Source organism: Neolamprologus brichardi, chromosome 6 (assembly GCF_056152115.1).
Source record: "Neolamprologus brichardi isolate AB-2024 chromosome 6, ASM5615211v1, whole genome shotgun sequence".
Taxonomy (NCBI): Eukaryota; Metazoa; Chordata; class Actinopteri; order Cichliformes; family Cichlidae; genus Neolamprologus; species Neolamprologus brichardi.
The window spans coordinates 15,693,322-15,749,703 of NC_142109.1; the positions used below are offsets into that span (position 1 = coordinate 15,693,322).

The 56,382-nt window shown below is 39.5% G+C and overlaps 3 protein-coding genes across 6 annotated transcripts; 2 read left to right on the forward strand and 1 right to left on the reverse strand.

Moving 5' to 3' along the window:
* Positions 1 to 1,415: 1,415 nt before the first annotated feature.
* On the forward strand, positions 1,416 to 6,579 carry primpol (primase and polymerase (DNA-directed)). Its single transcript, XM_006787135.3, has 14 exons — positions 1,416 to 1,527; positions 2,815 to 3,099; positions 3,181 to 3,275; positions 3,378 to 3,516; positions 4,319 to 4,466; positions 4,550 to 4,631; positions 4,725 to 4,834; positions 4,943 to 5,105; positions 5,194 to 5,291; positions 5,456 to 5,542; positions 5,747 to 5,855; positions 5,939 to 6,015; positions 6,112 to 6,158; positions 6,234 to 6,579. Exons 2-14 carry the CDS (start codon positions 2,926 to 2,928, stop codon positions 6,468 to 6,470), a joined length of 1,566 nt encoding a protein of 521 aa, XP_006787198.2. The 5' UTR covers positions 1,416 to 1,527; positions 2,815 to 2,925; the 3' UTR covers positions 6,471 to 6,579.
* A 345-nt stretch (positions 6,580 to 6,924) lies between these two features.
* acsl1a (acyl-CoA synthetase long chain family member 1a) lies at positions 6,925 to 26,183 on the reverse strand. Of its 4 annotated transcripts, none has more exons than XM_087841748.1 (21): positions 26,054 to 26,183; positions 15,637 to 15,849; positions 15,073 to 15,187; positions 14,927 to 14,991; positions 14,728 to 14,829; positions 14,003 to 14,102; positions 13,698 to 13,873; positions 13,048 to 13,080; positions 12,781 to 12,832; positions 12,596 to 12,669; positions 11,809 to 11,886; positions 11,292 to 11,426; positions 11,055 to 11,189; positions 10,727 to 10,822; positions 10,568 to 10,640; positions 10,388 to 10,476; positions 9,268 to 9,384; positions 9,036 to 9,179; positions 8,829 to 8,930; positions 8,648 to 8,719; positions 6,925 to 8,182 (listed from the first exon to the last, which is right to left on the reverse strand). In XM_087841748.1, the coding sequence occupies exons 2-21, from the start codon at positions 15,829 to 15,831 to the stop codon at positions 8,042 to 8,044; spliced, it is 2,094 nt and encodes a 697-aa protein (XP_087697874.1). In that variant the 5' UTR covers positions 15,832 to 15,849; positions 26,054 to 26,183; the 3' UTR covers positions 6,925 to 8,041. The 4 variants fall into 4 exon arrangements, with proteins under 4 accessions (XP_087697874.1, XP_087697872.1, XP_087697873.1 ...); XM_087841746.1 differs by lacking the exon at positions 26,054 to 26,183 and adding an exon at positions 18,967 to 19,086; XM_087841747.1 differs by lacking the exons at positions 11,809 to 11,886; positions 26,054 to 26,183 and adding exons at positions 11,937 to 12,014; positions 18,967 to 19,086.
* Positions 26,184 to 34,372: 8,189 nt separating this feature from the next.
* helt (helt bHLH transcription factor) lies at positions 34,373 to 36,299 on the forward strand. Its single transcript, XM_006787136.3, has 4 exons — positions 34,373 to 34,591; positions 35,169 to 35,273; positions 35,419 to 35,515; positions 35,743 to 36,299. Exons 1-4 carry the CDS (start codon positions 34,565 to 34,567, stop codon positions 36,216 to 36,218), a joined length of 705 nt encoding a protein of 234 aa, XP_006787199.2. The 5' UTR covers positions 34,373 to 34,564; the 3' UTR covers positions 36,219 to 36,299.
* The last annotated feature ends 20,083 nt before the right edge of the window (positions 36,300 to 56,382 follow it).

Genomic DNA, 56,382 nt, shown 5'->3' on the forward strand with positions numbered 1-56,382 from the left:
GGGAGGAAATTATGTAAGACAAAAAAATAATAAATACCTTTACATTACGTTTGAAATGCTGTAATATAGTTCAAATCAAGACTTTTATTTTGTTAAAACGCAGTTTTAATCAAGGAAGTGTAAATCCTGTGCTGTTGGTGTTTACGGTCACTGACAGTACTATGTGCACGTTAGCATATGCTACCTCCGGTGCGGAAACTCCTGTGGGGAGCTTTGTTTCCGGTGTCCTATTCACGCCTGGTTTACGGTCCAAAACAAGTTAAGCAAATGAATGAATCAAGCGGCGATTTACATTTCTATAGATGTCTCGGGCATTTACCCAATATATCTGTAAATGATGTTCATCGACTTGTCGATTTTCCCGTGCCTCAGAGCAAAAGAGAAAATGGATTCAAATGTTATATTTCTCAGCTGTCCCTCGTTTATTGCGGGTGTTATGTTCTAAAAATAACCAGCGATAGGTGAAATGAAGTAGCCAATTTTATTTTTTGACGGTGAAAAATGTTTAGTGGACATCGTGGACATACAGTACTGCACTTCAGAGTCACACTGCTAGCAATCGATGCAGCGATTCTGTACTGTACAGGAGAGACGTCAAGGAGGAGATCGTCTGCAGCGATCATTACGACACAATGTAACGTAAAAAAAACTTGCACTAAAAAATCTGCGAAACAGTGAGGTGAAAGGTGAACCGCGTTATAGCGAGGGACCACTGTAATTTTGAAGGTAAGTCACAACATACCCTTCGTAAATACTAATGTATAGAAACCCTTACCAGCAATCATTCATTTTTTGTGTGGCTTTTTTCACGGTTTGTTAACATGCTGTGTAGGTGTGTACTTGACTAGCTGATATCCACATAACGGGAAACATCTGGTTTGACTATTCTTCACCTGTAGTTTGAATGCTGAACATTTGCCTGTTTAAATCATAAGACCAGTCACTATACAGAGATGTGCTTCTGAATGTGGACGATGTGTCTTCTGCTGCAGTGATGCAGTTCTGCTTGTGTTGAGTGATGTAAACAACTGATAGATCTAAACTCTTTAAACGTCAAAATTGATCATTAGATTTTTTGTGACACAGCAGTGGTGAGTGTTCCCACCTTCTCCTCTTTGTAACTTAACGCGATCTTTCCGTTTTCGAGTTTTGGACATGATTTTGGAGTATATCTTCGCAGTAGCGATTGACCGCAAAGTAAAGCTACCGGAAATGTACAACCCCACATCCGGTCTCAAACCAGGAAGTTAGCATTTTCTCGTGCACAGGGTCAATATTAAGGGCTTTTGTATGTATAAACACTTCAGACTAAAAAAAAAAAAAAAAGAACTGTGGAGGTCAGAAAAACTGCTGTTCTCTGGCTGCCAACAGCTGTTTCCGGTCTTGTAACCGGAAACAGTCTCAATTCCGGTTACCGACGCGCCAAAAACGAAAAACAAGACGTGATGTTCCGCACGTCTGTTTACATCTGTAGTAACCACTCATCTTGACCGAGTGACGAGAGACTAGGTGGACATAAACACAACGGTAAAGCAATTTAATTAACTCCTTAAACCTTAGTGACCTTTAGCATTATCTCACTTCAAAGTTAATGCGAGCTAACTTACAGTTACATTAGCTCTGTTTCACTGTTGTTCACTTAGACCGTCTAGTGAACAGTCTGTGTTTGTGTACAAATAGGTAGTACAGTAGATAGATTACAGTGGCTGAAGAAGTATTTACGAGTACTTTACTGGGAAAATACAACATTACATGTAAACAAAAAACAAAAAACTTTGTTTCAGAAACAGATTTTTGACTTTTTAGAGTAAAATGACTCACATATCATGCAGATGTGTAGCAGGATATAACTGCTATTACTGTGTAATATATTTGCCCATTTTTACATACTGCGAAGGCTCAGCTGCCAGATATGAAGAAAAGTACACAAGCTGGTCACAGTTAGATCTGAAACACATCCCATTTGGATGTCATGAATATTATAATAAATATAAAAAAGCTATTTTATGTTTTTTCCGCGGACACTCACCCTTTCACTTGGGAGCTGTCCATGTGGATGCAATCTGAGTGTTCCAGGTCTTTATTGAATTATAAGGATAATCAGATAAAAGCAGCACAAAAAAGGTCAGAGCCTGATAACAGTTAAAAAATAAAAAATAGAAGGCATACAGTGGCAGAAGGTGTCTAATCTGACTTTGTCTTATGTCTTCAGCAGATGTTTTTTTGAGGATGTTTTAAATTGTAATTGATCTGGAAATTACTGAGCAGAGAGAACGAGTCAAAACTGATACTCGTGTTTTCAAATTTGTACTTCAGTACAGTAACTGAATATGTGGACTGTGTCTCATCTTTACTTACTGTTACTGCTACTTACTTGGCTGCTGTACTTGGCAGGTTTGAAAGCTCCATTCCAGATGTTGTTCTTCTTTTCATGCTTGAATTTTACAGTTAAAATTATTGTCATTTCTTTTAAAAACTCATGGATAAAATGTGAATTTACCTGCAACATGTTGTATAACATACATTAATACATTAAAGTCTGAGCCAGCTAGTGTAACTGTTGCTTCTCATTTTCATACAGATGTGGTTAATGCAATCACTTGTCCTATTCCTGTGGGAGACACAGAAACCCTTTTGGGGCTGCATGAGGACGGCATAAAGGACATAAAACTTAAGCAAATCACACTACCTGCTGTGGCAACGCCTTGTAGCTTGTCAGCTTTTATATACCCAGCATGGAGTTGCAGTTTATAAGTTCACAGGGTATAGGTTACAGTATTCTTAAACTGTATCTAATCAATATGCCATATGTAGTTTTTATTTCAGGTTGAAGAATGACAGGATAACTAAAGATCACTGAGTGAAACTGTCCTTGAGTGAGAATAACAGAGAATTTGCTAATTGGAGGTTAATACGGACTTGAAGATGAGTAAGTGGGGGGATCGACTGAAGAAAGTTGAAGAGCTCGCTCAGTCGTTCCAGAAAAATCCTCTGACGACACCTTACAAGCCTCGACTGTGGCCCTGCCAGCCTTCGTCTGTTTGGAAACTCTTCCCTCGTCAATCCATGGCTATCAGCTTCGCTCAGAGCTGCAAAGAGGTACACAAGATCTTCTACTTTAATGTTTCCATACTGTATGTGGAGGGAAAGTTGCTGAATTTTGTGCCTTTCATTCTCAAGGCTGTGCATGTTTTTGCACTTGAAAAAGAAAAGGAATCCATGGGTCAAAGGATTTACCTGGTTACCAGTTACAGTGAGCTGTGGTTTTACTACAGGTAATATTAATATATATCAGTTACTACTTGCTTCAGATGCAGCTCCTTTTGTGTTCAGTAAAAAAATTAATGTTCAGCTGTTGATTCTGTGTATTTTTACAGGACTTACACCCAGTCTTTGATGCACTGTTATGAGGTGATACCAGAGGGAGCTGTCTGTAAGCTCTACTTGGACTTGGAGTTCCACAAACCTTCAAACAAAGGATCTGATGGGAAAACTATGGTGTCTTTGCTTATCCAGGTGGGGTCCATTTTTCTGTTTCACTACTTCCTGTTCAAAGGAGTTTAATAAAGCAGCTTGATTCACACACTTTTAGACATAAATTATGAATGGATTTAGATAGACTGTAGTATTTTCATAGTGAGCCTTGAAATGACTGCTGTTGTTGTCAACTGGAAATATATAGAAATAAAACTGATTTGAAATTCTTGAAGTAGTAGTTTATTTTACCGCTAATAATGAAATGTAATAATGAAAATGAACCTGTGGAAAGACATGGTTCTAACTTGCTTCTGGACCCTGACGACTGACTAGTGAGAAACATTTATACAGCACAAAGTCCACAAAAGGTGGGGCCCTGCGTATAATGTGAATAAAAACAGAATCCAAAGATTTGCAAATCTCTTTGACCCACATTTTATTCACAGTTGAGCATAGAAAAACTATGAAGTGCCTAAACTAAGAAAATGTACAATTTTAAGAAAAATAATAGCTCATTTTGTATTTGATGGCAACATGTCTTAAAAAAGTGGGGCAAGGCATCCCATCTTCTTTTAAACAACAGTCTGCAAATGCCTGGGAACTGAAAAGACTAGCTGCTGGACTTCTGGGAGATAAATTTTGTCCCGTTGAAAAAGGTCTGGACTGCACCTAGACTCTACTATGAAGCCATGCTGCTTTAATAGATGCAGTATGTGATTTAGCATCATTCAGCATCCATCTAATTCAAACTGAGCTAATGTTTTCCATGAATAGTAAAAGTTCTCGTCTAAACATTTGATATGTTTATATGTTTACCCCTCTCTGCTTTGTGTGGTGACAGTACGTCTGTGACAAGTTATTGGAAGTTTATGGGATTGAATGCTCTGCGAAAAATGTCCTCAATCTCGACTCCAGCACTGAGGAGAAATTTAGCAGACATCTCATCTTCTGTCTCCAACAAGCAGCTTTCAAAGACAACATTCATGTTGGTATGTTCAGCCCTACATGGAAAACATCAGCCTGTTAATACCTGCTTAATAATCATATATTCCATCTGATTGGGGTTTTGTAGGAAGGTTCATCCATGCAATTCTTCAGCCTGTCCTGAACAAACCCAAAAATGGAAGCCACCTTGATAATGGAGTGGAAACACGGTTTGTTCTCCCAGACCTGTAAAAACTGCATGTTTTTATTTCTATGTGCTCAGTGTTTAAGGTTAATATCTTGCACTTATTCGCCCTGAGTAGAACTCAAGCAGCGAGTCCAGAGATGAAGAGGCGTAAAGAGGAAGGGGGAGACCTCAGATTCCTCCAGGTGAAAAACAAAGATGGTCGAGACTCTCTCTTTGTGGATCTTGGTAAGGGAAATCAGATTTTTAAAAATTATTATGTCCTTTTTTATGTGTAAAGATATGCATTTACACAATTTCCCTTCACGTATCGTGGATTTTTATTTCAACACACAGGTGTCTACACAAAGAACAGAAATTTCCGCCTGTACAAGTCGTCTAAAGCGGGGAAGAATGCTGCGTTCACTGTGGCAGAAGATAACCAGTGTATTGCCAAACCTGAGAAGGGAACTTCTTTGGAGGAAAGCATTTTCTTGGCCTCCTTAGTGTGTAACGTGAGGTACATTGGGCACAAACAGCTCAGATTCCTGTGTGCTGTGATCTTTTTTTAAAAAGTGCCACACATAATCTCTCCTCCCGTGTATCAGCTTCACAGGTCAGAGGATTCTTACATGGGATATCCCAGAATCAAGTGAGCCCAAAATCTCCCCCTTTAAGTCCCAACAAGGGTCGGATTCAGACTCAGGTAATGCTGAAGCGAGAGTTTTTCTTAATCTTCTGCATATACATATGTGAAGTATTCCTGCATGTAGTCAGTTTATGGCATAAATGTTATTGTTGGTTTCACCTCAAAAACCTCAGTGTGAAATGATTTGATTCGTGAAACTTTTTCCCGTATATTACCGACAGGTGCACTTTCTGGCTTCCTGTCATCCCCTCACCAAGAAGTGGACAACTTTGTATTAACGGTGGTTAGAAAGGATGGGATACAAGGAAGTAAGTATTATGCTGTGAAAACATTTGCTCGTGAAATATTTCAGTCTGTAGAGTTTATCTGCCCTAAAATTGTGGTTTTCCAACGTGACATCCAGCCGAGTGAAACATTTAGATATTGCTGGTTTTTTTCTGCCTGAAAAGAAAAGTGTGGCAGTTCACATCGATTGTCCTACCTGACTTTTATGATCTCATAAATTTCGACAGGCTTAAGACGATGGAACTACTTCGCCGCAGAGCAACTTCTCGTTTATGACATCGCCAAATACCGCTGGTGTGAAAACGTGGGGCGGTTTCACAAAAGCAACAACATCATGTGAGTGCAGTTTGTTTCCTTCATCTTCTGAAGATTGTCGAGTGTTCTTCCACTTTCTGATTTGGCTCTGTCACCCTCTGCAGGATCGTTGTGGATCTGAAAGAGGAAGTGTGGTACCAGAAGTGCCACGATCCTGAATGCAGGAACTTCAGGTCCTCGAGTATGTCATGATCCGAAAGAGCTGCCATACTGACTTGTATAAATAATTCAAGGAAACATGACCCAACTGTGAGGTAACATCATGTCCCTGTTACAGGTTACCCACTGCCACAAGAGATCTGTATCAGCTACGTCTTGACACTGGTTAGTTCATTTATTTTAACAGCATTTTAGCTTTAACGTGCATCAGTCGGTAATCACGTCTTCTGTTTCTTACAGGATGAGGAGGACCAGGTGTACCTCATGGACGATGCTGGCAACATTGAAAGCAGCCAGGAACATAAACCCATGGGCCCACAGAGCACAACTCACACAGAGGAGGAGAAATCTGATGTGTGGGGAGATGAACGGGATGATTGGGACTATTTGGAGAGTCTAGATGATTTTGAACAGAAGAGTGACGAGATCTCAGACCAGCTCCTGCTCAGTTGTATGGCAGATTTTGATTCCCAGTAGAGCATGAGATTTGTGTTCTTTTGCAGTATTGCATAAAAGACGCTGGCAGCACTTTAAATGTTGTGAAAACATGTAATAAATACTTTATTACACACGCCGTGGAGACGCCCCTGGTTTGTACATAGCTGCAGGTGTTTGTGCTTCTGCTCAAGTGGAGATCCTTGACTGCCTGCTCAAGTTTAAACTGAACATGAACTGTAACACAGCACAGCTGCTGCTCTGCTGCATTCAAAGGAGCCAGCTGAGATGGTTTGGGTATGTGATCAGATCAGCACCGCAGACCACACTAGATTAAATTTTTGACCAAGTTTCTGTTTGAGGTCATCTTCTCCACCATCTCCAGGCTGCCTTCACTGCTCCTGCTAATTTTATAAACACGCCCTGGAAGTACCTGGAGAGAACCCACACAAATACCACACCGAATGGCAGCATGGAGGACCTTCTTGCTATGAGGTGACAGTGCTAACAACTGCACGACCATATTGTGTTTATTTGGTACATTTGACAGATACACTTTCCATTATAGCACAAAACTGGACCTTTCTCCCTTTTTGAGATCACAAGTCATTAAAAAAAACCAACTAAACAGTACAGCTTGTGCTGTTAAGAGGTCTTTGACACGATTGGATGTACATCATGATCATACATCAGTCAGAAAACCGGCATTCACAAAAAACAAACAAACTTTTTTTCAAATGGCTGAAATGAAGACTGCTCATTTTGCAAAGGACATGGAAACGGTTTGAATAAATTGACTTCTTAAAAATCAACATAAAAATCACTGTTACTATTTTTACCCCAAATACTTGCAGAATATACAAACGATGGTTGTGCAGCTTCATTCCTCAGCCTTTGGCAATGCAATGTCAGGCATTTAGAAAGCAACAGTGAATATGTTACATGCAACATTTAAAAAATAACACCAAAAACAAAAGCCTAAAATCTGTGAACCAACATAATTTTCAGTAGGCTGTTAACCAAGTCCTTCAGCCGGCAGCACTGAGAAACATGGGAATGCAGGGAAGCTACAGAGTATCTGGCATGGTACCCTGTACACAAATTTTCCAGCAGATACACTATTTACAAAAAGATGATATTAAATATCCCCTTAAATAGATAACCAAAGCATGAAATGTCATGGCATATAAATAGTTAATATCTGTCACTGTTGTAGAAGTATTTTCAAAGATTTTCTCTTGTTGCTCTCACGAATAAAACTAGCAGCACCTTTCTGACCGTGAAGTTGTCATACATAAAAGCAGAAGTCAAACTTCCTCTGTGCCATTTTAACCCTTATTCTTGGATAAACTACACAAGAAACTTGATGCGGGTTCTGCGGATCTCTTTGCCAGTTAGCCAGTGTTAGCTGGGATAATGGATCTGTGTGATTATTGATCAAAGTGGGGATAAAATGCACTTTTAAAATTCATTATCCAATTATCCTGAAAGCTTTTTCCCCATATAACTGTTAAGATTGTCACTTGCAGAGAAAGTGAGACGGATTCCCTCAGCACACGGTTTGGTTCTGGCTGTCTCTGAACGGCTTCCCTATAATACGCCTTGAACTTGGCTTACATCTTAATTTTGGCATAGAGTTCATCGATCTGTTCTCTGAAGTGGCTCCGAAGCTCAGTCCTCTTGGCTTTCAGGGTTGGAGTCAGCAGACCGTTCTGGATAGAGAACATCTCGGGATGTAACGCAATGTCCCTCACCTGCAGAGGGAAAAAAAGATAAATGACAGAGCAAACATTTACTTAAGTATTGCTGCAAATAATTTTTAAGGATGCATATATTGCAAAATTCTGGGTCTCTGAAGTGTAAATCTTGCACTGAAACCAGAAAGAGACTTACTCGTGCTTTTTCATGTAAAAAAAACAAAACAAAACAAACATACATTCATGTATGGTCCTCTGCGGAAATTATTTTAATTATTAAATACTAAATAACTGCACAATATATTCAAAGCACAGATGAGAGATTAGCACCGTCACAGTGGCACGTTTGGATCTTTCAAAATAAAACCGAAGTGATTGTGCACCATTAATTTCCTGGCAATATTTTCCTTGAGTGGAAAAACTAAAATTATTTTCCAAATGTACTTCAGTGGACATTCAGTTCAAATGAAGTCTGTTTGTTTGAAGCACTGGCTGCGCTTGAAGTTAGACAGGACCAGTCACCTGTTCAAAAGACTTGAGTCCTGTTTCTTTGCCCAAATTCAAGATGTCCTCCAGAATTGCCTTCTTCACATCCTAAAAGCAAAAGCAAAAAAAAAAAAAAAAAAAAAAAAGGTCAGAAGATGTTACACAGGCATACAGACTGAGAGTCCATGTTCAGATTGCTGATAGTAATAAATCGGACCTTGTTGTCACACAGCTCAGAGTAAGAGCCTTCAAACCCTTTTTTCTTGGCCCAAATAGGTAAGAAGTCAGGATCGGGCACCACTATCCCCACCAGGCATGCCTTTAAAACACAACATGGACCAGATGAGAATCAAATGCTCCAAACAGACTATTTGTGTAGATTAAAAAAAAAAAATGAAACAAAAGTCAGAGATTTAAGCGTTACCTGTAAGCTGTCACCATGAACAAACACCTGGGCCACGGGGTCGCTGCGAACATAGATGGTTTCAATTTTCTCAGGGGCGATGTACTCTCCCTGTGCCAGCTTAAAAATGTGTTTCTTTCTGTCAATAACCTTCAGAGTGCCATTCTGCAGGGAACCACAAGAGCAATGTAAGTTTAGGTTTATGCACAGTGATCATCACCATTCACATCACCACTCAGCCCGTTTTACTCACAGGAAGCCATTTCCCAATGTCACCAGTGTGCAGCCATCCATCCTTATCAATAGCCTCAGCTGTTCTGTCAGGATCTTTCAGGTATCCCTGGAATACATTTGGTCCTTTGACGCACACCTACAACAACCGAGATTATAAATAAGAAGCTGTTTGGTTTGTTGTTCTTGTTTTTATTTTGCTTTTTTATCAACCCCGCTACATTTTGTTTTTACAAATAGTTTCTCGCTCACGTCCCCGTTTGAAGCCAACATTGATTTCAAATGTTAAAGGACAGCCTCTCCTTTAAAGGGTTTCCTTTTGTTGTATCTAAGGCAAGCTTCTAATTATGTGGTAGAATATTGAATTAAAAATTTATGAGGATAATGTAAACCTCAGGACACTGAGGCTAGTTTCAAAATAATACAATTTCCATGTTAGTTTTATAGAAGAAATGTGTCACTTAAGTACACATTGTGGTTCTTTAATATGTTTATAATAGTTTTGCATTTAAATTCTGTGTCATGTTTTTGTTTCTTTTTCTTTTTAAAAAAAAAAATCTGGATCCTGTTGCACAAAGTTCATGTTATTAAAACAATAAATTCAGTTTTGGCCCCTAGAAATCTGCTCACAGCCATGTACCAAGAAAAAAAAGACGAGCTTCAGCTGTCAGACAGGTGGGCTCACATTTGACTTTAGCAAAACAAGTGCAAGTCATCACCCCTCCACCACCGTGCTGACACCTGGTATGAAGAGTTTGTGCTGATATCCTGTGTGTGGCTTTGCCCAAACATGAAGCTGTGCATTGTGAGCAAACAGTTTGTTCTCACGACTTGTTCAGATGCAACTTTGCAAACCCGACATGTTCTTTTTAAAGGAAAGGAGAAGAGGCTTGGTCTTCTAAAACAAGCCTGTTCAGTCTTTTTTTTTTTTTTTTTTTTTAATTATGCTGTGTGTCACAGAGGGGCTCACACCCTTCTGATGATCAGTTAACCAAGTGCATTTGTATATCACCACCTGGCTGCTCTTAATTCCTGTAGAAGCAGTAAGCAGTACTTTTTTTCTACAGGGATGTATAGTTGTGTGAAAACTGACTGTAAGTCTCCGTAATGGCCGTATGCATTCGACGAATCCTATTCCTCACCTCTCCCTCTCCATTGGCTGCCAGATAATTCATTTCTGCCACATCCACCAGTTTAACAGCATTGCAGGGCAGAGGAGGCCCAACGTGACCTGATGACAGAGCAGTCATAGTGTCGTTTCATTCTTACAAGCATCACCGTGTCTACAAATTGCAAAATTTAGTGAAAGTTTTATATTTTACCTGCTGACCAGTCCCCAGGCATCGACATGGTACAGCCAGCTGTGCATTCAGTCTGTCCGTAACCTTCATAAAACTGTGGAAAACGTTTACGTTATTAATGATATTCATAAACAAAGTATTAAAAAAATTACAGATGAGATGACTGTGAATGTGGCTCACCTGACAGCCGAGAGCAGCTCTCAGGAAAGTCAGGATGGTCGGGGATACCGGGGCTGCTCCTGTAATCATGAGTCTCACGCGGCCGCCGAGGCTCGCCTACAGTGCAAAACAAACATGAAAGCTTCAAAATGTCAACTCAAAACTAATTTATTATGCATCACAAAAACCGCTGCAGATTCATTTAACAAAATAATTGTGACAAATGGGTCAAATGTGTGGACGTGTTTATCCATTTTGTGTCTTTGTTCCTCTTTAGTGTACGTGCGCTTTGAAAGATTGTTAGGCGGCATGTAACGTCCCCAAGTGCTTTTAAGTGTTTCGTGTTTACCTGCACTTTCTTGAAGATGAGTTTGTCCCACATGCTGTCTTTCCGGACCACTCCATTTTTAAGCTCCGCCTCTTTCCTTCTGAAGGCAAAATCAAGCAGCCATCTTTTCAGTGGCGTGTTGGCTTGACCAAAAACCTGCAGAGCAATGAGAAATATCCAAATCGTGTTTCATGCAAAGCAGCAGACCAGAGAAACGGCACTTCTGACCACAAAAGCACATAAACAGCATAAACTGACCTTGTCAAACATGCGGTTGAGGAGGCGGGGGACAACCGGGAAAACTGTTGGCTGGAGTGTTTTCAGATCATCCATCAAGAGTCGAATGTCCCCTTGGAAGTAGCCGATTCGAGCCCCGTGGACGAGTACGACACACTGGTGGAGGGGAAAAGATGCTGCTCATTCCAACTTTGACAAATTAAAAATGATATTTTGACCACACGAGGGCACTAATGCTGCATTTAAACACACTAAGACAGGGGTGTCACATGTAAGGCACAAGGACCAGAATCGGTCTGCCAAAGACTCTAATCTGACCTACTGGACAACTGTGGAAAACATGAAGGAGTGCATAAATTTTAAACCTTTAACTATATAAATCACACTGCTGATGAAACTCACAAAAACACATGTATCAAATACGATACACTACGCATCTCATGTCTCACAAACATTATACTAGCAGTCCTTCTCTGCTGACTCCTAAATATTACCTCCACTAATAAATTCATTGTGCATCTTAAGGTAAGCAACATACCTCCACAACCCTCTCAAACATGTGAGCTAGAGGGAGATAGGATACGTGAATGTCATTGGCGTTCAGCATGCAGTTTACCTGCAGAGGGACACACAAAACACATGCAGGTGAAGCACTCTGTACTTTACCTCCACTACACGCTCAAACATATGGGCCAAAGGCAGGAAGGAGATGAGCACATCTTTACTTGTGGGCTTCAATATTTCCTAGACGACGGACGACACCACACAGGACGGGACAGATGAGGGAGCAAGACAGACGGACAGAGGAAAATACAAAGAGGAATCAAGGAGAGGCAACAGGGGCCAGACAGGGATATTAGAGCCATGAGTCAGCTTCATGTTTTTTTCCATCTGACGTAGATCTTATGAGAACAAAAGAAAATGTTTGATTGAACTGTGCCGAATCAGCTTCTATAAAGATGGATGAAGATTTGGGCTTTTTTATTACATTTAGCAAATAAATTCAATGACATGGTTTGTTTTTCTATAGTCTACCTTCACATTTGTTATAGAACAGCTTGTGTACTTCAAAACGCCATTTAGCTTAATTAAGAACTGAGACTTTATGCTTCTTTTCTTTATCAGGTGTTGCCTTTCTGCCTCATCCTTGACGTTCATTTATCGCATCTTTAAAGGAGTACATGAAAAAAGAGGATACATGATTTCTTACAGTCTGATGACAACCTGAAGGCGACCCAGAGCCTCTGTGTTATTATTGTTTGGAAAGGTTTCAGTGAGATCAACCAATTGAAAATATTAGAGTGCCGGTGGGTGGGTTTGCTTACCTTGGTCAATTTAATGAAAGCGCCAGTGTTGCAGATTACGTTTTCATGAGAAATCATTGCACCTTTTGGGTATCCTGAAAGTAAAGTTTAAGCAAAACAAACACAATAAAAAACAATTATGATGATATATAACATAAAACCATAACATTTCTGAAATCTTAACGCAATAACAACCCCGTACTCACCTGTTGTTCCAGAGGTAAAGCAGATAAGAGCCTGGTCCTTTGGTTTGGGAGGCTGTAATCACAGAGCAACACTGATACACGAACGTCTATTACATTTCAAATACTTTTTTTTTTTAAAGATGGAGACCAGTTGATCAAGCAAATTCACTGAAGTTTCACCAATGACTCTCACTGGAGTAATTTAGTCAAAAAGAAGACCCTTAAAAAAAAAAAAAAAACTCATGTCGTCAGTAGATCAGATAAAGATGGCGTGCTGTTCCTACTCACCACTGGTTGCTTGAGGTTAGCTTTACCCAAGGCCTGGAAACAAAAATGTACAAAAATTAGTGCATCTGCAGGAAGTCCTGATAAGGGTCTGATTTCTACTTAGCTCGAACACAGCTGGATGGTTTCAAAAACACAAACCCAAACAGGCTGAAATATTCGAACCAGAGTCGCCTTCACAGTCATTTTTACATGCATGCAACAAAATTACAATTCGATTCAACAGTGTCTTGATGCATGCTTAATCATCCCGGTAAGGCATTACTCAGTCTCAGCTGACTGCAGGTTTCTTCAACCTTATAAACAGTACATTTGCATAATGACTGAAAATAGCACCACTGGTGAACAATCGGCTGTGAGGTCAGTTTCTTGATCAATAATATGAAAATGGTCATAAGAATTAATCAAAGAGCATCATGCCATTATACCAATGTACTGTTTATAAGGTTGAAGAAACCTGCAGTCAGCTGGGACTGAAGAAGTCCCTTGGATGAGTAACGAAACGTTTCTCCCAGTGACAATCTACCTCAAGATGAAAAGAATCAACTTTTCTATTGTGCAGACATAACACAGAAGATGACACAATTTGCTCTGCACATCAAGAATGAACATTTGTGAAACTCAAAAATGACAAATCCGATTCTTATTCTCACCTCTAGCTCCTTTAAACTCAGGATCTCGATGCCGTTCTCCTTTGCGCGGGTCACCAGGTCGCTGTCAAACGCCTCGATGAGAATAATCATCTTCACCGCTCGTGCTTTTCCGCTGATACAATCCAGAATCATCCGGGCCTTTTCAGGGACATCACAGATCACCGTTGAGATGTCGGCTGTGAAACAGACGGCGCCAAGCGAACCATTAATTTAATCTTCCATCGTCACGGCCCTTGATTTATAAAGCACTCTGACAGTGCTGCAGGCGATATGTGGTTAGTGTGAGATGGCGCCCTTTTTTATACCTCTATCAATAATGTAGTCAATGGCTTCAGAGCCGAGTGTGTCATACAGCGGGACAGCCACCAAGGAGTACGTGTAACAGGCGAGCTCTGTAATGGTCCACTGCACAAAAACAGTATCATTAATTTGAGTTCAGCCATGGAAAAAAAGGAAAAAGAACAATAAACAACTTGGTAATGCTACAAGAATCATTTATGTCACAGAGATCTTAATGGAAAAAGTGTAAAAAGTTCAATATCTGATACACCTTTTAACTAACAATATAACAGCTTCAAACAGTATTTATGTCAGATGGATGAATTAGTCATTACCTAACTCTTTCTACCAGGTCTCCCATCAGAAGTGTGCAGTGTGTCTACACTAAACCAGACACTTTGCTAGGATCACCTGTTCAGCTGCTCATTAATGTAAATCAGCAAATTACAGGGTAGCAACCTGCTTTTATGCCTACAGACATGGTCAAGATGGCCTACTCAAGTTCAACATGAGCATCATGACTCTGAGCTTGAAATGGTTGTTAGTACCAGACGGGCTGATCTCAGTATTTCAGAAACTGCTGATCTACTATGAAATTACCAAACAAATATCTCCTTAGTTAAAGAGGAGTGTCCGCTGAGTATATATTTACCCTTTTAATCTGCCCTTGTAACGCAGGAATGCAGTTAGCTTGTGGTTAGTGATCACAGAAACACCGTAGAATAACATGAGAAGATGACGTAAGTTTTACCTCTGGTCTGTTCTGAGCGAAGATGCCGATGAATTTGTCTCCTGTGTGAGAGTGTCCTCTGTGAAGGAGGGCGGAGCCGATGCATTCTCCTCTATCTATTACCTGTGCAAAAAATAAAATAAAATCCAGTTTATAAAATAAATTCCCACTTTGACAGTTGTAAAATTCCACACTGGCATGTCCGTGGTGCCCATCTAACCTCTTTATAAGTCTGCCATTCATATGGCTGGTTTGGTTTCCTCGATCCTAGACAAGGTCCATTATCTGCAAAAGAAAGAAACGTTTATCCAACATCAGCGTCTTTGGGGATTTCTCACATTTAGCAAGTACAAGAGAGACACTGACTTGATACTCTGAGCCCTCGTAGGAACACCTCGTATAACGTGCGTGCATCATCGTAGTAGTGTGTCAGGTAAGAGCCGTCTTCGCAAAACACCGATCTTCTCGCACGCTCACCACCCTGCAAGGAAACAGAGTTCATTAACTAATAATTAGCAAACTCGCCATGATCCCTTAACACTTTTATCTACTCATGAGCTCCAATGCAAAGACTGGGCTACAAGTGACAACACTGTGCACCCTGAAATAATAAAACAACATTCAATAAGGCCCCCTTCATCAGCAGCGCCAACAGTGACTGTGTGAAAAACATTTTAGTACTTTTAATGTAACAGGAAGTGATGAAGTCATGGCTTGTAACTCCTAAAACTGACACTAACGCCAGCTGTGATTGAGTTTGTGGAGAAAATCCATTAACATTTCCAGTGAATGAAGTCAACTGTTCAGTGCTTTTTCCCCAGCGTCACTGTATAAGGGATTAAACCTCGGAAATTCCACTAACAAATATGACCGTAAAACCGAAACCTAAATTCAGAGAGTTTAACTGGAGGAAAAAAAGAGATCACTCACTGGTAACTCCACTGACTGCAGTCCAAGATCACAGGGTGGTTTGAGGGCTTTTGGCCGGGTAGCAAACCAGTAGGTGGTGATGGCCGCGAAGGCACCCATACCCATGAGGGCGTTGGTGGGAAAGCCTCGGACGTACTGCCGAAAGTCATCCAGCTCGGGAATCCGCAGCTGTCTCAGGACCTCCTGAGCCTGCATGGTCGTTTTGCAGTGAACCTGGAGAAAAACAGAAAACAAACAAGTTCATTGGTCTCAAGTTTTAGTTTTAATTTAGCTCAGAGACTTGTGTGGAGAAGTGAAATATTTAGCACATAATATGACTGTAATAGGAACTTTTTCCATTTAGTGAAATTCTGTAAAGAGCCTGAAGCTACTTGATGCTGGCAACTCAAACTGAACAGTTTCATGGCCTCACTTTTCTCACATCACGTTCGAAACACAGCCCCTGGTTTTTGTGGTTTGTTTTAGCAGTAAAGAAATCTGCCATCTGTCCCTCAGACACATTAGTGCTGCTGCTGCTTTTCCAACCTACACCACCCTGCCATCCACCTGTAGGCTCCAGGGTAATATTTATCATCCCTCATCATGCAACATGTTTAAAGGGCCAGACTCCAACTATTTTTTGAGGCTATAAGGCAGGGGTGGGCAATTCCAGGCCCCGAGGGCCGGTGTCCTGCAGGTTTTAGATCTCACCTTGGGTCAACACACCTGAATCACATGATTAGTTCGTTACCAGGCCTCTGGAGAACTTCAAGACATGTTGAGGAGCTAATTTAGCCATTTAAATCAGCTGTGTTGGTTCAAGGACACATCTAAAGCCTGCAGGGACACCGGCCCTCGGGGCCTGGAATTGCCCACCCCTGCTATAAGGAATCAAACAAACCAGGCTAAACCGTTGTTTTAAAAATACATTCTGACCTTCACATTACAACAGGAACACATACAGAACTGCACTCTATAAAACTAAAGCATCAGCTTAAAAAACAGGCATGATTTACCCTATAAACCTTCTGTTAGCTACATATGACCTACACATGAATCCCGACCCAGCCTAGTGATCTCAGGTTTGACATTAATATTTGCTGTAAAACTGCTGTAACATGATCCCAAAAGCCAAATGTTTTTAAAAGGACTATATCACATCTACAGCTTTCACTTTTCTCCGACACAAACACCTATTTCTGGCAAACTGACGCGATAACACAAAAACGTACTGCGCAAAATAAAAGCTTCAAGGATAAACTAAGAGTGAATCATCTGAGGCTCACCGCAGAGATGGAGCAGCATCACCGCTCAGTGATTCAGTAATGAACCAACTCTTCACTGCAACTGTGTTTTTTCTTCTTCTGTGGTTTAAAAATCTGAGTACCAGACTTACAATGAGTCAAACATTGGATGTAAATGTGAATATTTCTTTCAGTGAATGTGAATACTGAAGACTGGAAAATGAAAATAATTAAGTTTGTGTTTAAAACATCAAGATTTATATATTAAAAAAAAAAAATCATAAAAAAAAAATCAAAAATCATAATCATGTTTGTTGAAATGCCGCAAATATCAGCTCCCGGGAATTATGGTTGATAAGCGCTTGAAAAAGCATACTGGCTGGGTTAGCAGAAAAATCAACAAATCCACTGATACAATGAGGAGGGTTAGCTATCTTGCACTTAAAACCAGTTTCCTTAATGATTAATCGTTTCATTTATCCCTCTTTCCTTTTGTAATGTAGGTTGAGCGAGTACGTTTCCTGCTGCTCTCTGCAGAACTCTTACAGAAGTGTTTTGTTAGGACTGCATCGTGCTCAGAGTCATATATTGCATCTGTTCCTTTATTTGGAAGCTTAAGATTTCTGCTATTTATGACGTCAATATCCATCTAGTATGTGACTTTATTTATAAGTTATATTCTAGCAAAGGAAATCTCCCTAAGTAGACTCACTTTAATGTCACCTCACAGGTACATGATTACTCAGCTTTATTTCCTAACTTCCTCACTTGCAGAGGTAATTTTCTACGGTTCTTCTTCTTCATTTAAAAACATTTCAGTAATCTGACATTCATTTTATGTAGTCAGATCATTGTGTGCAAATGCTGTGTTTTTCCATAACAATGATATTTTTTCATATATTAAATAGATGGCAGCTTCAAGGTCAACTTTATCCCCTGCTGCACTGTGTTATTTGTTATCTTTGTCTTTTAAATTGTGCAGGTGAATAAAATAAAATTGAAGACTTTTTTCTTTTAATTAACAACTGAGCTTTTTTAAATCCATTCAAATCGCTAAAGAATGAATGAAACATACTTGCACATTTGCCTGTTTTTTTTTTTTTTTTAACTGATGTTGTTAATAGAAGAAAAAGAAGAGGATGTGCTATCCCATTCAACAGCTGTGCACTTGACAACAAGGACATAGGAAATAAAAATGACGACACATTTTCTGATCACAAACCTCAGTGGAAATATAATAAGATGGGCGACCGCAGATGCTGAACAAAAGGAAGAGAAGCTTTCTGCTTTGGATGGTTTAGAAATGAGCTCACTGGGCTGGGCTCGCTCTTCACTCTCATGGACATATGGCTCTATTCTAATAAAATATTCATACAACAATAAAAGTGAGTCACAAGTAGGCTGAATGCCTGATTTTTAATGACATGTTAAATGAAATATGAGAAGCCCGAAGAAGGAAAAAACTATTTAAATTCCCTAAAATAGTCAATTAGAATTTTTTTAATTATTACGAGTTAATATGGAAGCAGCACATTAAATAATCATTTAGACCTACAACTTTTCACGCTGCCTTCTGTGCAGCTCACATTTTTTAATCAGCCTAGGCGGCTGGAAGCACATGAACTGTGTTTAACTCTTTTGACCTCTGTGAGGTAAAGAGGCGAGCAGCAACAACAACTGACTTTTCACCTACTTCTATTATTATCAACAAACCTGTGACAAATGGAACCACTGCCAACTGGCACAAAGTTCTGCAGTGACGCTGTCTTATAATTGTGGATTCAATTCAATTTATATATACATGTTAAATGACAAATAACTACTGTAAACTGAGCTGAGAATTTTTATATTGAAGAACAAACCACAAAGTAAAGGCTACATTCATCACAAGTGTTTGGATCTGTTTATCCTCTCGGAAGGAAAGAAAAAGGTTCTAAAATCATAAACGTTAGATTAAACTGTATTTTTAAACACTATAAAAGAGAAGCAGCAATAACATCTCTTTCAAATCACCTCAAGGACAACCTTAAGTGCAGCTAAGTACAGTTTCACAAATCTAAGCGCTGATTATTGACAGGCAGAAATAAAAATCAATCTCTTTACTCACTGCTCACAGCGTGTGTCTGAAGAAAGGTCGAGACCGTGGCCACAGTGGATATTTGAAAGGCCCTGTGCTGCTGCAGTTGCTATTAGAAGGACTCAGACTGACCTCTAATAGACCTCTGAAGTTCTCACAACTATGAATAGCAGAAACACGCCCCTTTCGAACAGAAACACACACACACACACACACACACACACATGACACACCACACAAGTCACTCACTGAGGTACTGTTTAGCTAACTCAAACTCATTGCCGATTTCTTTACTGATGTGAGCTTTTTGTGTTTGTGAACACAGGTGTGCATTTGTCTGTTTGTAAAAGTAGCTTAAAAGTAATCTTAGAAAAAGCTCAGAACAAACTGAAAGCTGATCTGAGTGATTCGAGCATTTTTACTTATGTTTATTCAAGAGTGAATCACCAGTATCTTATCGCACATTGTCTTTATCTACACAAACGGAGTGTTATGTTCTTCTGTTGCTGAGCAGCCAATCTAATGAAGCTGTGGAACAAAGAGGTACATACTGATTATATGTCATGCTGTGTATTCTGTGTGATAGATATGTTTACAGGCCTGATATAGCAGAGATGTCGACGCCAACATACACTCGTCTCAGAATGTACAAAGTCACCAAATAATGTGTGCAAACCATATGTGCAGAGTCCTTCGTGTCTAAGATGAATAAAATAACATTTCCAAATAATGATGGCTAACTAAGACGAGTTCATTTGTGAGTCTGGACATTTAGTGTATTACACAGTTTCTACATGGATTTAAAGTCTTCCGGCTCTAGCAAATCAATAAGTGGACTGAGTCGAATAAGTGTGATAAGTTGTGGCTATAGTGAACAAAGTGAATGCAGATTTTTGTGAAAAGTAAAGGAAGCACGCTGGCTAAAATGTAGACATGCATGGAGTCAAGAAAACTCAGTGTGGATGTGAATAATTTTAAGAGTTCAACCCATTTTTAATTTTTAAGAATGATACTGAATACAGAATATCACATTTAAATCACAGATATCTGGTGATTTAAATGCGATATTCTGATATATCGGCTGATATTTTTCTTTCTTTGGGACACACAGAACGTAAATAGATTTTGTTTACGTTTCTTACATTTTTAGTTATTTTTTAACTCTAGTGATCCAAAGAAACAGGAAATTTCAGTGCGCCCTCTGAAAAATAACATGGTTGAAGGGTGTTTCTTCCATATTTTTATTTATATCATGTTTCAAAACATTCACAGGACACTGTTTTTACAGCTGTTTTTCTGGACCTGTTGGTCACAAGTAAAGTATACATTTAAAAATAGGATCTCATTAGCATAAGTTGGGTTCACACTGATAAACAACTAGTTCAAAATCTCTGAACTCCTTAATGAGCAACAGAGAAAAAAAGTCCCAAAAAATGACTAAATGTAACTCATGCACATGTCTTGCTTACTACTAACCCCTTTATTAAATTACAGTGTTTATGCCACGCTGATCTTCATCAGGTACAAAGGCAATGTCATTGTATCCACTCCTTTATTTACAGATCACACTGATGCAAAAATCCTACACTAGCCTACCATACAAGACAGCCTGCAGGGATCCAAATGACCTAATAAATTAAGAATGCGTTTATAAAATCATTTAACATTTTAAAATAGAAATTTGGAGATTTGATTGTGTTTTGTGTTGTGTTAATATTGTAAAAATATTGTTTTGTAAGCGGAAACAAACCTTATTTTGTTTTAATTGGTTTTATATAGAAATAACTTAACAATCTTGGTTCAATAATTTATTATTTGCATTAGTAAACCACACGCTGCACAGACTGAGTGACATCTTCACGCATCTTATTTTGCGAGTGTTCATTACAGACCTACTCTGAGAGTACATGTGTCTGTTTGATGGCCAGCAGTGGCACATGACACTGGTGTCATGCTTTGCTAAGAGTTGTCAGAGGCAAAAGGTACCACTACACCCACCACCACCACCCCCACTAACCATACTTGGCCTGGGAGGATGAGGAGCCAATGGCAGAGCCAGCTCGGCAGTCACCCCACAAACATAAGGCACTGGGAAAAAAAAAAGAGGTGGAGGGGCAGTGGGTTCATTTGACACATAACAGAACATGAAGATAAGTTGGCAACAGCCTCAAGCTTGCAGGCAGGTTACAGCTGTTTGGTATAAGAGACACTCTTACCACAGTCAGGAAGCTACAAAAAAAGCACATAGCTGGTCAGTCATACTTGAATTCTTCTGAAATGCTTTGGTTCCTCTTAGAGGAATGATGCAAGACATCTGAAACCTTAAAGCAGTGTGATACTGAGCTGCTTAGTCAGTTGTTGAGCATCAGATAAACCTGTTTAATCTCATTATTACTACCTTAATAGGGGTTAAACATTAAGCTTTTAAACACATAAAACATAATCCCATTTTAACAAGTCAGCTGCTTTCTCTCAGCTTTACATGAACTGGGTAGTATACAGTATAACTAAAACAGTAAGTGTCTTTTTTAAGTAAATTAAATAATGTGTGTTGTGTTATGGCTGTACTAAAATAAATGTTTAAATTTCTTTTGTTGAAACCAAACTTCACAGGTGAGCGGTGGAACTAACTGAGAAACCAAGGACGCTGCACGCTCATATGGCAGTGACTTGTTAATCCCAAAGTCGCCACTCCCTAAAGCATACCGCTTATTGTCTATTTTACTCAAAATAGGACCACAACACACATAACCTGCCATTAGAAAGAATGCATGTTTGAAGCACTTCCACACTGGCTTCCCCTTTCAGACCCGAATGCGGTCAATAGTAGGTCCAGCTGAGAAATAAAAAAGCATCAGTTAGTGTCTGGCAGTGAAGCACTGCTTCTGCTGTGTGAGAACACATGGTTTTGACAGTAGCTAAAACCATTTTCACACATGCACGCTGACCCTGATGGAGTTGCATGTGACAACACAAAAGTCCATAGAGGCGAACATTAAACGGTTTTAACCTGCTAGCTCCTTGGTGCAAAGTCTGTGTGGTGTCAGGTTGCAATGGTCTGAGAAGAGTGGATCATAAACCGATCTCTGAGGGCATCTTCTGCATCTTGCCTATTTTAGGGTCTTCTAAAAAGGACTTTGTGTTTAACTGAGATATGTAACAGTACAATTCTTTTCTGATATACCAAGATAAAGAAACTAGCATGGTATTTCAGTGTAAATCATCACCGTGCGCATCTATAAATCAGTGCCTGCTCCACTTCATCATAGTTGGTCTGTTAAAGACTTTCCTCTTTAAATTGCTCACTAAAGCGCACACTTTTTTTGTACTCCGAGACACGATATCATAACTTCTTCATGATGAGACCAGGCTTAATGCAACATGTGTTGAAACTTGACAACAGCTTTCTCACTGGTGAGAGGATACACACAAAAACCTCACTGGTAATTCAACAAATAAAGCACAGCACAGCACCTAGGAAGTGATTAAAAGAAAAAAAGGAGGAGTCAATACATTCTTATGGATGTAATGAGATATCCTTGCATACAGTATAAATTCACAAGGGCATTCACACACCCCATAAAGGCAACTGACAAACCAGTTTTTCCTGATTAGCGTTGCAGATGAGGGGCACTCTGAAAGGCGCACAGGAAGAGAAGACCTCCACCCATTTTTATGTGATCAACGTGGCAGACCAACTGACATGACCAGCATTACACTGAGAGACATCCCAGCACAGCTACAGGAGGCCTACTTTAACTTGTATGAGGCTTCACTATAGTGTCTCTCATGTGCTGCGATCCTCTGGCTGACTGTGACTTTTAACCCCGGTTTTCGGACACACTTGCACAAGACAACCAGACTAAAGATTGCAGGTCATAACCTCCTTGATGAAACCACATACTCCAAGTCACATGGTCACACAGTGGAGAAATGTAGAGGGGGAAAGAGAGGGTGGAGGACGAGCTCGCTTAAGTAGGACAAAGGTCACACAACTCTTAACAACTCCCGACACACCATTGGGGCAAAGCAAATGAAAGAAAAACAACCTGACATAGTGCTTTCAGAGTGAAACATTACATTATAAAACCCCAAAAGCATCATTATGCTTTAATTTGCATCATTATCCTTACATCGCTAAGATTTGCTGACAACCTGAAGTTTAGCAAGCACTATTTACACTGTAAATAGTTGTGCTTGCCAACATGTGCTAATTAACACAGATCACATGGAGGGCTGGAAATGTCAGTGGATTTGTGGCAAACTTGAATCCACTTAGCAGTTTATTCATTAAAGAGGAGCTAAAAGGAAAAAAAAAAGGGGATCCTCCAAGATCCTCTTGATTCCTCCTTTTCATGCATGGAAACAGTGTTACTTTAATTGAAAGGAAGGTTGTGTATGGGAAATGAATTACTGCTGTACCATGTGTGAAACAAAAAAATAAAATAATAATAATAATAATTTTGGATAATCTTTTCCAAGAATGTAACTACTATTTTATTTTGTAAGCAATCTGCCACAAAAGCAGCACGCCAGAGCTGACTGTTGTGTAAACATCATCCAGCTCAGCCCTTTCACCTTGCTATCACCAAAGCAGACAGAAAGGCTGATACTGGTACTGTCGAAAGACTAAAGGCCACATGGTAAACCACGCTGTGCCACATCCTGGGTTTGCTTTAATGAAAGCTCCTCCTCTACTTGAGTACTAAAACCGCCCACACGATTGCATCTTTATGGTAACTGTTCATGTGACTGCCCTGCATGACCGCAACAACATTACCTAGTGTTTCAAAAATTGGGTTTAAAATGGGAGGAAAACAGCAGGCGGCATTCCAGAGATTCCTGTTAGAGGAAGTTTGCATAAAAACGCCTTCAGATGCAAGCACATATCAGAGCTGCTCTCCAAAAAGTGATGTACACCAACAACTGACTGCTAAGCACTCAATTATGATTCACTTTCACCTAATTTTCTTTCTTATAGAAGAGGCTGGAACTTATTCATAATACTCAAGTATCCAACTACCGGCTACCAGCTGTCCATGACTTCTAGTCTGAGAGATTTTTTTCCTTTGAGGGGAAATGACAGAAACAGTCCAGCTTTTGAGTGGAAAACCTGCTGTTTTTCTCATATCTGCAGTTAATTCTAAACACACAAATGCTTCACATTTGAACAAGCTGTTAAAACCTGCTTGATTTTTCTAATATGCATGAAAGTGAGTCTGCTCAACAATCTTATGTTTAATTTGATATCTGGAACATGCATGTTGTCCTCCAGCATAAGTAGGCAAGATATAAAGTATCTGCTGGCAAATGAAAGAGCTACAATTGAATGTAGAGTAAATGATGGCCATCTGCATCTCAAAGGGGCAGCAATCACAGGCCAGTCAGAATAGCTGTGGAGAAAGAAATTGAGATGCACTGACTGACCAGCCAGGAACCAGAATTACAGTTTCCACTGTTCTTAACGTGGATTGGTGACTGGCTGGTCATGCATGCATTACTCACACATGGCAGCACAGGCAAATAGTCCCACGCAAACTCTTCACTCGTGTTGGACATGAGTGAAGACGTAACGGTCACTAAAGTAAGCTGCAAACATATCTGAAACAACAAACTTAAAAAGACACTTAAACGTGGACATTTTAAAGAAGCTAACAAAGGCAAAATGGCTAGCAGCCTCGGTATGAGCAAAGGATCAGATCAGTTATGGGGAGAGGAATAGAAAAGAGGGAAAAGGTTGATGATCTGTTATCTGGTAACAATATAAAAATACAGAAAAAAATTATGTAAGTACCAGACATTTATTTTTATAAATAAATCAGCTGCACTTGTTAGCTGTGGTAAAATATGTCAGGTAAAGGTGGGTGTACAGCAACTCATGTTCATTCATTATTTGTAACTTTTTCTAGGGGCAGGGCACTTTACTTTCAGTTTTGAGAGAAAAGTATATAACTTACAGAAGCCTGTCACGTTTAAATAAGTCTTTATCACAAAAAATTCTAAATACACAAAAATCACTATGGGCAAGTCACACTAGGTGAATAATCAGAAATTGGAATAGGCCAAGAAAACTACAATGGTGGATCTCTAATGAGAACGTCGTGTCACTATGATATGCTCCACTGGTCACTGGTAAGGACATGGAAAGTTCCTGGAATATATGCCTGTTGCTTAGCACATCGTCCTTAAAACAGCAACTTGGTCTTGCATAGTTACAAACTGTGGTCAGAAAGCAGAAACAAAACTTTTAAACTCTCAATCCGTGTTTTCAGATTCATTCTCAAAGTTTACAACTTTCCAAAAGCGGAAAAAAGAAACAGTTCAAGTTCACGGCGGTGGCTTCACTAAAAGCCATGTTCTCATTTTAAACAAAATAGATGTCGCCAACATTTTGACATTGAGTGGAAATTGGAGGAAACAGCAGCACGCGCTACTACTATCCGGTGTGGACCACTTTGGTCACTCATTCACACACACACGCGCGCACACACACACACACGCACACACACACACACACACGCACGCACGCACACACACACCACGGGCGGAGTTATGAATGATTTGGCGGGATGCCACCACAGTAGATAACAGTTACATTGTTACTCCTTGTCCACTTCTTATCTTTATTTAACAATGACGTGCGCGTGTAGCTCACACCGACTACCAGCAGTGATGTTAGTAATAAAGAAATAATACATATGAAATAAAAAGTTGTTTTTGAAAAAAAAAAAGAAAAAGGATTATCATCAGAGGCGTTGGTGACTGTTTCATCCCTGTTGCTACGTGTCCCTGTCTGTTTTCTTTTCAGAGGGCTGGTCCGTTCAGCCTACACGCGGGTTTGTCGCTGATAAACAGACCCACAAACATCAAAAATGAACAGCTCGTTCTGATCGCGCACTAAATATCACACTGCTCATCGTCAGATTAGCGGAAACGAAGATATAATGCGGAGAAAAGACATAAAACGAGGCTGGGGTCTGGTCTATTTAAAGCAACAATAGGAGCAGCCCTTTCGGTGGCTTCATCCTCCTCTAACTTTTGCACACGGGCCTCGGTAGGCGAGCTCAGAGCTACGCTGCCTTTTTTCGGTTTTTAAGAGTCAAATGTTGGCACTAACCTGTTTGCAGAAGCAGACTTTAACGCGTTTCTTGAGGAAGCAGCGGTAGCAGCAGCAGCGGCGGGCGGCAGTGGCGGTTTACACTTTGTTCAGCTGGTGCAGCTACCAGCCAATCAGAGGCGGCTTCACGTGTTGCTTTCGTAAAGTCTGAGAGGCGTTCGGTCATTGGTCAGTTAGTTGTGACGGTCGATAGAGCGTTTCACATCCATGTGAATGAAATCAGGTACATCCGAACCGAGTAATTGACGAATACTAGCTAATTTTAAGACACCCTTACTTTTTTTAATTGCTACTCAGGAGAATAGTGTTTAGAGGTTTAGTGAATGACTGCAGTGAGACTATTTGAAGTTATTTCCACCCCCAACTTAAAATATACAGTCAGTCCTTTAGGGAGTTCATTTGATTAAAGAATAGACTAAACATCTGCAGCTCCATTTGTCCTGTCAATTTAAGGTGGCACCTGAAGGCACCTTAAATTAAAAGTTCCAATTCAACAATGTAAAAAATACTCTATCACAAGCTTTTCAAAGAAGTTATGTGAACACCTGTTAACAACTACTACCTGACAACCAGACAATCAAGCACCAGCCAGAAATCACCACTTGAATCTTAAACAGGGTACTTTGAACATTTATCATGTGTTTGTCATTAGTCAAATATGTAAGTCTTCTTACTCTATCTGCTGCCTTTCCTCCTTTTCCATCTTCAACATCGTTTTCCAATATATCCACTGTCCCACTGCACATGCCACTAGTGGAATACATAAAATATACTTACATACACAATTTGAACACATAAAGTTACAATCACAATTATCTTAGTTTTGTATTTTCTAATTAATTTTTATTTTATTTTGACTTTTTGTTTTTTAATTCGGTGTAGTTTCAGTTAGCTTCCAGGGCTTATCTTCTTATTTTGGTTTAACTTTTGTTGTTTGAAAATGTTGAGTTTTTATTCAATTCTGTGTTGGTTTTAGTGTTTTTAATGATTACTGTATGGAGGGCAAGTGTCAGAGGCCAGATTTAGTAAATTCACCACAGGCATTACAATAAAAACACAACTTTTTGAAAGCAGTCAACTCACAGCCTCGTAGATGCCCTCAATAACCATGTCCTTTAGCAAACTAACAAATACTAAAACCAGGGTTTTAGTTTTCTAAGTTTGAAAATTGTTTCAATTATGAGGGGGGTATCTAAAATCTTTTTCATGTCTAGTTTTTCATGTTTCGTTTTGGAAAGAGGTTCCTTTATCTTGTTAAAAGAACTCTGGAAAGAGAATTTTTTATTGGAACTGTAGTTCTTTTCTTATATTAAAATATCTCAGGGTTTAGATGTGCAGTCAAAGTCTACTTAAGTTCTTTAAACTGACATAAAGAGCAGTTGCACTGGCTCAGCCCACATAAGATCAAAGCAGGCTGTTCCAAATTATTATGCAAATTGTGTTTAAGTGTCATAAAGAGTAAATAAGTTGTTTTTCAATTAAACCCATGGATGGAATTGTGTCTCAGGACTCTTTGTATCACTGAAAACAATCTCGGACACCTATGATCATTAGTTTGCCAGGTGAGCCCAATTAAAGGAAAAACTACTAAAGAAGGATGTTCCACATTATTAAGCAGACCACCATTTTCAAGCGGTATAGGAAGAAAAAATGGTCCCTCTGCTGCTGAAAAGCGTGAAATAGTTGAATTCCTTGGACACGTAATGAAAACCTTAGATATTTCACGAAAATTTAAGTGTGATCACCATAATGTTAAGAGACTTGTGGCTGAGTCAGAGCACACATGGGTTTGTGCAGATAAAGGCACAATGATGAAGGTTTCTGCCAGACAAATACATCAGATTAAGAGAGCAGCTGCTAAAAGGCCATTACAAAGCAGCAAACACATATTTGAAGCTGCTGGTGCCTCTGGAGCCCTGCGAACATCAAGGTGTAGGATCCTCCAGAGACTTGCTCTTGTGCATAAACCTTCTATTCGGCCACCCCTAACAAGGCTCACAAGCAGAAACGGCTGCAGTGGGCCCAGAACTACAAGAAGACTAATTTTCAAACAGTTTTGTTCACTGATGAGTGCCATGCAACCCTGGATGGTTCAGGTGGATGCAGTGGTGGATGGCTGGTGGAAGGCCACCATGTCCCAACAAGGCTGCGTCATCAGCAAGGAGGTGGTGGAGTCATGTTTTGAGCCGGAATCACAGAGAGAGCTGGTCGGCCCCTTTGGGGTCCCCGAAGGTGTGAACATGACCTCTGCACAGTATGTGGTGTTTCTGACTGACCACTTTTACATGGTAGAAAGAGAAGAACTGTGCCTTCTGCAACACAATGGTACCCATTCTTCCCCAACTTCAGTCCTACTGAGAACCTTTGGAGCATCCTCAAGCAAAAACATATGAGGGTGGGAGGCAGTTCACATCCAAACAGCAGCTCTGGGAGACTCTTCTGACATCCTGCAAAGACATTCAAGTAGAAACTTTCCAAAAACTTACAAGTTCCATGGATGCAAGAATTGTAAACCTGCTATCAAATAAGGGGTCCTATGTTAATATTTAACTTGACCTGTTAAGATGTTTTTGATTGAAATAGCTTTTATTTCAATGAAATTGATCTACTAATGCTGCAAATTCAACAAATGACCATTTTCAATTCTCTACAACCTATAAAATCTTTTGAAACTCTGTGTGCGTAATAATTTGGATCAGTGCGTTTTAAATTTTTTATTTCTACAAAAAAATGTTTTCATTGGGAATTTTGTTCAGTAACATTTGAATTATACTCTATTGGTCGATGACTCGAAAATTATGCCGACTGTCATTTGAATCCACTATTTAGGAAAAACAGAGAAAAATATCATTTGCATAATAATTTGGAACGCGGTGTATGTGGCCTATAATTTAAAAATGGAATTGACATCTCTTGCTTATCAAATTCACAGTCACAGGGGGCTGGAGCTTATCCAAGCTGTCATACGTGGCAGGCAGGGTGTACTCTGGACAGGTCAGGGCTAACACGTGGAGCCAATCATTCAGCTTCAGATTCATATCTGAAGTCAATTTTGAGTCACTGGTTAACATGTTTCGACTCTGGGAGTTTAAAAAACACAGGACCTTCTTACTGAGAGGCAAAAGTGCTCTTATCAAGAAACCTGATCCTCCTCCCCTTAGACAACCTGCAACAGGAAACTGAAAGTCATTTGACAAACATTATAATTTAACATTATGGTAACATAAAAACACCTTTTAAGACAGCTATGACAACAGAAATCCAAAAAGGCAATGAACCAACCCAAAGACTGGAAAAACAGCAACAGCAGTAAAAAAGGGTGCACACTCTGAAACAGAGAATCAATAATGCTCGCTATGAAGTCACTTGCAGTCTGTTATATCACCACCAGAGAGGTTAAAGGTGACTTGTTCCCCTCACCTACATCGTAACCACCTCTGATAACTCTGGCTTTACAAACAGCACTGAGTTGTACAAAGTAAACAAGCATACTGTCAAATTTTTACCAACTACAGTTTAGAGATAAGCATTTACATTACATATGTACTCATATGCTGCATTTCACACTACTACAAGCCACTATCGGAAAGGGAAACATTCTACCTTTTTCACAGCTGTATGCACTTGTTAAATTTAGACCGTAGCCAATGAACAACTTAAACTGCAAACAATTGTGGGAACCATTATGTAATCTTTCTATTTTGGATACGACGTTCACGTCCAATTTTCTGTGAGATTTGAAGCTTTGGGAATTGGAAAGCCTCTTTAAGATGACTTTAGTATTTTTAAACTACAGCAAATTTAAACTTTATGAAACTTTAAAAAAATATATACTAGAAGTGGACTGAATTATAATATATTTAACATAGTATTTCTAAAATTCTTGTTGACCGTTGATCCTGAGGTCCCCCTCCAGAGTACTTCGCTTTTTTTTTGGCCCACTTAAATGTTTCAAATCATCAAACAAACTCTAATATTAGAAAAAGATAACCCAAGTAAATACTAAATGCAATTTTGTATTTAGTATTTACATTCAGAGAAGTTTACAATTCACCAAAAGTCACCCTTTCCATTTCTTCATTAGGTTTATCTGCAAACACCACACAGCTAACTTACCCCGTTGAACTCTCATGGACTTGTTTGAGTGCTTGACAAAAAACAAAACAAAACAATAAAACCCAATCCCAATATTTTCAAATGATTTAAGATGAATGCCTCTGCAGGTTCTCAGAAGTCCAGTTATTTTCTTTTAAGACTACCATATATGACATATAACTTTATGACTATATAACTTATTTTAAAGAGTTTTTCCTGGTAGTGGAAATCATCTATCACATACCACAGTAATCTGGAGCACTATAATATTGTTTATTTGTCTTTAAAAGAAAGCATAATGAACAGTGTCTCTGCATAAAGATCCTGGGCACTGCATTTCCCGGAATGTAGCACAAGAGGGAGCGCTTTTGCCATTAGAGCAGCTATTATTTCTGTTGTTGAGTATTTGATCACAAGCCTCCTTTAAAGGATCTAAATTCTCTCTGACAAAATTACAATATAATTTGTTGCGGAGAAAATGTGTTTATTGTAAGCTTCTTGTGGCTCAGTAGTAATGTAAGACTTCTGTAACTGCTGATCAGAAACATGCTGTTCAGCAGGAGATATGCAGAAAGACATTTAAAGATAAATTGATGGCATGCAAACTGGCGGTGTAAACGCAAAACGTTGCCAAACGTGTACGTTTTGAGTCTTCGTTTTAAAAGTCAAGAAGTTACCCCAGAGTCTGATAAGTCTGCCTTCCTTTCTAATTTATGAAAAAAGAAATTAATGAATCACAGTTAGGAAAAAGGAAGAGCTCTGTGATGATGATGACTATGTGGGACTTTAAATATGGGCGATGTGTCTTTCTGGTCTTTGTCAGTATCAACGGAAGGCCCTTCAGAGAGAGTTGGACTAGTTTTGGACAGCATTGCTCTGAGACAAGATGTCCTCAACTTTATATATTACAGTCCCGGATGCTTGTCTTGTGTTAATATGACTTAAGTGTTAAAACTTTAAAGAGTGTAATGATAGTCAATGTTTCTCCTATATCAAAATATAAAAAACTGTAATTTAGAGGTATGTGAATGTTTGTATTTTATGCAACGTTCACACATATTTTTGCAGATTTCTTTATACTCTATGATTAAATAGCATTTTTCTGACAAAGGCCCAGATATTACTTTGGGAATAGTCTGAATTTAAACGGACAAGCTTCCTTCTCTAGCTTTAACGGCTTAAATAGTTCCAGTCTTCGTTTTTCAAAGGGGCCCTGAAGCTGCTTAACCATGCAGTCTGAACTCAGCTTAGATCATTTCCACGGGCTCATTGGGGACCGTGTGAACTGCTGCAGTTCAGGCGGAGGGTGGCGCACCAAGCCAAAGGATTGTGTCTGGGACCCTCAGAGGTCACCACGGGTCAGAGCGCAGCGCCTGACAACACGGTCCACAGCGGCTACTGCTGCACACTGAGCCGCTGTTAGGCTTCGTGACTGGAGGCTTGTTTATGGTGTTTCAGTGGGGGCTTTTATCTCGCAGCGATGCCATTTGCAATAAAATAAAATAAATAAATTATTATGATTAGAAAATAACCTAAAATGCAAAGATTGCACCAGACTCCCGCAGGGATACTTGTCAGTCATCTTAAAAACAGATCCTCTGGGTGAATATTATTCTTTTATGTGCAAACTGGAGCTTTGAACAGACAACAGAAACAATTTGCACATCCACACTGAATTTCCTTAGCAGCCCGCTGATATAACTGTACAAAAAAGTTAATTTTAGCAAGAAAAAACTGATCATGCACACATGAGCTACATATACCATTATCATACAAAAAGAGTCTTAATCATCTGATTTATGTTCACATCTTGATGATCTACTTTTGCATGTAAAGTAAAACTAAAAAATGGATTTAACATGAGCGATGTGTCCTGTTAGGAATACTATAGGCTCACTTTAAACATACACTATTACACTATTATTAAATATATACAATAAATGTATTAAAATGTTCACAAAGAGAATTCACATCTGATTTATATTCAGTTAGCTGTGTTACATTTTCGCTAAGATCTCTTAAATGTCATTTTATACCATTTGCCATTTTGTGCCATTTTAGGGGAACAGAGTGATATTTAAATGCATATTTATTCATATGCGCTCTTGTGTCAAAAGTCCGCATTAGAGTTTATTTCTCAGTAAATTGAATTAAATTAGCTAATACAAAAGTAATCTACACATTTTTGCTGTTTTTTAATGCCGTAAGAACTTTTTCTTTCTGTGGTGTTCAACAGGTGCTTGCTTTGCGACTGAATGCAAGTGCGCACGAGATAAATCAGCCCAGAAAGCGCGATTCTGTGCCCAGTGCGTGTACAGACACTGCAGCAGTTTGATTTCATTCAAAGTAGATTGTTTAATATGCTCTAAAAAAGATTGTAATGCTTTTGCTCCTGAACAAACTAAAAGTTAAGCAGTTAATTTGCTGCAAAAATGTTACAGAAGCTGAGAAAGAAGGAGAAACACGGTGTGATAAAAGCTGACAGATGAGTGATTTCATTGACAAGGCACAAAAAACTATTAATATATATCCCATTTATTAAAACATTCGAAGTTTTACCAACAATAATTATCTGAATATGAAATACATTTAATGCATCACTACGAAACAAAAACCGTTATGCTGAGAAACCCCGACTCACGAGTTGGTTTCCTTCTGACGCAACTCTGTCGTTTAAAGTCTGACAGCAAAAACTTCCAGTATTTAATTCAGTTTCTTTTACAAAAGCAACAGCGCACAAGTCCCACAATATTTCAAAGGACAAACACATAAAAAAAGTGTTAAAAACTCCACACTCAAGTAATTGGATTTTATGCCCCCGTCCCGCACGCTCGCGCTTTTCTCTCCATGGTGCTCTAAAAACTCTCCAAAAGCTTCAGATGTCTTGTGAGCTTTTCTTTCTCGATCTCCGCTGCTATTAATTCGTCGACATCGCTCACAGGATCAAATATATCCAAGCACAGTGAAAGTTTCGAGATTAAAACGTTCTCATTGGAAAAAAAAAAAAGGAGCTGGATCAAACTGTTTTGGCGCATGAGAGCACTTTGAATCTGTGAGAAGGAGCGCACACAATAAATCTGTTGTTAACCTTGCTGTGAAAATATGTTTGAAGAAAACAGCCAATTGTTGTATGAAATGTATTCAAGTATAAAATAATGCCCTTTGTTTGGGAGAAAAACTTCAGCAATGTGAGGGTACAAAAGTCCCCTGTGGCATTTACCAGCACCCTTTGTGCTGTTTGCGCTTTGGCGTCTCCACTTGGCGCATTACCCAGGCCCCTTTAAACGCGATTGTTTCTTTCTTTCTAATGACATTTACCGGATCAAAACATGCTGTTAATTCGATCAGAAAGCTTCACCCTTCATAACAATGGCAGTATAATTTCTCCCAAAGTTTGTTAAGTTGACCGAAATTAGGCAAATGAATAGGGGTCTCCAGGCTACCCATCTTGCAGGTGACGGGGAATAATGCGCGTTCACACCAGCTGCATTCTTCTTTATTTCTCCCTTTCTTTCACAGCATTATTAAAATTTAGGCCAATGAAACTATTCATTCGAGTGAATAGACATTTTCTTATAGGATAATAGGATACAAATTGAGCCTCTCCAAAGAGTCTCCAGTGGTGGGTAACCCTCGTGTGCCAGAGGCTGCTGGAGACGCTGGCCTTGACGCGGACGACGCTCGTGTGCCAGGGCTAATCACACACCTGCCGAGGAGTCCAACAAAATAAAGAATGTAAACAAAAAGCTTGCCATCTCTCATAAAAGATGGACGTGTCACCAAGTCGTGTGAGAAGCGCCGGGAACAAACGGGGGGACTCCGTCTCCAAAAGATCTCCCCTGAACTTGGCGGAACAGCCTATTAAAGGCTTACTTAATTACTCTAATGACACTGGACAGGCCTTAAAACTCGGACCGGGCTTGGATGAGAGTTAAGATCGCTTGCTGGGATTTGTAAACAGGCGATCGTGTGAGAAACGCGAGTTGGAAGAAAAAGCGATTCTTTTTTTCGCCGGCTTTGTTTTCAGTGCGCACAGTGCGCCCCGCCGGATCAGCCGATCCCAGCGCTCAGTCTTATTTCCCGCCTGGGTTGTTACTATGCAAATAATATTCCAAAAGTAATCACGTGTCTTTTGAACAGCCACGTGGATTAACAAAGCAGGTTTGCCCCCCTGCTAGCCTATGGCTTTAGATTTTACTATTTCTTTAACTGATCCTAAATGCACACATTTACCCAATGCATGTCTCTAATCCCATGGAATAATTTACACCATGAATGCGAGAGTCCCTTGGATGGATCCTTTATAAACGACAGCTTTCTGCTCAAACCTCAGTCTTCTCCTTCACCTTCTAGACCAGGACATCTCTACAGCTTCGAGCTAAATTCATTTTTAAGACGTTTATCAGGGATTCGTTGATGGCATCTAAAATGAAAGACAGGAAGGTATGCGCTCCCTGTGCGCTCGGCATTTTGAGGACAGAAATAATTTGGAACCTGGCACTTTTAACGACTTTTGAGTACACTGTTGGAATTATTTGCTTCTCTATATACAGCTAAAAGTGTAAAACTGCTATCTCCCGGACTTTTCACTTTAGAGGAGTAAAACGCTTTTGTGCATCTCCATGTGGCGCGCGTTAAAGAGAAGCCTAACTTCTGTTGAGGTGAAAGACCATATTATGCAGTTCGGCAGTATCTGGTGGCAGCAGTGTGAATCCATTTATCACAAACCTTTATAATGTGTTACACTCGTTAAACGATAGTCAGAGTATCGTTTACTTGCCTCAGAGATAACGAATTTGTCCAGAGCGCAGGTGGCCGCTGCGCGCTCCTGGAGCAGCGCAGCGCGCGACGCGCAAAACCCGCCAGGATTTGTAGCTCTTCTTAGGATCTCTTCCACATTATTTCGTATTTCGAAATTGTGGGATTTCCTTTCTAAAAAAAATGGCTTGTTTAGGACCGTAAAAGGGCGGCAATACAACGATTCCGTTTACTCATGATGTCTCTTTCCCTGTTTTCACAGAGAACTCCAATCTCCCACAAAGTCATCGAGAAAAGAAGACGGGACCGCATTAATCGTTGCCTGAACGAACTGGGAAAAACAGTTCCAATGGCGTTGGCTAAACAGGTACTGTGAAATGTATCGGATATTTATTGTTGACTAGCTTTATTATATAACATCTAAAAAAGTTAATAGGGCAGTCCAGTCTTCTATATATGTAAACATTTTAAAATGTTTTTAAAAATAATTTTAACGATTCATTTTTTCTCAGAATTCTGGAAAACTAGAGAAAGCTGAAATCTTGGAGATGACGGTTCAGTACCTGCGAGCGCTCCACTCAGCGGACTTTCCACGCGGGAGAGAGAAAGGTCAGTAAAGTCTTGTACTTTACGCATGACATTACCATCATTCTCTCAGCTAAGTTAAAAGCTTCAAACGTGCTGGTCGTGTAAAATTTGGCAGACTTTATTTTTTTAATGTATGTTTCACCGGATGCCCAGTTTTACGCACCAGAATGAGCCACAAAAACCACGAAGTGGTTGTTCAACATGTCACCCGCAGGGTTCTAACCAGCACTTGTTTTGGCTAATTTCAGGCGAACTACTTGCTGAATTTGCAAACTACTTCCACTACGGATACCACGAGTGTATGAAGAACTTGGTGCACTACCTGACCACAGAGGATAGAGCTGAAACCAAAGACATCAAGTACGCAAGGATCCTCGCCTTTTTACAGTCAAAGTCCCGTGTGGTCACCGAGCCTGTGTTTGGCTCTGTCGGCGCGATGCCAGAACCGTCTGAATATCTCAGCCAGCTGCATTCCTCCCCGGAGCACCAAAACCACAGCCCCAGTGACTCCGTGTACCAACAGAGTCCACCGGGACACTTCTCGTGGCACAGCTCAGCCCGCAGTCCAGGCATCTCATACCCAACAGTGCCACTCTCTGCCCACACACAACAGCACGGTGGATACTTGTCGCCGGTGCCGGGACTCGATCACCACTATTTCAACTTCATCGGGCACACGCACGCAAATACGTTTAGTTTGCACAATGCACAACACGCCATGTAAATAGCCTTGTTTTATGTTTTTTATTTATGCATATGGATCATGTAAATGTTGTGAATAAATAGAGTATTTCTGCCTAAAATACTGCTTGTTTTGTTATCATTACACTTACATTAGGTGAGCAAGAGGGCCCAAACCTCTGAATAAAGCAACACACTCACACACACACACACACACACACACACACACACACACACACACACACACACACACACACACACACACACACACACACACACACACACACACAGAGAGAGAGAGAGAGAGAGAGAGAGAGAGATAACAGGATAAACCACAACTCTGGGAAAAGACGTTTACAAAAGAAAGGGAAAAGGGTTCATTTTTAGCAGTTTGTGATTTCCCTACATTGCCTGAACAGAGAAGAACTACTAGAAGTATACAAAAAACAGCATGCTACAAACTTTTTTTCCTGGTATATTTAAACAAAAGTTAAGTAAAATTTGACTGGAGTAGATTTGAGAGTAAATTGTGTCATTTGGACATGAGAGAGTATGGTGACACACGAGTCTGAAGTGCTCTTGATATGAGCTAAACTAAACTGAAAAATGTATCCACAGAATAGCTTTGAGTATAAATCCCAGGCTAGGATCTGTGGCTGTGAGGCCTGACAAATAAAGGTGTAAACATGAGTCTGATTCCCACCCACCCCTGACTTAACCAAGCCAGCACCAAAGAAACTCCAAATTACCCCTTACTTAAATTCATTTCAACATGCTGTTTAAGCACAGTTTTTATGTCAATAAATGTTTTCAACATTCACTATTAAAACAACAGGATGCCCCCCCAGTGTGTTTTCCAGGCAGATGAATCTGCATTCCAGATTTCCAAAAATCAATTTTCAAAACAAACCCCCCACATAAACAAATAACATGATAACAATGAAAGCCACAGTAACAATTACAATAGCAATAAACTTGCAATAATAAAAGAAATTGAGTAAAAAAAAAACCCTTGGAAAAATTGTAACGTGGTAGACTAATGTGCCTGTGTTAATTCAGCTCCATATTATTGTGTGAAGTTGCACTGGGTTGGGAGTGGTTGTGTGTGTGTGTGTCACATTTTTGGTGAGCTAATGGCTGGAATGGGGTTGGACTAATTAGAGGCAGGTGTACTTGATTGCACTGATACACTGGTCTACTTATAGCGCACACTACAAACACTGCTGTGCCGTTTTGTCTCTGTGTGCAGGTATGTAATGTGATGAAATCGGATATGTTTGGGATGGATGGGTTTTGCGCTATGAATTCTATAGTGAAGGTGTCATTTTGTCTCTCTGTGCAGGCCAGGGCCTATTATATGCCACAGGCTAAAGGCAGCAGAGTTGCAGAGGCTGGAGTGACCACTGGCTATATACTTGCAGGGTGGTGGGTCTCAGAGGACAACTTCTAACCTTGATGAAGGCAACACGTGGAGTGCAACTGGCAGTGTGGCATAGCTGGCTCTGGCCTTGGGACTGTGTGTTTTACTTGGTTCATAAATGGGACACTGGACTGTTTTATCTTTTGATTATTTGTCAATAAATTATCTTTTAGAATTTTATTGACTGTCATGTTTTTGCCCACGGCTGAGACGGTTGGTCAGACCTAGAATCTTTTCTTTTTTTGGGTGTGTTACAAAAATCACAAAAGAACAAACAATAACTTTATTAAAACAGAAGTAAAAATACATGCAGTGTGATTGACAAAACCTTGACCTCAAAGCATGACTAAATACAAATATAAAATACGTATGCCTTTAAAAATGATTCAAATCCAGCTGTTGGACAGGTCCTCATGTCAGATGGAAATATTAGAGATATCATACTCTCTTTTAGTTGTTTAGATGAGTAGATGACACTAAGAGAAGCTGTTGGGGGGGATGACCTCAGTGACCTCGGACCCATGCAGCTACTCAGTGCAAAATGGAAGAAGTTTTGACCCATGTGCAATTGAAAATGAGTGGAATAATAAAATCTGGGGGTTACAATAGTCCAGCCAAGAGGTGATAAAGGCATGGATCATTTTTTCTAAGCTCGTTAGAGGCAAAACTGGCTTTAATTTAGTATGAATCACAGTTGTTCTTCACAACACTACTGATTTGACTGTTCAAAGTCAACAAAGTCAACAACAAAGCATAATGATTTTCATCTACAGTTAAGACCAAGGGCCTTGATGGCAGTGACTTTGAGGCTGGGTTGGGGCAAAATAAATTTACCTGAGCTTTGCTGGAAAGAGGTTGTTCACAGAATAGTCACTGTCACTTACAATTAGAATATTTTCTGTATAACAGTGCTATTAAATATTATGTTTCTAAAAGACAGAGCTGAGGGGTACTTGTAAACTGAAAACAGAAGAGGACCCAAAATGGATCCTTGAGCCATGCCACGTCTACTGGAAGCTGGCCATGATGAACAGTTCTCTATAGAGCAAATGTTCTAGTTCAAATACGAGTAACAAAAGCCTAGACATCTGATTAGAAAGATTTTTTTTCTTATGTGCGTGTGTGTACTTTTAAATCAAAAGTTGCATTTTATTGATCACAGAGAACAAAACAAAAGTTATCCTGTCAGAAGTTTAGCCAAGTTTTCCTGTTTCCATATATTTAAGGAAATGAGGATCTTTATTCATCAGGATTAAAGAAGGATGCTATGCAGGAAAAAGAAAACCTGCCACAGTTAGAAAGTTTCTGTTTATTTACATTTGACATTTGTTGCCTCTTCAGAGCAACATAGCACCAACAATTTTATTGCGCTGATCAATCTTTACAGTCAGTAGGTTTCTTTGCCTTCAACAGAGTAAGAACTTGTTTTTGGCAAGCTTGTGTCTGCCGTATGTGACTGCCACATCTCAATAAGTGGAACAAAGTGCTTTCAGGCCCCTTTCTTTCTTACTTTCTGAAAAAGAAGGTAAGAAAGAAAGAGTGGGGGAAACCACATGTTGTTGTTTTTTGAAACCAAGAAGCTCCTTTGTGGTGCATCTGGAAGGGGAACAATTGATGAATCCTTGTGCTTCATCCTTGAGTGACTGCGAAGAAAAATAATCAACACCATGAAATCAAAGTTTCTCTCTGAGAGGAGAGCAAGTAAACCCTTTCTCTGTGTTTTAATTCATAGGCAAAGCTGAAATTATTACACGTAGCTTACCCCCTTTGCCACTTTTGGCATCTGCCCTCCAATGTGGTACTGACAGAGAAAAAAGGAGGTGGGTAGGTGTCTTCATGTGCATGTTGTCATGTTAAAATTGCTGGATAGGTGTGCGAATCATTACTCAGTGGATAGGTGGAGGACGGCTGGATAAGCCCATATTAATCGCCTGGATGGCTGGATAAACCCACATTAACCAGCCTCTGACCAAAAAGACAAGCAACAAGCGAGCAAATGAAAGAAATGGAAGACAGTGGCCACGCAGATGGAAAAGTAACAATAAGATGAAAGAGGAAAGGCTTTTCAAGGAATACTTGGATCCCTGCAGCCTCAATATTGGTCTAAATCCTGACTCTAGCAGGAAGAAAGACTCATGTTCAACCAGATGAGAAAGATTTAGCCACAGCACCTCACATGAATAATAATAAATTGAGCAGGAATAAAAAACAGACTCCAGACCATTCACCATTCATTGTCATGTAAAAATGAGCCGCGGTGGTAAAGCTGCAGTTGGAGAATGTTTATTTTAGCATTAATATCACAGGCTGAACATTAACAATCGGCTCTTTCATAAAATTATTCATCATGGGAATATCAAAGCACCTCACCGTCAGAGCTAAATCTTAGAGTTGAACTTTGAGGAGAATGAAGTCAAGCAACTTCATAAGGGAGAAAAAAGGAGTTTTATCATCCTACGGGACAAAGACAAAAGTATTTTATAAAGATAAAGTAAAATAAACCTTAAAAAGATCTGCGTATTCATCCGTTTACACACTTTTTAACTGCAACTCCTTTTTGTGCACTTTCTGAGAAATGGATTTGCATAACATGCAAGACACATGAGACACAATTCGTCACTTGCTCAGATTTTGTTTGTAAAAGTAACCAAGACTACATTTGCAGTTTTTTTTATACTGACAAGACTCTTTGCACACCAGCCAGCGTCTCTTCATCAAGAGTGATATGACTTTTTTTTGTCTGAATACATGTTACAGTCACTATAATTCTGCTGGTTGTGTACTGTTATATGTAGCAGTTTTTCCTGCATCATTTGAAAAAGCAGGTCTCAAGTTCTCCTTAAGCTAAGTATCTGGGCAGCTACTCCTGTCATTGTGTTGCTTTAATGCCTAACGTCTATTAATGCTTAATTAAAAGACTTCATTCATTTTTATCTTAATTTTTTTTTGAAGATAAAATTTATTGCAAAATTAGTTTTGCTTCTGTAAAATCATGTTTTCAAGGTTTTAAATGTAAAAGTTAAAATTGTGTATAATGAATGTACTAAGGAGCTGTCAGGGTTCCTGGGTCGGTGACCCAGTGTTTTCAGTTTTGCCACATCAATGTTTTCACTTCCTGTTTTTTCCCTGTGTCAGCTTGTCTCTCGTGTCATTAGTCAGATTATGTTCAGCTCTGTACTCACCTGTTTCCAATCATTGTCGTCATTCAACCTGTGTATTTAAGTTCCTCGGTTTCACCAGTTCTTGGTCGTGTCATTGATGTTCGTGTGATGTTATCCTTCCCGTGTGTTCTCTTAGTTCAGTCAGCCATTCAGTGATCCAGCCAGTCAGTGTCCCTTCACCCTCTGTTCATCCACTCCTTATAATAAACCTTCACCAGTCTTCACCCACCTGCGAGTCCTGCGTTTGGGTTCCTTCTTCCTTCTCATCCACTCAGCAACCCCTGACAGGAGCAGTGGTGGAAGAATTCATCTTTATCTGAAATACCAAACATCATCTTCACTAATGAGAAATTCTTTAAATTTTCTGCAGTTTTCTTTTCTTTTCTTTTGTTTTTTTTTTAATTCTGCCTCTTGTCTTCTTAAATAATAGATATATTCATTCAATTAAAGTCTGAGAAAGAAAATGCCCATTTCATGACTCATGATTAGAGATCAGTTCATCTTAAGGGAAAAACTTTGGAAAATTTTGGATAATCTTGGAAAATGTCTTTATTCACATCCGTAAGAAGAACCAGATGAAAAGATGCAAACAGCCTGCTTATTTGAGCCTTTCAATTGTTTTAGATTACCAGAGGAAAAGTATTACATGCAAATGTTAAAAAAGCCCTCGACCACCTCTAAAGTTCAGAAATGAAAACAGTGGGCTTGGTATTTGATTATTGCCCAGCAGTATAGTCTACAATGAATGGCTGAAAACAGAGCAACACACACTGTGTTTGATTGTTACTACAGAACAAACAGGGTGAGAATGCATAAACGCCTCAGCTGCTAGAATTAAATGAAGATAAAAAAAATTTTTTCAAAGGATTTCTGATCACAGGTAAAAATGATCAAATGAACTCTGCTATAATGTGTGCGCTTCAACAATTGACTGCTCGCTGGGCATGGTTTGTGCTGGAAGGACCTTGTTTTGTTGGTGTGCGTGTTTCAATTATTGTTTTGTTAAGATGTTCTTTGTCTCTGTGTTGAGCTGCTGCAGTGTCACAGTGTGAAGAATAGCTACTGCTTTGCTGCGTGTCTATGTGTGAATGCACACAAATACATGTGTCTGTGTATATGAATCTATGCACATATTAAACCTTTTTACTTTTCATGTATGGGTCCATGTATGTCAGTAAATTCCATTTAAATATTGTATTTTCTCATTATATTTATGGTGTTTTTTTGCACCATGTGAGGGAGTATTGCCTTAATTTCATTACGCTTGCACAATGACAACAGAGCCTTGCATATTGTTTTCTTTTTCCAGGCTGGAAGCAGAAGCAAGTGGGGGGAGTAATTAACTGCTCTCAGCGAAAAAATCTTCTCCCAATGTAAATAGCATGAACCTGTGATTTTCTTCTTTCTTTGTTTTTATAGTTCGGTTTCAGATCAAAGAGATCATGGACAGCATGATACTTTCAGAAAGAAACAGGCACTGTTTAACCCTCCTTCCCATCGTAATATCAGGCTAAACTAAGCCACTTGCATTTATTTTACAGACACAGAAAATGTGCATTTACATAACTTTTAATTTAAGAGGCCATAAACTGGTGAGGTTGGAAATTCTAAATGCTGATTCGCTCAATATGTGTCTCAAAGCTCCTGTTTGATCTTTGCACTAAAGTCAAGCTTAGCTAAGCTTCTCAGGGCACAACATCTCCTGTTGTACTGCATTTGCATTGCGCCTTTGTATGTGTGTGTGTGTGTGTGTGTGAGTGTGTGTGTGCTTGAAGGAGGGTTACAGTCATACTTTGGGAGTGAAGCCAAAGAAGTACCCAAGCTGTGAGAAATCCAACAGCCAGTGCTGGTTGATAATCAAAGTGCTCCAGTGGCATCGGATCTTTGCCAGCTCACCTCAGGATGGTTGTCTGATCTACAGCATGAAAAGACAGAGACTGGGGAGGGAGAGGGGGAGGGGTTCAGGAGGGGGGTGAAACGGGGAGACAGAAGAAGAGAGTGAGTGCAAGAAACAGAAACAGCAAGAGATAGAGAGCGAGAGAGCGAGAGCCCTAAGTCTCAGAAAAGGGGGGAAAGGGATGAAGATCATTCCCACAACAGATAGCACTATCTCACAGGGTTTAAAGGGCCCCCTTTCTGTACTCCCCCCACTCCCTCCCCTCTCCCTCCCCACCCCTTCCTCACCAATAATGCCAAAACTTGGCAGCCAACACGGCACATGAGCAACAGTTTCCCATCAGAGAGAGGCAGCCATCCCACTGCCTTGGCACCAGTGATGTCTGAAGAATGACAGCCACTGTAAGACGACTGCAGACATGAATGGAGTCTGTTTGGGGGGGGGAAACGGCACTTATCAATTGCTTTAGATTGTCTGGGAATGATTCTGGCGAGAGGACCTTGCTGAGCTTTTAGCCAGTGTGAAAAGTGATAGGATTTGATTTGATCATGTGGGTTTTGAGGGTGTGTGTACACATATTAAATAAGTGTCATAATTCTCTATGCAAAGCGTATGTTTTGCACAGGATGGGCAAAAAAATGAGTGCAAGCAGAACAAATAAAACTTGCTATCATCCTGTCGGAGGAGGGTTTTCATAGCTGTTTCTGCCCCCTGCCAAGGGATGAGGGCTTCACCTTTTTGCACTTGGCACAACCCTCTATGTGCACACCAGCAATGCCATCAGATTATGCAAATCCATGGAGATACTCTATTCAACACTACCACCATTTAGAGCAAAGATATTTGAGCCAAAAATGAATAGAGTGATAAAGGAGGCAGTGTTTTAAAGGAGAGGGAGCAACGAAGGGTCAAAGACATCTCCGATGTAAATGAAAACATAATGAAGACTGTACAAAATATCCCACTGTGCACCACGGTTTTAGTCACACCCTTGCTTTTCTTGCTGCTTTGTGTCATTCTGTTGTTTGGTAATGTTTTTCTAGTTTACAGCACAGCGCAGTTGCTGCAGTCTGAAACATATCCGGCCACACGGCAGCATGGGAATACCCCAACCTGCATGCAGCAGTACACTGCAAAAGAAACAACACAACAAGCAAAAAGAAAAATAAATAAATAAATAAATAAAAAGAAACAAACTTGAATCAAACTCTTTGTTATTCATGGGAGAAAAGGAGCAAGCTTGTTAAGTTGCACAATTAAGGCATCATTTGCCAAGAGAAAGTGCAGTTCTTTGTTTTTGGAGGACAAAAGGTTGAGAAAGTGCGTTTTGGATCGGTGCTGAGTGTTTCACAAGGGAGGGTTTAGTTATCTGGTGTGCCACAACAAGGGGCACTTTTGTCATGAGCACAGACAGTGTGACATTGGAAAGTGCTCAAGATAAATCAGGTAATTTTGCATGGTAGTTGGACAATGAGCACCAGTCATTCTGGTTCCTGGCAAATGTAACACTGTGTGAGTAATTTCACAAGGCGTCCAATGGAGTGGCATAATTTAAAATTTAAGGCCTTTTTGTTAAAGATTAAAGGCATTAAGTTAACAACAATAACAACATCCATAAATTATTCATATTGGAAAAATATGTTAAAGAAATCTTAACCTAAATATTTAAGGCCATAAGTATTTATAATATTAAAACACACAGTTTTCTCCTGACTCCTTTATTTCTTTACTTAAACTTGATATTTGAGACCGGCATTGAAAAATATTGGAAATAAAGAAAATAAACAGTCGCATATCAGTTGAAATTAAAGTCAGTGCAAATGATATATGATAGACTCTTATGGTTGTTGGTGCCATAGGGACTGGTTGGAGTCTGCTGATATACTGGGATTTTCCCATAAAAGCATCAGCTCCCACCAGTCTGGACATTATCTTCTGACCTCTCTTTTTCAGACCATTCTCTGTAAACACTAGAGATAGAAAGGCAACAGCAACTCAAATAACCACTTGTTACAATTGTTACAGGGTATGCAGAAGAGCATCTCTGAATGCACAAACCATGAAGTAGCAGCTAGAGCACCTGAAGACCACCTGGATGTCACTCCTGCAAGTTAAGAACAGAACTGAGGCTACAATTTACTCAGGCTGACCAAAACTGCACAATAGAACATTTGAATAATGTTGCCTCGTCTGATGAGTCCCGATTTCTGCTGTGACATTTGAATGGTCAGGTCAGACTTGGATGCTGACCATGTCCATCCCTTAATGACCAGTGTACCCATCTTTTGGTAGCTGCTTCCAGCAGGATAACACAGCATGTCACAAAGCTCAAATCATCAACTGGTTTCTTGAATATGACAGCGACCTCCACAGTCACCACATCTCAAACCAATAATCCAGCCCAAGCACTTTTGGGATATGATGAAACAGGAGATTAACATCATGGCTATCATGTCAATATGGACCAAAATCTCTGAGGAATCTTTCCAGCACCTTGTTGAATCAATGCCATATAAATAAAATACAATAACAACAAACAAATAAACATGTTTACAAACTACATGTGAATGTGCTGGAAACAATAATAATAACACAAAGATTCAAATAACAATCTGAACATAGCCACTTAAATATTTTTAAGTTTTGTGTGTTTAAATAGAGCAAAACTAGCAGGGATTTTTTTTGTACTTAAAATCAGAGATTGTCTGTAATTTAAGTAATAAACTTGTACTTTTTATTTCCTTGCTAAGCTATCGTGTTGCTGTCTCTATTCTGAAAGTAGAGCTCAAGATCTCCAGCACCACTGGAATCCCCTTCTTGTGTTTGAAAGGGGAGATCCGTCCTTTCAGCATCAATCACACCACGGTCGTGAGACCGTATTCACGCCTAGGGTTTCTTCGGGAAAGCCTGCAAGTCGTAACCGGTTCATTTGCCCCAGAAATCTTTCTCAAACATAACGCTTCAGTAGCATGAAGCATGAAACCTGACAGTGTGAATCAGGAGAGTGCAGCATGAGGCTCTTTGGGAATCTGAAGGGCTGTGTGAGAGTGTGATGTGGTCAGACGGTCACAGCTGAGGCACCTGACAAACTTGACGCCCCAGCCGACTCTTTGCAGGAGCAAAAAAAAGGGTAAATTAAACCCAGAGGTCCTAATGTGCTCCCTGTGCGCTTGGCTGGACTCATGAGGGGTGAGCATGGTATGTTTGCCCTTTTGTCCGGTAAGATGACGGCTGCTCCTCTGTATTTAGCTGCTCCTGGGGGCAAGCGCAGGGCCAGCAAGAGGGGACCCCAGGGCTCGGGTCAGGCTCTGAGGTCACGATCTGAGTAACCAATCGAGAAAGGAAAAAAAACAGCAGAAATGAGATTGGCAGCCAGAGAGGGTGGAAAACTTGATCTCAAGTGAGTGCATGTGTTCAAAGTGAATGAGCAAATGAATGTTCTCGTGTGAAAGTTATAGTAGGGACAGAGTGAAAGGGGTTTTTTTTTTAGGGGGGGGGGCTTGCATCTGAATACACATCGCAGGGACATACTTTAACATATTAACAAGATAACTGTTTGTAAAGTTTTTAAAATAATAAACAATACTGTGAATGAAAATAATCAGAATTTAACATCTCAACATCTCACTGGTTAAAAATCAGTGGTCATCGTGGCGGCTGGGTGAAACAGTCACAGCCCCAGTGACCTCACTGTGACCTTCACAGCAGGACACCCGTGTCCAACACTGGGAACATGATGCAGCACAACATGAACAGCCTGCAGAACGAGTAAGACACAATAACAATAATTATTATAATATAGATATATCGAGCATGAGCGGGTGACACGCAATAAAGAACCCCATTAAGACCGAGAACGGGGGCTTTGAGGACACTGTGACCACTGTGACGACTGTGACAACGACACTATTTCCACTGGAAAAAAGAAAAGAAATGTTTTCCTTCCATAAGCGAATTTTTCACAGGATTATCTCAAAATATTATATAAAATGTCAAAATATTTTCTCAGTTAGTACGCTGAAATTCTGCAATACCTTTTTTCAGTGACATAAACAACACATGACACAGATGTCTTTTTAATTTTAACCTCACACAATATTATTTGACTTTAAAAATAAGACAGTGACATTTTGCTTGTACCTATTAAACTGGCTTTGAATGAATCGAAGTTAGCCAACCTATAATTTCAATCACATGTACTTTATCTCTGTTGGGATGTGTATCAGCAGCTATGCATGAACCTTTCACTGCTTCAGGGAGGCAGAAGAAGACTGTTCTGGTGTCCGCATAATATTTGCTGTTATTCCCACATTTTTAACAGTAGAGCTTTTTGTTTTGCATAAAGATTGAATTTCCAGTTTATTACAAGCCACTGATGTTAAAGCTTGATGTCCACATGCAACTTCTGTGAGTTCAGCTTAATGTCAGCGCTCTGAACACCCACTGTCACTGCAGGACTGTGTTACAAAAAATATTATTTTTATTGCGCAGAATTAATACCCATTAGGAAAACAACAAGGGCTTGAGGGGTATCTGCTGCACTCAGACTTGGCAGCTCTTCCTGCCAACATTGGTGAACACTCTGCTTTCTCAAGACGAGCTGGGATTTATTCAGAGTGACAACCAAGCCGCTTGGTTTAATAGTAATACATCTTAAAGATACCGAAAATAATCATAGCAACGTTAAGGATTTATTGTAAATATGTGTTACTTTTGTTTTCCCACCACTTTTTAAAATTGCCAGAAAGAAAGAAACAGCAAATTTAAATTTGAAGCTTTAAAACATGTGAAGGGACTCTGTAGGCGGTGCTAACACATAAAGACACATCAGTGTGAAACTTCAAATCTCGCTAAAGTTCAAATGAGTGCTGAGTTGAGATATCTGAGCTGAGAAAACAGAAAATCTAGCGGTCGAAAGAAAAACGGGGATTAAAATAACAGAACAAGCCTCGGTTTGTGAGGGGAGAAAACACCCACAGATAACTTTCTGAATGGCTGCTTACGCTTCTCTCTTTAAGATAGGCGAGGAGAGAAAAAAGACTAACAAGATGCACATTTTACATTGAAAACTGTTATTGTTCCCCTCCTAATCTGGCCCACCATCTGAGAGGAAGGCTGCGCTAAAGAGCGCAGGGCTTTAATGGGAGGATGACAGCCAACTCAGTTACAGGGGAGATGAGGGGAGGAGGGGGAGATGATGGTGCTGGTGGTGGTGGTGGTGGAGGCAGGGGGCTGGTCTTTGGCTTTAAGGAGGGGATCAGTTGGGAAGTGTAGAATGGATGTTTCTTTTTCGCTATGGGGGGAACTTTGTATTTGACTGTTGTTTGTATCTGTCTTTCAGCAGCCTGATCCCCGTGGGCCAAGACAGGGAGATGCCTCTATATGTGTTTGCATGTGTGTGTGTGTCTATATGTGTGTGTGTGAGGCAGAGAGAGAGAGACTGATGGTGGGATCTACCCCTCTTCTTTCCTACAGCTGCAGCTCAGCGGATTAGCCGTCATCCACAAGGCAACATTACACAAGTAGCCTTTGAACAAAAGTCATGGATACTATTAATGATATGGTAATCCGTAATGGAGCTACCTCCCAGTAGTGATTATACTGACATGGGAAGAATGTCCAAGAGTCCTGGACGCAACTACCCAAACAACACTGCGGCTATTGTTGCCAGGCCTGGTCTGAGGCCTGCACCTATTTCCACTGGCATCGGCCGACGAACAATCCCTTCCTCCTACACACACACACACAGACACAGACACAAACTGCCCCCTGCTTTCTTGACACCCTTCCCTCCACCCCGACCACCCTATGAATAAAAATGAAAACCCCAAAAAATGGATGGACAGAAAGAGAGGGAGGGAAGGGGTGGAAGAGGAGGGGAGAAAAACAAAGTGTCTTGGCCAGGATCAGCCAGGGATTTCTTCCTATGTGGTTCCCACACACTGACTGAAGCTCCTCTCTTTCTCTGCCCGGTCCATCCTTTCTCCCTACGTCCCAGAGAAGACCACACAAACACTAAATGATTTCATGATTTAATCTCAGAGAGGATGCTGGAGAGGATGAGAGTTGAGTCAGTGCTCCTCTTTTCATTCCTAGGGTGCTACTGTGGTGGGTGTGTTGGGGCTAAGGTGGGGGCTAGGGAGAGGCCACTGTTTGCCTGGGTAAATGTTCTCTGCAGGACAGACTAGGTCACAGCAGGCATGTTTAACCCTAAAAATTTGTTTCTTTTACCAATTACTGAGTTCTCTGTTAACTCCCACCACTAATCCACTCTGAGGTTCATCCATTATCTAAGGTGAAAACATTCAGGAAAGCTTGGGGCGCATAAATCAACAAGATGGATGGAAAGAAGGGGTCCAAATTAGCATATTTGCTTATTACCGTCCTGATTGTTCATTTGTTCACTTCATTAGTTTTTTATGAGATTTAATTCAAGTCACTTTTATTTATATAGCACTAAATAACAACAGCAATCACCTAAAGGCACTATAAATTGTAAGGTAGAGATGCTATAATAATAGAAAGGCATTACAATGATTGCATGTTTCAAAAGTTTGCCGTAAAACTGCTGCATTATTTCTGTTTTCAATATCTAGCATAGTGAAAAACAAAGGATGCTCATTTGTTATTTGTGCTCTAATTTCCCAAACAGGTTTTACAATGTACTAAACGTGAAAAAAAATATATAACATGGAGTGTTTCATTAAAAAAAAGAGCTCATTTTGAAATGTCTTGTCAAATTTCAGAAAGGCTGGCACAAGGGTGGCAACGAAAGACTGGAACATTTGTGTAATGCAAGCAAGAGGAAGAAGATGTCAGAACTAATCTAGATAACTGGCTAACATAAAACTGCAAGAATGTGGTGATTTCAACACTGATATAAAATACATAATTCACAGCACAAAGATCCAGAGAGAAAGTCAGTGTGTGGCCTCAGGACCGCTCCTGAACATTGCTGCTACTTTCAGCTTGTCAATAAAAATGGAGGTTTACATTCAGCAATATTATGTGCACCAAAAGTTGTGAAAGGATGCTGTCATCAAAGCTAAAGGAAAGTGAATAAATGATTATTAGGCGACACTCCAGAACAGTGGTTCAGTGGTTAACAATGTTGCTTCACATCAAGAAAGTTGTGGGTTTGAATCCAGCTGGAGCCTTTCTGTTTGCACGTTTGTATATGTGTCAGTTCTCTCCTGCTACTCTGGCTTCCTCACAAAGTCCAAAGACATACATTTAGTAGGGTTAGATTAACCAGTAATTGTCCATAGGTGTAGTGGGAAACTATGCTGTGATCTGAACATCCAAATATGGAATTGTACCAAAGCATAAATAAAGCTAAATCATATCTACAGGTTTTAGAGTCACATTTTACCGCCAGGTTTATTTCAGCAACACAATAACACACCACATTCCAGCAGCACGGCTCCAGAGTCACAGACCGAGTACTAAACTACTCCTCCTGAAGTGCAGACCTGCCATCCACTGAATATAATCAATGCATTACAAAATGAAAAATATTTCAGAGGTGGCCCTGAAACACAGAGCAGCCCAACTGGTATATTAAAAAAGAAAGAAGAAAGATGTTACTTTTTGGTTATCTCAGTTTCCAAAATGCTTAGAGTGCTTTTAAAAAATGATGTGATAAACATGCTACTGTCTCAACTAAAAACAAAATGAGCATGTATTTGTAAATTAAACTTTTCATTTTAACTCTATCTAGGTACTAATTTTGATTAAATATATATATTAATGATAATTTTCTACTCGGCATCCTGTCTTATAATAATTATAATAAACACATTTCCCACATGTGGAACTAACAAAGGTTATCTCATCTTATCTTATTTTGGAGAAGGTGATATATGTGATTGCTGAAGGTTTTTTTTGTTTTTGGGTGAGGAAATTTACAGGAACTTGTTCATTAAAAGCACGTGCAAAGATGGGAGTTCAAGTTGCCTGAAGTATTACAAGACAAGTTAAAAGTATCTGTAATCTGTATCTCTTGAGAGGCGAGATAGAAAAAAATACATGTTTATACATTCGCTGTTAGGTAGCAATAGTATATTTCAGTTATATTGCCCCTCCTTTTTTATATGTCCCCAACGAGACTAGACAAACCTCCAGTGCCACAAGCTGAGGTGTTGCTCAGAACTTCTCCTCACTCACACCTTCTGAACCAAAGACTGAACTTAAAAGTTTCAACTGTAAAGTGAAGACATACTTTGAAATCTCTGACAGTTTCAATGTGAAGATATTCAGTTTAAACATTTAGTTTAATCCAAAAAAAATCTGAGTTCTATGTAGATATTTTATATTCTAAAGACAGAAAAGAGGCAGTATTATGATGATATGCAGATTTCATACTGAAAACTAGACACATATTTTCTGTTTGGAGGTTTTAAAACTTGTTTTTCATTTTCTGGATGTCTTTCTGCCGGTTTTTTATGTCTCGTTTGTTGCATTGTTCTGTTGCTTTTGTTTGTCGATTGCTTCCTTTGTGAAAGCTTCTTGTTCTCAGATGTTTTTTTAATTAAAAAAAACATGTTTAAAAAATAATGGCATTTCTGTCTCATTAAGGCTGACTGACCAAATGAACTATGAATTCAATGTATACATGCATTTATGGCAAAACACAAAAAATATTAGATACTGATCCAGTCTCAGACAAACTTATTATTATTTATTTCATCAATTCAATTATTCTTTTAGAAAATAAAATTTCTAAATATTTATTCCAATTCATTTATTGCTCGTTTTGCATTGTTAAGTTGGTCAACATGACAAAGGTGTCTAAGCATGATGTAAATCACAAAATGTTAGAGGGATTTTGTGTTTTAAGGTTAGGTTACAGGAAGTTTGAGGCAAGTAGTATTAGATTAAAAACAAATCTCCAGTTAATGTACTACCTCCTAAGTAATGGCCTCCATGTGTGCGTGCGTGCGTGTGTGTGTGTTTGAGCTTAACAATTTGTAAACACCCTTATTATTAAAATGCATGTATTCTGTGTGTAATTAACGCGTGCAACAAAATCAAGGCCTTCTTGATTGTGTCTTATTACACATTCTTACACACAATCTGAACTTAATAATGTCATGCACAACTTAACAGCATGTCTGTTTAATGATGAAGAAATTGATCTCACAGCCCATTGTTCATCAGTGGTGCGATTTTCAGTCATTATACAAACCTCAGAGATCAGCAGAGACTGAAGAAGTCACTTGGATAAGTAACGTCCACATGACTGGACAGATGAACAGAACAACTTTCGGGGAGCATGTCTAATGTTGCTTTGTTGGAGCTCTAAAGACAAAGGTGTTTTAAACAGTTTGTTTCAAGAGGACCTAATAAATACATGCAAATTTACAAATAACATTTAAAATGCCACTTCTTAGCCATCAGTCTGCCTTCGGATCAGCCTCTTTGTGGCAGAGTGTCCTTGCTTGACTGATATGTCAAAGTTGAGGACATGGCGGAAAGAAGAGAATGAGAATACCACACAGGCACTGACACAGGGATCAATCCGATTGGAATGATTTAGCATTTCTACGTTTTGAATAAAAATGAGTGCGCTAGACGGTGGAGGTTTGATTAGTGAGATCCCTAAGTCCCCCGAAGCCTTCAGGGCCCTTTTTCTCTTCCTTCACTGCTAGAAGAAAAGTCTTCTTTCTCTCTTTTCAAAAGTCCCTTGGTACCCCGGCTTTTTGCTCACTGTTGGTATTACAAAATCCCCATTCAAAACAACCCTTGTCACCTGTCAGCTAAGCCAGGCTAATTTGCTAGGTCTTTATCCCCAGCACATACACTCACACGTACACAGAGGCTAACTCCCTACCCCCACCTAACACCCCAACCATTAATGCACATATCCCCCTACATTCATACAGATACATAGACACAGCCACAACTGCAAATCCTAACCGCACACACACACACGCCCACCCACTCACCCATGCTCACACACTAAAACCACATGTCTGAGAGCTGTTACTAGAGCAGTTTAAAATTCATTACCCTGTTCACTTTAACAAACGTCCGCTCTGGGATGGGCTGCTTTCAGCTGTACTTTGGCGTGCTGTGGTTAAGGTCAGAAAAACAAGTCTGCTGCCCCGTGGGTCAAATCTGTTGGACACATAGGACAAATTAAGAGGAGTTAAAGAAAAAGGTAAAGAAACATTTAGCAAGACAATTTAAAAGTTATTGTCTTCACATCCCAACCTAATCCAATAAAAAAAGAAAGACAGATAGTAGTTAATAATTTTGTTTTATAACAAAAAAATCTATTCATGTCTCAACAGGGTTTACCCAACTAAATATATTACCTGATTAAGTCACTGTAATCTATTTGTTTGATGTTTTATTGACTTTTTTAGTTCATGATTCAACTAATAAGGATTTCTGAGGTTACAAAAAATACATCAGCAAATAAGAAATCAAGAAAAAATAAATAAATAATAAAACAATAAAGAAAATCACAATTTCATCTTTCCAGTGGGATGTTTGAGTTCGGTAAATCTGTATACATCACTACAGCTCAGTGTCAGTCAGGATAAATGTGGCAAAACACTCACCTTCACTGTTAGCGCATGTATTTAATAAGGTCTGAAGCACTTTACCTAGATCAGTGGGTCACGTGCAGTATACTTTTTAGAGTAATCTGTGACAGTGTTGTAGTCGATTATTATGAAATTCGAGACAGGTGTTTCAAAAGCTGTTTCATTTTTAGTAGATTGTTACTGTTACAGCAAACGATGCCAATACTCCTACACCACAGAAGATGGATGGATGGATGGATAATTGAAACAATTACTACCAGCGGACTAAAATAAACTATTTTTAGCATTTGTGTACTTGTAACACTTATAAAAGGATTATGTCATTATTCATGTACACAAAACGTACATATTATAATGTATTGTGTTGGTAACCGGCTGATAATGAGTAAAACTACATTTACATAGCAGAACAGGATATAGGCATGTACTAGTCTTATGAATAGGCTGTAACATCTTTCATTGTGAGTGAAATAAGTTTCTACATATGTAAAAATTCTAAAAGCCTAAAGCAATGAGTTACATGAATAAACCTAAACCTAAACATGTTTTAATAGTGCATCAGGATAACCTTTATTCTAATGAAATTTATGCTTAAAAGTCAGTTTCAGCTTTCAGGTTTTTTTTTTTTTTTTTTTTTAATAATAATGCTCCTGTGTTGATAGAGTTGCTGCACAGCTGCCACAGGTTCAGTGATCATTTCCGCTGATGAGCAGTGAAAGCTTGAGCAGCAGCTGTACAAACCCGAGCTTAAATCCTGAGTCCCAGTTTCTCTCACAGAGAGGGAGGAAGAGCAGAGGGTATTTAACTGAAGGCCATAGAGAGATGCAAGAGTCGGGGCAGAGGGTGGTCATCCGGTCTGGTCACTTAGCCAGGGCCCAGCATGCCCCGAGCAGCCGTCGCTCATTAACCCACTGACAGGAGCTCCGGACAGCGAAGAGAAGAGCGCCACCCCACACACAAAGGTCACGGGGTCAATCTGCTCTCTCTCCGGCCATCAAATCAAGATGGATGCACAAGCAGAGACTTATCCCCAATCAATGAATTAGCCATGCATTGTCAGGCACACGCACACACTGACACAGGAACACACATGAAAACAAACTGATTTACCAAAGGCTTTGAGTTGCTTTTGAACTAATCTACCTTTAAGATTTTGAAATACTCCAAAACCTGAGACAAAGACAACATGAAGACATTATCCCGGACCAAAGATGTGTGACTGGGTGCTTTGCATGAAAATGATATGCTAGTGTTATAGGTGAGTATAAGAAAGCAGACGGAAGCAAACAATGTATGACAACATCTTTGCTCTCCTGGGGTGGAGCAAAAATATCTGAAAAACAAAATCACATTTCAGTTTAAAAAGTTTATTTTTGTGTCTGTCAGATTCTAATCTCTGAACATCTGTAGAGTACCACCTTTCTGGGTGTGTGAGCACGCAAGGTCGATGTTATTTTTAATAAAGTTTACACACACACACATGCACACAAAACCCTAAATAAAGATAATGGAATAAATATGAAAACAAATGCACAAAACAATAAAAATTTAACAAAAATATTTAACCTGCTGAGGATAAGAATATAATTACATTTCACATAGTTGTCTTTAAGAAAGAGTTAAAATATTCTTACCTAAGGACATGATTTGATATTAAAATCCAATAAATAAATAACATCAACTGTCAAAAGTATATGTGCCAATTCCAAAAACAATTTTGCACTAAATGTTTCTGACACTTGTTAATAAAAGCTAAGCTATTCTAAGTTAGTTAATCAATCAACCAACAGAAGGATTTTCTTGTGTGTGTGTGTGTGTTTTTCATCAACAGTCCACTGAATAAAAACACTCCAGGCTCTGCAAAATTGTGATGATTTATCCACTTTTTTTAAAAAAAAAAAAACTTGTTAATTTTAAAGAAGTACAAAAAAAGAACAATAAGGTTAATCTACACCATAATGGAAGCATATTTGTTTCAACATATATGAGACTATTATTTGTTTAACGAAGCATCAAATTTATTTGTACAGCATTGCATTTTTTACTTGACTTATTTGAGATTTGATTAAAATTTATAATTAAATATTATTACACTCAAATAAAGACAAATATATATGCATTTTCTAAAATATATTTTCTTACAGCCTTTGAAGTCATCTCTTCTGGTCTTCTTGTTTTCTATCTGCAAATGCAGAAAGATGCCCTCTGCGCAAGAAAGTGACCGAGCCTTTGTACAACAAATTTCCAAGACAAAACCTGTACTTTTAAGTACATCTACACAATGGAGCCTCTAAAATTTAAACTCAACAAGCTGTGCAACAAAGCCTTCCTCATTGCACACTCTCACCCGGGAAGAGATAATTTCACAGCTATAATGGCAGCACTAATTTGAAAGTAAGAGCTCTTGAGAAGGTTCAGAATCCGTCTTAAACGACCCTAAAGTTTGAAGAGGTTGTTGTCTTTCCGAGCAGCAAGACAAATGAATGAATGCCGTGCATGCACTTCTATGAGAGGGACCATCATCTCGAGGGTTTTACAAGTATGTGACTACTCTGAACTGATTAGGTTGTCTTCACTGACCACCAGTCCAAGTGAAATACTCCCATTATAGGAAGAGATGAGTGCAACTATTTAAAATTTCCAACGCTGTGGTGCAAAGAAACCATGGCAGTGGAAGGTAAAAGAGACTTTAACGTCAAAGAAAAGAAGAGAGATTTTGTTCATTACTTTGCTTTATGCTGACGAGGTTTGCACACATTTCCTCGGCCAGATGTGTACCTGGATTACACAAGAATGACATCAATTAGCCGATGAATGTGAACGCCAGTATGCATAAACCTTCACTAGGCTTATGCATATTAGATATTCTGATGCATGAAAACCAGAACAAAGAATGTAAAAGCCTTAGTGCACTTGATCATTCTTAGTAAGTGAAAAAGATCTAAAAGGAGAAGAAGAAATGAATGAATGCAGTAAACCTCTTATAAAACACTCTCTCACACAGAGACACAAGCTGGGTGATCCTGTTACTGCTCATTCTGCACCACAGCCACACCAAATCCTGAAAATGGACTCTAAGTAAAGTTTACAAATGGCAAATTTATTCAATTTAGGAAACTTAATCTATGAATCCCTGAAATCTTATCATTAAAGACCAGCACAGAAGGTTCTTAAGT

Coding starts and splice junctions, on each gene's coding strand:
- primpol (XM_006787135.3), top strand. CDS start 2,926: ATGAGTAAGTGGGGGGATCGACTGAAGAAAGTTGAAGAGCTCGCTCAG. Junction 3,517..4,318: donor TGGTGTCTTTGCTTATCCAG/GTGGGGTCCATT, acceptor GTGTGGTGACAG/TACGTCTGTGACAAGTTATT. Junction 4,467..4,549: donor CAAAGACAACATTCATGTTG/GTATGTTCAGCC, acceptor GGGGTTTTGTAG/GAAGGTTCATCCATGCAATT.
- acsl1a (XM_087841748.1), bottom strand. CDS start 15,831: ATGCAGGCTCAGGAGGTCCTGAGACAGCTGCGGATTCCCGAGCTGGAT. Junction 12,670..12,780: donor CTTTACCTCTGGAACAACAG/GTGAGTACGGGG, acceptor CTTTACTTTCAG/GATACCCAAAAGGTGCAATG. Junction 9,385..10,387: donor CAGCCAATGGAGAGGGAGAG/GTGAGGAATAGG, acceptor CGGTTGTTGTAG/GTGTGCGTCAAAGGACCAAA.
- helt (XM_006787136.3), top strand. CDS start 34,565: ATGGCATCTAAAATGAAAGACAGGAAG. Junction 34,592..35,168: donor CTAAAATGAAAGACAGGAAG/GTATGCGCTCCC, acceptor CTGTTTTCACAG/AGAACTCCAATCTCCCACAA. Junction 35,274..35,418: donor CAATGGCGTTGGCTAAACAG/GTACTGTGAAAT, acceptor ATTTTTTCTCAG/AATTCTGGAAAACTAGAGAA.